This window comes from Lycium ferocissimum, chromosome 9, assembly GCF_029784015.1.
Source record: "Lycium ferocissimum isolate CSIRO_LF1 chromosome 9, AGI_CSIRO_Lferr_CH_V1, whole genome shotgun sequence".
In the NCBI taxonomy this organism is placed as follows: Eukaryota; Viridiplantae; Streptophyta; class Magnoliopsida; order Solanales; family Solanaceae; genus Lycium; species Lycium ferocissimum.
The window spans coordinates 27,972,265-28,038,828 of NC_081350.1; the positions used below are offsets into that span (position 1 = coordinate 27,972,265).

The following is a 66,564-nucleotide window of genomic DNA, read 5'->3' on the forward strand; positions in this document are numbered from 1 at the left end:
TGACAAATTTGAATGTACTAAGCATTCCAATTCTTGGCAACTCTTATGATAATTTTTTAATTTAAAAGTTCAATTGGGTATATGCAGGTCATTAGTGGGTTTTTTTTTTTTTTTTTTTTAAAATAAGGGACAAAATTTGGATGAAATAATATTGTAAATAATGTGCACGTGGACTCTATCCACCTCTTCATTATACCCAATGTTTCAAAATGCACACCCAAAAGCCAAAAACAACAAACTCTCGAAAGAATAAAAAGAAACTGAGTCATCTTCCTCAGCTGGTTGACTAAGTCATCTTCCCCAATTTCTTTAAACTCTTTTCTTCCCAGCAACCATGAAAATCGAAACTGAGTCATCTTCCCCAGCTGGTTGACCAAGGCAAGTCGACCACTCTGCTAAGCAAACAATGTTGAAGACATCTGAAACAGAGATAGAGAAACTAGTTAAATTTTCTACATAATATTGAAGGTATGCCATCTCATGTCTTCAAATCTCTACTTTTTGTTATCTTGAGAAATGCGTTATATCCCGCATTTTCGCATATTCGAAAAATCTGAAATAATTGTGACTTGTAAGAAATAAGGCCACATGTTGATTTGATTTAATATATATGTTGTTGTTCAAAAAAAAAATCTTGCCGCGGAAACATGGAGGAAGGTCAAGGGCAAAATGGGAATTTTAAAAATTAGTTTCGGGAATTTAAAATAAGACCCGCAACGATTTGGGCTTAATGAAATGGAAAAAAAAAAAAAAAGGAAGCAAAAGGCCCAACCCACCAAGGCCCAAGCCCATGGTCAAATAAGACCAATTAAATACATAGAAGGGCCCTTTTTCCTTAGTCTTCTACACTAGAATCTTCAAGAAAAAAAAATTGAATTGAGAGCATCAACAAAGGGCCATTCGGCCACTTCAAAAAAAAAAAAAAAGAAAAAATTGTGGCACTCAAATCCTTGGTGCAAAACTTATCTCCTTTGAATTTCTACTAAGCCCGGAACCCTCTTCAATGTGATACAAATTTGGAGGCAAGAAAGTATTTTTTTTTACAAAGTGGAGAATTTGGAAAAGGTAAGGATTCTACTCTTTTTAGCTTGGAAGGATTTTATATATATGTTGTAGTATGTGGGAATGAATGTAGAGTATGAAAATTTTGTGTCATGGGTATGTGTGCGTGTGTGGCCGAAAATGGGTGTTGATGGAGAGGGATGATCAAATTTTATTTATTATGAAATTGTGTTGTAATGGCCTTTTTATGTAAATGGAAGAATAATGGTTCAAGTTGGCATGAGAATTTATTGCAAGTGGTTATAGGAAATTATGTGATTTTTTACATAGTTTTTATGTAATTATGGAAGTGGAGTTCTAAATGTGAATTGTTGTGTTGTTGGTGAATTTGGAAGGATGCTAGTCCAAATTAGCATGAAAAATTGGTTGTTAAGTTGTTGTAGGAAGTTTTGGTAATTTTATTGTAGATTTATGTAATTATGGAAATGCAATTGTTAGGTGCAAATTGTGATTGTTGTTAATGAAATTGGAAGATAAAAAGGTGTTGTGAGTATTTATGTCGAAAATTAGAGGTTTCGGATGAATTATGGTTTGGGTGGGAATTTTGTATATTTTGTAAATATTTTGTAGAATGATAGGAAATGCTCCCGAATTGAATTGGAATGATCTTGATTAGTAATGAATATGAAAATATTGATATTGGTTGAAAATGTGAAGTTAGATTGGAAGTTGTCGCATTATGTAGGAAAGAAGACTATTATGTTAATATGCGTTTTTGATTGATTGTTGGTGTGGTGTTGTTGTTGGTATGGTTGTTAACATTTGGGCCGAGTTAAATTCTCGGGGTGCCGTATGTATAGGGGAGATGTCGCCTAAATTTTCTGTACGACCCAAAATTTCTTGTCACGACCCAAATCAACCCCCCCACCCACCCACCCCCCCCCGGTGGGCGAACCCTTCGGATAACTACCTTAATTTGATACAACATGCGGAATAAATACTTTTATTATAAGAAATTCCCAAAATCTGGTCTAGACTCATACAAGAGCTTCTAAGAAGTTTACAATTTGAATAGATAACAGACTCTAAACCGGATACGACTTCGTTTAAGGATAGAGAACAATGTAAATCTAAGGAGAGACTCGGGTTGGGGTTGCAATAGCTCACCCAAACGTCTTTGACGAATGCCTCGAAACGGTCGTGAGACTCCGAACATCACCTCGAAAATAACTCTACACCTAATGAGTGTAGCAAGAGTAGTATGAGCACAACACTAGGCTCGAGGTATCATAGGCCGACTAAGACTAGATAACGTATATAAAGGCAACAAGCAAGAAAAACATATAAACCAACAAGTACAAGTCAATATGAATCCATATCCACGAACAAGTCATCTTTTATGTGTTATAGCATCTAAACCCAATTGTGCCAAGTCTTAGTATAATCAATCCGAATCGGTACATCACGGTAGTATCACAACAATCAACAGAACCAAGATATAATGCAATGCAATAATGTATGTAGGATGAATGCAATGCATATGCAGTTTTTGTACAACATGTCCCGGACGGAGCTTAACTCCACGTCTCGGCGATCATGACCCATGGGGGACCCGCGAAGTCCATGTACCACTCGCTCCGGAATATAACCTCGGATCACGAGCACACTCTCACGATCCCGGCAAAGACCTCGGGCATCGGACACTCCATCGTTCCCGCAAGAAACCTCGGGCAACAAACACTCATCTCTTTTACCCTCTCCTAAGCAAAGACCTCGGAGGCTACACTCTCTCACATATCATCATTAGTGCCATAACCATGCATATATCAATGTATCATGGAAATGCATATGAGTATGATGAAATGTAATGTTAAAAACCAATTCAATCCGAAACGATACCGCACATGGAATACAAGTAATATCAGCAATAAGGCTACACAAAAAGCCACGATGGGATCACCATTCTCATCTCCATATCAATCAAGTAAAGTACCGCAATATCATAGTCATGATATATCATTAGTCACAGATACTCAATGTCTCAAGTGGCAACGAGCACACAAAAAAAATAGATCAAGATAAGTCAACAACACAACGGGATGTGTATCCCCCAAATCATACAACAAGGTCCAACCTAAGAAAATATCTAACCCAACTTGATACCCGCAGAGTTTATATGCATTCTCCGACAATATCATCTAAACATACGCTTCGCTAATCAAAGTCTCACCATAAGGTAAACCGTAACCTACCTCAATGCCGAACAGGTGTCACGAACTCCCATGCCAAAGCTTTTTCCTTGAAGTGCTTCCGATCGGACAAGGTCTTTAGTGCTTATTCGTCACACAATATGTGTACGCTACCCAATAATACTTCAACCTATATTAAGACGCCAACAACTATGGTTAAGCTACAGGAGATTCAAACGTATTCTAACGTTAGTAACTCCTTTCTAGATGTTTAGGCGATGTTTTCTCTTGTATCTAAACCAACCACATACTACCAATACAACATCAATAATTATGTGTTCAATACCAATCCGGACAGCCCACACAATATTCTAAACAGCCCACATTCATAACATGCAATAACGATTCACATACGGCTTCGACATTCTCAAGTTACTTTTATTAGTTTGTAGCCTTAACGTTTGCATGTAACAACTTATAACAGCCCATCCAACATACAATATGATGTATACTCTTAACTTATAATTATTCTTTCCAACTTAATGAAAACACAAGTCCAAAACAGTCCACTACCACAACATGTCCAAAACGGTCTCTAACCGACAACATAACGATGTTCGGAATTCTTGCAAACGTTTACGAACATACTAAGCCAACCACATGCGATTTTTATACATCATTTCATGTCTTCTTTTCATATAATTTCAGCAAGTTATGACCAGCTATCCACAAGACAAGTACAACATCAATTCATACGCAACTACGCTATATCGTCATTTCTATAATCCTTACAACAATTCTCAAACGACTTTAGTTTCAACTCCAACCATTAAACACCTTCATTTCCATCATAAAATTCATGATAATAACAATCAAAATATCAAGTAAAAACAGTTCACTAACTTCTTCACAAAACAGTCCACACACGGCTACACTATGCTTCAATATCACTCACATAAAATCATAGATTCAACCATTTTCATACTATCATAACTTCACCTTTAACCTTCCAATTCTTTTCATTCTTTTTACCATGAGATCTATGATAGTAACAACCATATTTATTAAAGAAAATCAGTCCATTAATTCCACCAAAACAGTCCCTACGGCCAACTAACATTCCAACACCGACTTTCATGATTTTATGCATGCGATTCATGTTCGTCAAGTTACAACCATACTTCAACATCAACACATATAACCCCATAACTACTATCATGTTCCAACATCAATACACCTTATTTCATGCATACAACTTATATTCACACATCTACATCACCCTTAATACTTGAAAAGAAAGTTAGATCTTACCTTGACAACTTGACTTCTCTACTTGGCTAGAGTTGGTGACTTGAGATGGAAAATGGTTCTTGTTGCTCCAAAGACTATCTTCACGTTTTAGGGACCTTCTAAAGGGTTGAAACACCTTGGAAAATAATTTTTGGATCAAGACTCAAAGGGCTCAAAAATCAGCCCCTTGGCCGAATGCTCTCTCTCTCTCTAGGCTTAAGTTTTCTTTCTTTGTGTTGTGTAGTTGAAATGAATTGTGATGGCTGATTTCTTGGTCATTATTTGGTTCAACTTTGATGCCTACAAGTTGGTCACATGCTCCACTTATGGCATGATTCATTCCATTAACTTTACACTTTAAATTTTCTAATTTGTTTTCTACAACTTTTGGCCAACCTCACCTTCTTGTTTCTCCTTTCTTCTTTCTTTTCAATTGTTTACAAGACAATTGTATGTGTGGTGAATGATTCATACACCACCCTTTGTCCATTGTAATTATGCCAAGATGAATGAGCAATATTTAATGTGAAATGATCCCTCCACCATGTTATGTCCTCCTAAAACAATGTATACTTTCATAAAGTAATAGATGCTTAAATATTCAAATGCATGCTTCACATGGATGCCTTATTTTCAGTCACTTGGCTGAATTCCACACTCCTTTCTTTCAATTTGGTTGTCCACAATATAATGTAAGTGTAGTGGATGAATCACATTTAAATGTATATTTGTATGTCTCCCATAGTAGTCTTATTTAAGATGACTTTGAGTCATCTTTTGGACATGGCATGTTAATGTTCATATTGGCTCATTGTTGCCACTAATTTTAACTTAACACCACAATTAAGTAGTTCCTAATTTCCATTAATGCTTCTATACCAAACAAAATTTGTAGATAAATTGTGACTTCAAACGAAATCGGAAGTTAAAGTCTCTACTTTGTATCTTGAGATAGTCTTAATACTCAGCCCGACTTGAATCATCCATATCTCCTTACCCCGATATCATTTTGACGAGCTGTTTATTGCATTGCAAACTAGACTCGATGAACTTAATTTTAGGCTTTTGAAACACCTTAAAACTCCTCATATACTAGGAGATATGCCTCCTACAATATAGGCTAAAATCGGGTCCGAGATTTTACTGAAATTGTTCCGATTCATTTCGTTTAACTTCTAATCCTCATCCAACCTCATGTAACCTCTTATACATACATATACACAGTCATTTACCTCCATAACAATTCATATACATGTCTCGAAGGGTCCGTAGAATCACAATAACCATAAGTAGAACTCACAAAGCTTCGATGAAACTCCAATCGAAAAAGTATATTCCTATCTTTTGTCCATCTTCTATATCATTACTAATAATCTCAAATACTTTAAAAGGTCACTCACATTACCTCATATACATACTCATAACGCGATTTCAAATCCTTTAGGTTACCAGGTCACCTCGAGATACTTAAGACAACCATATTTATAACGATATTCTTACTAACTCGATTAACTTTCCTTGAACCTTCTTAACTCATTCTTTCTTGTTTTAATACAAGTAGCAAGGATTATTATGGAGTGTGACATTCTCTCCTCCTTTAGAACATTCGTCCTCGCATGTCAAATGAGGACTAAAACTCATCAATTAAATAACCGAATCACCCGTTATCGCAGACTATAGACAGCAAGATTTGACCACGAAAAGGGTGTTTTAGGAATATTATGCCTAAAAGTGCTAAACGACCAAATGGGTCGTTACATTTCTGTGGACAAGTATGAGTTAAGATCGAATTCCTAAAGGCTTGTAATTGACATTTGGTACTTATGACCAATTGTAGATTTTGGAGGAAGCGGGATTTGAGTTTGGACAAGCGTAAAGAGCGAATAAGGTATGCGAAGCCTTACCTTTCCTTTTCCGGCATGATCTTTATGAAATAAGCAAATAACGTGCGTGTATGATTCTAAAGAAATTCCTGCTCTTAGAACCACTAGGATGGCTAACATTATTGATTTCCATAAGCCACTTCAAATGATTATGATGCGTATCCATGATGTCCGACGATGTGTATCTATGATGTCCGAAGTTTGGCCAATATGTTTCCGGATGGCATTTGAGAAACAAATGATCCGACTATAGTTTTGAAAAAAAAAAATTAATATATTCGGTTGTTCCATCGAGCCTTTGATATGTTTTGATACGTACGTAAGATTCCAAAGGTTCTATTTGATTTGGTCCATAACGATATCCAAAAGATTCTTGACATGGTTACGGCTTTGATTCCCCAAAAATAGTTCCTGAAATGCTCGTAGAAGGTTCTGTACTCCAAACGATCCTTATTTGTTTCCTGATATGTGTATTCTTAACGTCATCAAATTATGATCCTTATGTCTTTCGTACGACTAAATTTCAAAAGTTGGTTTTCAAAAGGGTTTTGTTCTTAAACGATTTTGAAACTACGAACGTCCGTAACCTTCGCAGAAAGGTTCGGATCGCTTTGATATCTTCGCAAATGATTTCATGACGTATAATGACTTAAGATTTCATAGGCGGACCCGAATTGGGTTGGCGCTCGCCCGTGGGTCCCGCGACCTTCTATGTTGGTTCTAACGACCTATTTTCGAAAGAATTTAATACGACTATCTTTCCGACCCCTGAGTATGACTATACATTTATTTCGAGCTCGAAATTAGGATTTTCACACATATGATTTTGATACGTGGCTATGGTTTTTCGAAATTCGGTTTGATATGTTCCCGAGTGATATTCGGAAGGAAACCCGATTTGACTATTGTTTCAGTTTTGAAGTAACAGTTGTTTTGATTATCTTCTTGCGTCTTTGTAAGTATTTTGCATTACATATGGTATTAACCGCTGGGTTCCTGGCCGCGGTATATTTATATAATTGTGATATTAATGAATGGGTTCCCTGGCCGCGGTATATTTATATAGAGAGATCTTAACCGCCGGGTTCCCTGGCCGCGGTATATTTATATATTTGTGATATTAATGCGCCGGGTTTCTTCGCGGTATATGTGATATGATAATGTGAGGACATGATGATGTGATATGATATGTTTGATTTTTTTTTCCCGTATATATGAAATCTAAAATCTAAAATAAAAATGGTTCTTTCGAAAAGAAATGTTTTCACTTATGACACTTAGTCCCATTATGGGACGGATATTATACAAAACAAAACGTTATACATGATTTGTACGTTCGGAGTAAGCGTTTGGGGCATTCGACTATTATGTTTGTTCTCGTTAACCTCATTTGTATTCGTATCTCGGATGTAAGCACACCGGTATTCGGCCATTATGCCGACTTTCCGTATATGAATTTGTTTACGGTATCTCATGCTTTACATGCTCGGTACATATTAACGACCCCCTTTCTTCGGGGAGATAAATAAATGCCCGCAGTACCGACGCACAACCTTGGTGATCCATCGGTTTAGGACAAAATCTTTATTTGAAGTGCTCCCCTTATTCGACATTTTTTTTTGGTATATATTCGTTCGTTGCATTGTACATATTTGTTTAGGGGTACGGCGGGGCCACGTCCCGTCATATGATTACTTATTTTAGAGGTACGTGGACATGTTTTGTGGGTTGTGCCTACTTCGTGGGAAATGTTGTGTTTGTATATGTTGTGTTTGGGCGATTCTATCTTAATTTTTCCGCGTACCACATGTCGGCCCGCATATGTATATATATGTTGTTTTGTTGGCCCCGTGTGGCCTTTGTTATATTTTCTATGCGCAGGTTAATTTGGATAGTCCGTAAAACAAAGGAAGCTAGCCACGGAAATTTTTCCCCGGAAATTATATAAATTTGCAACTCAGCCTCGTCGGCTTCTGTTATATTCCTGTATGTGTTCGATATCATCAGATTGGTGCGTTTGGGTGCCCAGATCGAGCACTAGTCACGGCCTACGGGGTTGGGTCGTGACAAAATCATAATCTCAAAAATTTTCTTTAATTTGGTCATGAATTTCGGTCAAAGTATCCGATCTCTATTGACCGGATCTGACACGAATTCCGTACCCAAACCCGTGTCCGGGTCGTGTCGACTTTCAACGGCGGCAAAAGTGCCGGGTCCGAGCAACATAGGTTCACATTGACAAATCACCATACAACATAGACTTAATATATTCTTGGAGGACAGGGAGGGACTGCTTATCATCATAATTGTACATAAGAGGGTCCATTCTTGCAAAATTAAGAGAAGCTTTTGCAAATGATCCTGAAGATCGACTCATCAGACAAAAATACTCCTTGTTAAGTTGCTTCCATTCGTCTTCTATTAGCTTAAATATTCTCTTGCCAATTCAATTGAAGCATCTTTTTGTCCCTTCATGTAACATTCTACGTATGAACCATCATTTCTTTCTTGATTCTCATCCTGTACGCATGTTAACTATATAATGCTAAGAAAATGACTAAAAAAGAAAATATTTAGCTACAATATTTTTGTTTCCTCTGTCCCATTTTATGTGATGATATTTGATTAAACATGCAAGAAATTTAAGTTAGAAATAAATATTTTTGAAACTTTGTAATCTAAAACATATCACATACATTTAAGTGACAATAAGCTCATGTTCTTAAGGGTAAGAATGAGAAGCTCAAAGTTAAAATATTTCTACATATAGAAAGATGTTACTTACTCCGTCCCTATTATTGTGGATTTGTGGTGCATTCAAAGTTTTTTTCTTATTATTAAATTTGTGCCCAGTTAAAATGTATCACATAAAGGGAAGGGATGGTATTCTTTTTGAGCAAGATTAAAATAGAAAACGTGTCACATAAAATGAGATAGTGAAAAACTGGAAATTTGTTACTAAAGTAAATAATTATGCGATGGATTAGCGACAAATGATAGAGTATCATGAATATATTTTGTTACCTTTGCGCTTCCAAGATCATCCCAAAGACGAATAATCATAGCACCGGAACAGGTGATGGCTGACACATCTTCCAAATGAATAGAGTTTACACCAAGACCTAAGAGATAGAACATGTGAACTGAGATAGCATGAACTCCAGAACTAACAAGCCCATTCTTCAGATACTCATCTGTTGTTGGTAACTCTCCAGAGGCAAACCATTTTGCTTCTTTTAGAAATGCATTGCAAAGACTTGCCCACCGAAATGATAACAAATTAATGATGTAATCCATCAGATATGTGCATTACAGATAGATATAACTGGGTTTGGCGGATTCAGAATTTAAAGTTTGTGGTTCCTAATGATCTCATTTTAAAAAGAAAAAGAAAGACAAAATAAGTGATTCTTTTTTTTTTTTTTTTTTTTTTTGTAAAAAAGCAAAATACAGGTCAATAATGGTGATTAAGGGATTCAAACCCTTGTCAAGGAGCGCGCAGCACGACTTAACTAGGATCCATCATTGCCGCTAAACCAACAACCCTCTTTTTATACTGAATTCCCAACTAGAAATCTGTTATGTTAAATGGATTCTAAATGTAAATACAGATCCTGAGCAAAAGTTACTGGATTCCCGGGAACTCACACCCCCTACCCTAAATCTGCTCCTGATTGGGATGTCTCACTTGAGATCGATCCAACATGCTACTCCCTCCAGTACTATTTTGGAATTCCTCTCTCTCAACTTATGTGATATTTTGCCTTTTTAATTAGTTAAAAAAATAGCATCAATATTTTTTTTTCCTCTTAAATTTTGTATTCGTCAAATATCTTCACATAAATTGGTACGAAAAAAGTATGTTTTTGAAAAAAAATGAGTTTATGCTCTATGCACCGATAAAAAATACTAGTCCCTCCAGTTCACGTCCGCGTAGCCTTTATTTTTTTGTTCAAAAAAAGTGCCCACTTCCCAAATTAAGAAAGAATTAACCTTATTTTTTCAAATTTGCCCTTATTAGTGTTAAGTGACCAAAACCCAATACTTATTTAATTAGGGAAGTTTAGTCAAAAAACCTATTTTTGCGTAGGAGTTAATATTTTCTTAAGGGATGTGTAAATGGCTAAGTGAATCCTCTTTTTGAACCGGAGGGAGTACTATTTAATTTCTGTTGGCAAAAATCCAAGAGCAAGTCCCATTCAATGCGAAAAGCGTGTGAATAATACCGTCTTCCGCAGGTTTTCAATGGGGTTCCATCTATATATTTTGTAGAGATTGTAACCAATGGAATTAAACTTACTCGTGAAGGGAGTTGTATTATCCATTTCTTCAATAAATGAAGTCCAAATAAAATAAGTGTCCTTCTAAACTTGTCCTTTACTTTCACTTTAACACCCGAACTGAGGCTAGTATGAGACTAGTTTTGGAGCACCCATACATCATTAATTTGAACTTAACTGTATGTAAAGAAATTTTACACTATCAACTAGAAAAGGAAGATCTTGATCGGAAGCTCCAGTATTATTGTTAGCGAAAAAGATTTTTGAAACTAGATCAATACCTTCCAGCCCCTTTTGATTGATGTTCTTAATGTGTTTATAGCACAAAACCTGTCTTAATTTTCAGGTAATTAATCAACATAAAAATCACCTATAATTAGCCTTTGAGTGTAACTTTTATGCATAGAGATAGTAAAAGGAATTTTTCACTATCAAGTCACCCTGAATGATAACTGCGTGTAATCGTCCGTAAAAATCTTGAGATTAATAACCTATAAAGCAAAATAAGTTACTTGCTATGACAAGATAAAATTTCTTCTACACTATCAATACATAAAAGTTATTCATATAATTTACCTGGAAACTTGAGCTAGTTCATCTTGATGTATCTCTTGGGCTATGGAGTAGTTAATATTTGCCAATTCTTGCAAGGTGTCTCTTCCCCATCCATTAATTCCTTGAAGCTTTTGGCCTTGCATCTTGCTAAAGTCTTATGGTATGGATACTTCAATGTTTCTTTAACGATTCCTTTAATGTTGCTTTAATGATTCTAGCTTGAACACATGAGTCATTATTTCCAAGAAATGCATTATTAAGGTGCTGGCCACTGAATTTTGCAACTTCAACGAGTATGTGTTCTTCTACACCAAGTTGTGCTGCTTCATATAGACCAACTAATCCACTTATATCTTGACTCAGGTTTAATCCAAATGTCCCATTATCATTGTTCTTGAATTTTTTAAAAACATCTGCTCACGAAATAGATGATGATTAGATAGATGTTTCAAATTTGGTCTAACTTCTATACAATGACAGTTTATAAGATGATTTCAGGAAAAAATATGTAATGTATCCAATAAGTGATATTAACAAGTGGTTAAAATACCTTTGGTAGTATGAAAACGGTTAACATTTGTGATCACCATCTCATCTAAAAGTTTATGTTATTATAAAAACTATAGTTTTATTTTCTTAAGTATGTCTTTAACGCGCCCGAAAGTTCAGAATTGATACCTTTTCATGAGAACTACATGGGTTTTAAAAGAGTTTGCTTACCATACTCTGATGTCATGTTGTTGTATGACGATCACGTCTAAAATCTTAATCGGTTAGGGAGAACATTTTTTTTTTTTTTTTTAAATCATATTCTTAAGAAGAAAAACTTTTACACTGTTAGGGCAGTATCATTTGAGATTATACTAGTACAACTTATCCATTTCATAATTAAGAATTTTTGGAGATTACTGAAAAACCAATTACCTGCTGGCACGTGGTAACCTTCTTGTCTCCAAAGCCTGAAACAAAGAGAAACCACAAAAGGGGTTTGATGTGTGAGAAAACAAGCACTTCGTCCTTATTGCATACTTTATATCCTTCACTAATCGTGCAAATTTCGTATTTAATCCATCCTGCAATAGTAAGCATTTTCTTAGTAAATAAAAAAAAAAAAAAAAGAATGCGAACATTAAGGTTGTGTTCGGTATGGAGGAAAATATTTTCCAATTTTCTCATGTTCGTTTGGTCAAAATTTTTTAAAAACATTTTCTTTAGGAAAACAAGTTCCTTAAAAATGGGAAAAATTACTTTCCTGATCAAAGTAGGGAAAACAAGTCCACAAGTGTCATTTCACCAACCACCCAACGCACTAGGGCTGCATATCGATCGGTCCAGTTCGAGTTTGAAACTTATCGGTACAACTTATCGGTTATCGGTTTGTAGACATGTTAAATCGTTAAAGAACTGTTAAGATATCGGTTAATGGGTTATCGGTTAATTGGTTGCTGTTTGTTATCGGTTCGGTTGTCGGTTTAACCGTTAAGATTTTACACAAAAAAATTTCAAGAACAAAGAACCCATTTCAAAACTGAAAGTAGCTTCAGCTGCTAAGACTATTCCGAACAAAATAATACAATTGAAATATGAAGGATGTAAACAAAATTGGACCTTTTTTAAGGTGTGATTTTATCAAACCTGTCACTGCAAACACCAATGCATAAGGGAAATAAGAAATATTCTTCAGGCATTTACATAACATTAGTTTGCAATAACTTGTCTAGCACCACTAGAGTAAGGGTGTCAAGTGGGTCGGGCCAGCCCGAACCCGGCCCGGTAAACCCGGCCCACCACCGGCCCGGCCCAAGCCCACTAAGAGGTGTAAGGGGCTGGGCTAGGTGGGTTTTATTAGGGGGCTGGGCCGGACAAGGTGGACAAGAATCACCTCGCCCAATCGAGGCCGGGTGATGGCCCACCGGGGCACCGGCCCGGCCCGGCCCACTTCAAATTTAAAAAAAAAAAAAAAAAGAAGATAAGTACTACATTTATTACTAATAATAAGTATTTTAAAAACATTATATCCCAATAAAATAGCTGTAGCTATAATTGTGGGATTCTTAAAATTTTGGAAGCAAATATATGAAATATTTATTAATTATTCCAACCATAGTTAGAATCTTACTTTAGTTAATTAAAACTTAACCATTAAAACATGTAATGTGTCTCTTATTCAAGTAAGAACTTGGGGAAAGTTTGTAAGCTTTAAAGTTTAAATTCAACTTTGCAATTATTGATTAATAAAACTAAAGGCTCACTGAGCCTTTGAATTTCTTTTCAAATTTGTGTTATAATTTTATTTATGATTTTATTTACAAGAATAATAATTTGTACGCGGTCAAAATAGAACTATAAATGTAATTGTGTAAAACTAATCGTACACTGAAAGCAACTCCAAGATAAATTTCTGCAAGGAGGGACAAACATTGATCGGTGCCCAAAAGCAACAAGACATTATAATATGACAAAATCGGTGAAATGACAAGCCTACGAAATTCTTTGATGCGTGAAATAAATCAAATACCCCTTTTAAGTTACTATCTTCTTGTTGGCTTACACAAGTTCAAAAATACTTCAATAGGTTTATACGATATAATAATATAAACTATTAGTTATATATATAATAATATATTAATAAAATCTTACTAGTTTCAAATATTTTATATATAATAATAATTAAATATTTTTTAGCTTATTGAAATGTCTCCGCCGATGATGGAGAGGTGACAATCTGCACATGACATTAGGACTTAGGATCAGATGAGATAATTAATTAAGAACTTTGGTTTAGTATCAAAACTCATGTGCATTGTAACCATTTAGTTCCCATTTAGATGAGTAGGAAATTTAGAGAAAGAGGAGAGTAGGGAATTGTGAGATAATATGGAGAAGAATGAATGGTATTTATAGATTGAAAATAGGGCGAAAGTATAATTTAAGGAACTTGATGGTTAAAATAAAGTTGACAACAACTAGATTTTAAAGTATCAAACTTAATAAATTTTAGTATTAGAATTTTTTTTAAAAATAATTAAAACCCAACCCGGCCCACTAACGAAAACCCGGCCCACTAACGGGCCGGTTAGCCTTGTGTGTAGCCCCTATCCATTAATCGGACATCCCTTTCCCTCTCCAAGCCCGGCCCCTTAACTTACGGCCCGGCCCGGCCCCGACCCGGCCCCTTGTGGCCCACGTTTAAATGGCCCGGCCCGACCCGACCCGGCCCACTGGACACCCTTACACCAGAGAAATACAAAAATACATAAACAACAGTGAGAATTGAAAGCAATGTAGATTGTAGAAGAAGTAAAGACAGTTTACACTGGGCTTGCATCAGTTTACACTGGGCTTGCGTCTTACGAGTTGGAGGAGAAGGGTTTCTGAAATTGAAATCGCCACTAGAGAGACTGAGTTTATGAAGTGGAAATCAAGTGAAACCTAAATCTAGTCAAGTGACATTATACATGGAAGGGTAGAATTGTAATTAAATAAATGGTTATCGAGTTATCGGTTCACCCGTTAACAAAATTGGCCAAACCGTGGCCCGACTCAATAAGCCAATAACCACAGGGCACCACCCGATACCCGAACCAGTAATCCATTAACCCGAATCATTAACCCAATAATTGGTTCGGGTCATTGGTTTAACCGTTAATATGCACAGCCCTACAACCCACCCCTCAACCACCAAAACCCCAACCACTCCCCCATGCACCACCACCAACCCCTCCAATTTTTTTTTTTTTTAATTTTTAAATTTTTTTATTTTGGATTTTCTACACCACCCCCTCCCCCCCCCCCCCACCCCTCCAAAAAAGTTTTTTTCTTAAAAAAAAGTTTTAAAAAGTTCTTTTTTGTTTAATTTTGACAACACCCACCCCCCCCCCCACCCCACTCCCCCACCCACCCATTAAACACCCCACCATCCCCTCAAATTTTTTTTTTTTTTTTTTTAAGTTTTCTATTTTTATTTTCTACACCCCCCCCCCCCCCCCCCAAAACGGCGCACCTCCTGTCCCCTCCTGAATTTTCTATTTCAAATTTAATTTTACCTTTTATAAAAATGAAACATTTGCATGGTTAAATTTGGTGTGGGGTGGGTAGAATTTTTTTTCCATTTTTTTAAAAAATTTATAAAAGTAAAATAGAATATATGAAATAGAAAATTTGGGAGGGATGGGTGGGTGGGAGGGTTGGATGGAGCGATGGTGTGGGGTGGGTGGTGGTGTGAGATAGTGGTGGGTGAAGATGAACTGCGTTTGAGGGTGGTGATTGGGTGGGGGTGGGTGGTGGGGGTAGAGATGGGGTTGGGGGTTGGGGGTTGGGGTGGGGTTGGTGGGACTTGGGTGAATATTTTTCGAAAAATGTTTTCTACAACCAATCGAATATGAGAAAATAAGTAAGAAAATCACTTATTTTCCACTACCGGACTGAACATGAGAAAATAAGTAGAAATTCACTTATTTTTCAAGAACGCAGTTTCTAGGAAACCATTTTCCTCCATACCCCTAACTCGTCGTGTTTTCTTCTAAATTACTTGATTGATTTAACTTACATAAAACATAGTCGAATGGCAGAGTGGAGCCAGGGCTGTCTCAACAAGATTGGGGGCCTCAGGCCAAACTTCATAGAGAGGCTCTAATTTTAAAAAATAAAAATAAAAGAAAGATCGTCATATATATTTTTATTTAAAGTCTATTTTTCTAGCTTTTTTAGATGCGGATTTATTAATTATTGTTTTATAATCTATTTGTTTTAACAATCCTTTTTCAATTGATAATATAGCCAATCCATTCAATCTCTCTTTTTGCATAACCGGATTCATATTTTCTATTTGACATATTTAAATTGAATAAATTCTAATAATAACTAAAACAAAAATATTTACTTATGAAATAAGAATATCAACAATGATAAATTTTCAATGAAATATAAGATAAAGTTAGAACAAAAACCCGTTTGAAGAATTTCATCAGTCGATATAATGATATCGAAATAGTGTTGCGCTACTTCAATATAATGATTGCTTGTTGCAATGCTTGATAATATGAAGAAGAAGCCGAAAAGTAAATCTTGATCTTTCGTAAGTACTAAGTTTTGCAACAGAACGTTTAGGTGTTTAGGAGAACTGAGAACTTTCAATAATAATAAGAATACAAGAATGATGAAAGGAAGAAGAAAATAAGTAAATATAGACAATAAAATACTTACCCAAATAAATAAGAATATTACAACTATACAATTACCAAGAATAGTCATCCCATTCCCCCAATTATGCTCAACTTATCCACTCCCCCATAAAAGGGAAGAAGTTACCATTCTCTCCCCAAAATATCCCCAATGTGGACCACACCCCCATAATAAAAGGAAGAAATAACTGTTTCTTCCCAATATCTCTTCAAACTTCCAATTCAATGTACAATGTTTTTCTTTCCAAAGTAGTAAATATGTACATATTGGGTGTTAAAAAAAATAATAAAAAAAAAGGTGGGGCCCTAGCTAGGCAATGCCTTACTTGCCTGCCCTTTCAGCCCGCCCTGAGTGGAGCTAACATTATCCAAGGCCAGTAATTAAATTGATACCTCTAAGTCGGAAAATTACATTGTTTAGATAATTTAATTTTTATTTTTATTTTTCTTGTATATATAATTATATATGTATTTCTTCGTGGATTTACTTCTTTATATATATTTTGAACCCCTTCATGAACATCTTAGCTCCGTATTCGGAGCACAACCCCCACCTACTCACCCCTGTGTTTGAAACACTTGAAATCGTGACTTTTTTAGGAAAAAATTTACAAGAATTCAAGAAAAGTTATGCCTCAACTTACCTTAATTATAGCTTACGTACACTGACAATGCAAATTTTACCTTATCAATATATTTTATGAATGATCACATATGTATAACTTTTTTTAAAAGTAATATATATGATATTGTAGTATTTTACGTTGTCGGTGCATAGAAATTAAAATCATACTTGAGTGTAGCTCGAGGTTGCTTTGAAAAAAATCTTCTCGAATGGTCCATTTGTCAGAGCTTCTGCATGAAACTTGAAAGTTTCTGCTTCTTACATTTTGGCCAGTGCTTGTTATGTGCATGCAGGGATATTGTGAAGGGGAGAGGGCTCTAGTCATTGCCATGAAAATAATTTGTACAATAGATATTTTGTGGTATATATTAATTTGACGAAATAACAATTCGACATATCATCCACTATTTATAGTAGTAGCTTTCTAGGTACTGTTGGAGAGAGATCAGAAGGGCAGCTGGACTGACGTATCAAGTATACGTCAAGGTGTTGTTTGTTGAGATAATTAACTTTAGCTAACAGTATTTGTTGAGCTAGGTTCGAGGTTGTTAAATTCTACGATATGGGCTTATCTAGGATGTCAAATAGAAAGGTTGTTAAATTTTATGTTGAGACTGTTGGAATATATAATATTAACTATGTGTTTGATGTAGTATTTATTATAGAACAATTACTGATTCAATTTTTAATAAAGAGTTAAATAGTTCATGTACTAGTATGTGTCTCATTTAGTTATATAGTAGATGATTTAGTATATAGAGTTTAGCTTATACATGGAATATTAAATCATCAGTTCTTATAAATATAAAGTTTATGTTCACAATCTAAGATGGAAATTGGACAAAGCTATCGGTATGATTGTAGCACAAGATTAAATATAATTATCTTCATTATGGGAACGGTATAGTTATGACTTCTTGTGCTTGTATATTTTGTATGTTTTGAACAGACCAAGTAGAGATAAGTGTTTTTGTACTGAATATATAAAACAACTTCTTTAGCTCATTAAATGTACTTATACTCTTCATCTTGATATAATTATTACGACCAATGTGATTTGTTCATTATCTTGATTTATAAAAGGTACGACTCTATTGTGTAACGACCTGTTTGGTCGTTATAGCACTTTCGATCCATTAGCCCCCGTTAACCCTTCCCCAAGCTCTGTTAGTACGATTTTGATCCTCGGGGATGGGTGGTACTGCTCTGAGGTAGTCGGGTGAGTTTTATGATGACTTATGTGGAATAGAGCCTTAAAGTGAAAAATGTTTGACCAATTGTTAACTTTTGGGTAAACGGACCTTTTTCGGAAATCTGTTGATTTCGAGAGGTCCAGATGGTCGATTATGACTTACTGATATGTTCAAGTTAGTTCTCGAGGAACTCGGGGAGCATTTCGGGTTATTGGTTGGAAAGTTGGTCTTTGGCCATTGACTGTTGACCCGGTCAAATAGATCTCCGTTGGGAATTTCGAGACCACAAGCAAATCCATAGTGTATTTTTGTGTATGATTGCATGATTGGTGTCACGACCCAAATCATGGATCATGCGGGCACCCACACTAACCCTCCCTGGTGGGCGAACCCTTCAGATAACTACCTTAATTTGATACAACATGCGGAATAAATCTATTATTATAAGAAATTCCCAAAATCTAGTCTAGACTCATACAAGAGCTTCTAAGAAGTTTACAATTTGAATAGTTAACGGACTCAAACCGGATACGACTTCGTTGAAGGATAGAGAACAACGAAATCTAAGGAGAGACTCGGGTTGCAATAGCTCACCCAAACGTCTTTGACGAATGCCTCGAAACGGTCGTGAGACTCGAACATCACACAGAAAATAACTCTACACTCCACAAGGAGTGTAGCAAGAGTAGTATGAGCACAACACAAGGCTCGTAGGTATCATAGGCCGACAATGGTTAGTTCACGCATATAAACAAGAAGCAACCAACAAGTAAGCAGATAAGTAATCAAACACAGTCACACATCTAGCACATGAGAAAGTCTTGCATTAACGATAGTCACAAGGGATCTCAATATCTCGCATTATAAGCCTAGGGAGAATTCTATAAACCTCGATTCCATCCAACCTTTAAAATAAATACTCACAAACAACAACTCGGTAATTCACAAATCAAGAATCAATCGAGAATGTGCCATGCAATGACATGAATGACCATTCAAATGGAGTGCTATGCAATGCAATGTCGTGCTATGTAAATGTTATGCAATGCGAGTAGTCACCTCTCACACTCCACTCCCGTACACACATGCTATGGCAATGCCTCATAGTCATGACCCATGGGGGACCCGCGAAGTCCATGTACCACTCGTGCTCTCCGGCAGAAACCTCGGAGGCTATCAATCACTCTCAATCTCCGGCAGAAACCTCGGAGTCTCTCTGTCACTCTCAATCTCCGGCAGAAACCTCGGAGTCTCTCTGTCACTCTCAATCTCCGGCAAAAACCTCGGAGTCTCTCTGTCACTCTCAATCTCCGGCAAAAACCTCGGAGTCTCTCAATCACTCTCCTCACCATTATAACAACATAAGAGTAATATGAAAGCATGTCATGCATGATATCGTCTCAACTATATCACCAATATGCAATAAACAAGTACAAGTCATATTATTGCCCACGGCTCAATCATCAATATTACCCTTCCCTTTCATAAGGTGAGGGAGCTAGTATGTGATAAAGATACAACTAGGTGATAATTACATCACATAGCACATAGAATATGGGATGCATGCCTCGCATGGAATCAACCTCAATAATCACCGCAATCATAGGTTCCATAGATTCATACTAGGAATTGCAATTCAATATTCAATTCTCGGTAATAACCCTCCTCTTCCATATGACCGGTGGGAGAACAAGAGAGAGAGAATTATATCAAATACATGAAATCACAATACAATGACAGCTCACATAACAATATCGTAATAATGGCGACGAGCCCACATAAAATATCACAATAATGGCGACAAGCCCACATAACGATATCACAATAATGGCGACAAGCCCACATAATAACGGTAATACCAACCTAGATGGAATTTACCTCCACACCATGCCGAAGGCCTATCATGCTTTCCCCGTCAATCACTACTATTTACATACGTTTATTAACCGGAGTCTAGACATAAAGTAAACCGTAACCTACCTCAATGCCGAACGGTGTCACGAACTTTCACGCCAAAGCTTTTTCCTTCCGAAGTGCTTCCGATCGGACCAGGTCTTTAGTGCTTATTCGTCACACAATATGTGTACGCTACCCAATAATACTTTAACCTATATTAAGACGCCAACAACTATGGTTAAGCTACGGGGAGATTCAAACGTATTCTAACGTTAGTAACTCCTTTCTAGATGTTTAGGCGATGTTTTCTCTTGTATCTAAACCAACCACATACTACCAATACAACATCAATAATTATGTGTTCAATACCAATCCGGACAGCCCACACAATATTCTAAACAACCCACATTCATAACATGCAATAACGATTCACATACGGTTTCGACATTCTCAAGTTACTTTTATTAGTTTGTAGCCTTAACGTTTGCATGTAACAACTTATAACAGCCCATCCAACATAAAATATGATGTATACTCTTAACTTATAATTATTCTTTCCAACTTAATGAAAACACAAGTCCAAAACAGTCCCTAACCAACAACATCCAAAACGGTCCCTAACTAGCAACATAACAATGTTCGGAATTCTTGCAAACGTTTACGAACATACTAAGCCAACCACATGTGATTTTTATACATCATTTCATGTCTTCTTTTCATATAATTTCAGTAAGTTATGACCAGCTATCCACACGACAAGTACAACATCAATTCATACGCAACTACGCTATATCGTCATTTTTATAATCCTTAAAACAACTCACAAATGACTTTAGTTTCAACTCCAACCATTAAACACCTTCATTTCCATCATAAAATTCATGATAATAACAATCAAAATATCAAGTAAAAACAGTTCACTAACTTCTTCACAAAACAGTCCACACACGGCTACACCATGCTTCAACATCACTCACATAAAATCATAGATTCAACCATTTTCATACTAACATAACTTCACCTTTAACCTTCCAATTCTTTTCATTCTTTTTACCATGAGATCTATGATAGTAACAACCATATTTATTAAAGAAAATCAGTCCATTAATTCCACCAAAACAGTCCCTACGGCCAACTAACATTCCAACACCAACTTTCATGATTTTATGCATGCGATTCATGTTCGTCAAGTTACAACCATACTTCAACATCAACACATATAACCCCATAACTACTATCATGTTCCAACATCAATACACCTTATTTCATGCATACAACTTATATTCACACATCTACATCACCCTTAATACTTGAAAAGAAAGTTAGATCTTACCTTGACAACTTGACTTCTCTACTTGGCTAGAGTTGGTGACTTGAGATGGAAAATCTCTTCTTGTTGCTCCAAAGACTATCTTCACGTTTTAGGGACCTTCTAAAGGGTTGAAACACCTTGGAAAATAATTTTTGATCAACACACAAAGAGCTCCAAAATCAGCCCTTTGATTAGTGAGCTCTCCCCTCTCCCTCTAGGTTTTCTTTCTTTGTTGTGAAGTTGAAAATGAATGTAATGGCTGATTCCTTAGTCATTATTTGGTTAAATTATGATGCCTACAAGTTGGACACAACACATGCTCCACTCATGACCTTGAGCACTCAATTAACTTTACACAAAATTTCAATTCTTTTCTCTAACTTTCGGCTGAACTTCCCCCTTTGTTCCCTTTCTTCTTCTTTCCATTTAATTGTTTATGAGACAATTGCATGTGTAGTGAATGAATCATACACTAACCTTTGTCCATTGCAATCATACAAGGATGAATGTCAATATTTAAGTGTGCAAGTATTCTTCCTAACATGTGTGTCTTCATAAAATAATGCATGCTTTCATAAAGTGATAGATGCCCTCAATATTCAAATGTATGCCTCACATGGATGTCTTCTTTTTTATCCACCTTGGCCGAAATTTACATGTATTTTTCTTCGAATTTAATTGTCCACAATATAATGAAAATGTAGTGGATGAATCAACATTTAAATGCATATTTGTATGTCTTCCATAATAACCTTGTTTTAGATGACTTTGAGTCATCCTTTTTACCTTGGATGTTGATGCTCTCATTTGGCATTATTATTGTCACCAATTTTTAACTTAACACCACAATTAAGGTAGTTCATGTAATTTCCAACATGGCACATTCTTGTACTAATAAAATTTTGATTTAATTTAAAATCCGAAGTTTCTAGCGTTGATTCTTTCGGAATAACTCTATGGATACGTGACATTCTCCCCTCCTTTAGAGGGAATATTATGCTCTAAAAGTGCTAAACGACCAAATGGGTCGTTACAAAACTACTATCAAATTAATTAAGTATTATATATCGATCACTAAATATCGTTGATTTCATTTCTTATCACTAAATACATAATCATAGTTCGCATCAATTCACTCTAATGATCATTGGATTTAATGCATATTCCTAACTCAAATTACCATCAAATTGATTAAGTATTATATATTGATCACTACTTATTATTGACTTCCTTTGTTATCATCTAAATAATCATTGATCTCTCTTTGTTGATCACTAAATACGTACTCGAATCAAATCAGCATTGGTGGCTCTCCGATCTTCGGGAATATTGAAGAAAAAGTGTAATATTCCGCAATAAGCCGTATTTTGAGCAACTCGAATGACATAGTTGTTGAACAAGTCCTTATTTTGTTGAATAAAACACAACAAGTTATCACTTTATGCAACGATAGTGACATTTCAAAAACCCCCAACCCGTAACTTTTTCCGTAGAAGGCAAATCACGCTTGTAAATGCAAATGATTGCTTATTTCTTCGAAATCTTTGCCCGGATAAAACACTTCAATTAGTTCCATGCAACAAGTCCGTTACTTGTTGGATAAAACCCAACAAGTTAAGTGTTGACGAATCAATAGAAGCATATTGTTGAAAACCGTTAAACAATTTATTAACAACAATACACACATTTGTAATTTAAACACGATCAACATATCATATAAACCAAGTTTACAAGCATCAAGAACAAATTACCATTCTAAAAAGAATAACATTAAAATGTCATAAAGTTCCAACAAATAACTATTATTACAACTCTTTGCAATTATAACGACTACAGCATTTCCGCTTCGACAACAACTACAAATTTGTTGGATATTTTCTACAAACAAACCAAATCCATCAAGCTATGTCCAACTGGATGCGTTAAATCTTTCAATATTGGTCACTTCATGTGGACATACTTCGAGAAGGCATAGAAAGGAATCGGTTTTTTGAAGGTAGTACAAAACATTAGGAACCAAACTAATCGGTTCTCTCTGGATCAGCTTTTCAAGTTTGCATTGCTTCGGTTTTTTCTTTGTTAAATTATTCAAATAGGACACATTTCTAGATTTATGAATTCACAAAGATCTCATTCGGATATGCACCAAATTTAAATAGCATAGCTAATTTAGAAACCGAATGTAGAAGCATCAAAAGTTGGTATTGATTTTTCAGTTTAAAATGCGAAAATGACACCAAAAAAATGACTAGAGTTGCAATATTTTTCTCTCTCCTCCACCATATATTAGAAATTTCAAAATTCCTCCATTAAATTTCTTCTCTTTGCCATCAATTTTCTTCCTTTCCATTAATCTTTGAACCAATGATTTATAATTTTTATTTTATGATGGTTGTATTGAAAAATAGTGATGTTAATTGTTAAAAATACCTCGCAGGCTTTAACGAACCCATTGTCATTAACGTGAGATACTAACTACTATTCGCTTAAAAACAATTTATTGTTAGGTTTTGAAGATAATACGAGGATCACTGGGTTTAATTATTGATTTGTTAATTTCTTTGGGATATAACATTAATTACCAAAATAAATTTGTCACGGATGCAAAGTTTTATGGTTACTTTAAATTTAATAGCTCGATTCGAAAAATCTAGTACTCTATATTCCGTTGAAAGTTGGACATATCGCTTGGGTTGCTTGTCTTAAGGTAATTCATACTTATGTTAATTCGTTGTTAATTTGTAAACCGAGATTAAGCATGTGAGTTGGAACAATATCTCGGATGTTAAGATTAAAATGCAAGCTCGATTTGGAGGCAAACCTATTTAAAATAAAAATAAAATCTTTGCATATAAAGAATTCAACGTTACCTTAGTTATAACAAATGGTATGTCCAATTAGTGTTTAACTAACTTTCTTCCCAGAAAATTTTTAGTTATGTTTAATGCCTTGTCCTTGAGACTTTTTAGTTGTTTTAACTAAAAGTTTAACACGGAGGCTTGCCTTTAGTTATGTTCGGTTTTTATCATTTATGTCCGGCAGATTTCTTTTAGTTTTTTAACTAAAAGTCTCTCGGGGAACCGACTTTGTTATGTTTAACTTCCGCCGGTCGGTTTTTTCGTACGTGTTTAACTAAAAGTCCGCTGGCGTGCACTTTAGTTATGTTTAGTTTACCGTTCGTTTTGTATAGCCTTATATTTTCGTATTCTTGTTATTAGTATTAGGAAAACTTAATAAAAATTGAGTTATTGTGGTGATTTTCGAGTTAACAGGTTGAGTATTTTCTATAATGCGAAGCATCACCGACAGAGGAAATAACAAAAGAAAATATGAAAATGGGGGAGTTGCTAGATATCCTTGAATGCTTATTGTTTGGGCTCCTTCTACCGAAAGTTAATTATTTATTAGATTAGCTCATGGGAATAATCCTTCTACTCACTCCCCCTATACTTAGTTTATTAGAAATGTAATGGAAGATGTTACAATGAAACGTGCTTTCGGAGAACATATAAGGAGACAAACCATGAGGTCATCAATTTGAGCTTTGTTTTTTGATTCCCCCTATACTTCCTCACTTCTCTCACAATTTGAGCTTTGTTTTGCACTTCTACTACACAAGCCAAACAATGTCCATAAAAGTCACCCCCTACATACACATAAAATCTAAAGCGAGATCCAAAATAGGTCCATGTCATTCATTCAAAGAAAACTCCATGAATTAAATTGCCGTCCAAAACGACTATCGAATGCTCAAAACCAAGAACCACAACAAACAACGTACAAGACAAAAACAAGCAACACAAACAACATAACGATAAAATGAGCGGTGGCCAAACGACCCAAATGGCCAAACAACATAAATGTCCTAAATTTTAGCTCCAAATACATATATATATATATATATATATATATATAAATCCATCGTCTCACATAACAATCATAATTAAGTCCGAAATTCACCAAATTTATTTAATGGCATGGGTCGGGAGACTATTTAATATTTTTTGGTTGATAATGAAATTTCGATTTAAACCGAAACCCGAAAAATCGAACCCCAAACCCCGAACACCGAACCGAATCCCGAAATTTCTGAAAATTGAAACCGAACCCGAACCGAAAATCCGAAAAACCGAATTAATTCGGTTCGGTCCGGTTTTTTTCGGTTTTCGGTATTTATGCCCACCCCTATGTCCACCGTTTGTTGTTTGGAGCATTGTCTACTTGTTGCCACAAGTGTAGAACTTGTTGTAACAACTATAAATCCGTTGGATATCTTCTATAAACGTAACCGTATAAATACCAGACAAGAACAAAAAATCATCTATTGGATATCTTTTCCTAAACCTCGAACCATACCGGGACAACAACAAAAAAACCATCTATTTCACTACAAACATACTAAACAACAACTCGAATTTTATCCAAACTTTTCCTAAACCCCCCCAAAAAAAAATCAAAACTTTTTTCAATATTCTTTTTGAGTGGGGGACGGGGGTGGGGCAAAAAAAAAAACTTTTCAAAACTTATTTTTTTTAAACAAACATTTTTTTTGGAAGGGTGGGGGGGTGGGGATGGTGGGTGCAAATAAATAAAAAGAAAAACTTTTCAAAACTTTTTTTAAAAAGCAATTTTGAGGGGGGGGGTAGTGAGGGGTGCGAGAAGGAGTGGGGGTGGTGAAAATTTTTTAAAAAAAAAAATTTTTTTTTTTGGGGGGGGGGGGAGGGATGGGAAGAGAGTGGAGAAATTTGGTAAGAAAAAAATCAAAACTTTTTAAATTTTTTTTTAGGGGCGGGGGAGGGGTGTTTGGTGAGGGGTGGGGGGGAGGGTTGCGAGGAGGAGGAGGACGAGGGGTGTGAAAAAATAAATTAAAAAATCAAAAAAAAATTTCGGGTGGGGGTAGTGAGAGGTGGGAGGAGGAGCGGGGGCTGGTGAAAAAATAAAAAAAAATCAAAACTTTTTAAATGTTTTTTGGTGGGGGAGGAGGGAGGAGGAGTGGAGGCCGGTAAGAAAAAATCAAAACTTCTTTTAAAAAGTTTTTGGGGGGTGGGGGAGGGTTGCGAGGACGAGGAGGAGGAGGGAGGAGGAGGAGGAGGGGGTGAAAAACAAATAAAAAGAAAATCAAAAAATTTTAATTTTTTTTGGAGGGTGGGGGTGGGGGGAGGGTTGCGAGAAGGAGGAGGAGGGCGGTGAAAAAAAAAAAAAAAATAATTATTTTTTTGGGAGGGTTATGGGGGTTACGGGGGTTGGGAGGAGGAGGGGGTAAAAAAAAAAATAAAGAAAATAAAAAAAAATTGGGCGGGGGTGGGGTGGGGACGGGGGTGTGTGGGAGGGGCTTGGGGGCATGGGCACGGGGCGGGGTCGGGGCGGGGGGTGGGTCAAAGTGTTAAAAATAAAACTTGCAAAGTGTTAAAAATAAAGTTGAGGTCAAAGTGTCAAAATAGAAATTTTTGGGCAACTTCAAAACCCCTTAATCACTAATAGAAAATTATCACCTAATCTAATAATTAAAACTTGAGTCACCTCTCCTAAAATAAAAAACTAAAGAGTCACCAATAATTAAATGCCCCTGGAGTGTTAGGTATCTTAATTTCCTCTACCTTTTAAATTTAATAAGATTTCCATTTATTATGATAGTAATCTAGTGGAGTGTGCATTTGGATTGCTTGTTTATAGGGAATCACTTTCTATTCACACCCACCCAACAAATCCTGAGAGAATGACTATTAACTGAAAATCTTTTTGTTTGTTTTTTTGAGTAGATGTTGTCAACAAAGAAAATTTGTTTGTTAGTGATTTAGCTTTCTATCTTAAAAGAGATAGCGAAATTTCAAAGATGCTCTTCTAAGAATACTTTCCGTGTTTTTTTAATCAATTTTCCTACTTTATTTTGACGATTTCTCTCTCCGTGTATTTTACGTTGGAAGGAAGGCAGAAAAGGCCTATGATAAAATTCCTAGGGAGGTCCTTTGGTGTGTTTTTAAAGTATAGAGGTGTGCATGTGGTGTACTTTAGGGCTATCAAGGACATGTATGATGAAGTCAAAATCTGGGTTAGGACAATAGGAGGTGACTCAGAACACTTTTCGATCGTGTTAGGTTGCACCAGAGATCAGTCCTTAGCCCTTTCCTTTTTACCTTTATGATGGACGAAATGATACCATATATCTAAGGAGAGGTATCTTGGAGTATGTTATTCGCATATGACATAGTATTGATTGATGAGACGCGCAGTGTAGTTTATGATATGTTGGAGGTTTAGACAGAGGCCCTAGAGTCTAAAGGTTTCAGGTTAAGCAGGACTAAGACGTGAAGTACCTAGAGTGAAGTTTAGTGACATGACGTATGAGACGGTGGTGAAAGTGAAGATCAATGCACTAGTCATACCCAAGAGAGAAGGCTTCAAATATCTTGAGTCCGTAACTAAAGGAAACAGAGGATTGGCGATACTGTCCCATATCGTATTAGACCAACACTATTGTATAGGACAAATTGTGATTGGCTAGTTAAGAATGTCCACATTCAGAAGATGAATATAGCGGAGATGAGGATGCTCCAATGGATGTGTGGGCATACAACGTGAGATATGATTAAGAACGAAGTTATATGGGATAAGGTGGGAGTGGTCTCCGTAGCAGACAAGATGAGAGAAACGAGACTGAGATAGTTCGAACATGTTAAGAGAAGGTGTGAGTATGCACCAATGATGAGGTGTGAGAGGTTGACTGTAGCAGGTTATGAGAGGTAAAGGTAGGCTAAAGAAAAACAGGGGGCGGTGATTAGACGGGACATGACACAACTTTAACTGACTGAGGACATGATCTTAGATAGAAAGGTTTGGAGGTCGAACATTAGGATAGAATGTTAATAGGTAGTTGTGTGTTTTCGTACTGGTAGTAGTATGATTTAGGTATCACGTAGTTTCTTTTTCTCCAATGTGTATAAATATCTGATGTCACACTTGTTTTATGCATTGCTATTTTGTTGTCTCATTTTTTTTCCTTTCCGGCATCAGTTACATTTCTTTTGAGTTGAATGTCTATCAGAAACAACATCTCTACCCCCAGAGGTAGAGGTAAAGGATTAAAGTTTACATACATCCTATCCTTTCCATACGCCACTTGTAAAATTACACTGAATATGTTGTTGTTGTCGTAGTATATAAACAAAAAATTTAGATAATTAATACTTCCCTACTCGAAGTAGACTATTTTTTTTTTCTATTCCACTTTAACAAATCAATTTTACTTTTTTTTCACTAAGGTTGGTTTTTCTTTTGGCACTTAACATATTAATAACCAGATCTTAATAATTAGGTCAATTTGACTTTTAGGTCTAAGTTTTAATCATTCAGATTTTGGCTATTAAGTGCATTTATTATTTTATGTTACAACCACCTAATTGATATGAACGAATTTGAATAATTAAAATTTTGTAACAATTTCTTAATATTATCAAGATGTCTATTCAAAGATCTCTATAAAAAATGTAGTTCATCAATTCCATACATTCAACGATATCCAATAACTCTCCATTATCAACTGTCACCATCATTAGCCACTATTTACAATCATTATGAACAACCATAATTACCACATAACCATCAATCACTACCGACAATCACCACTATACATCGTCAACCATCATCATTTATCACCACCATTAACTATTACTATCATCCACCGCAACTACCACGCGCTGCCATCAACCACTACTGCCAACTACAATCTCCATTAGCTACTACTAGGGGTGACAAACGGGCCGGTCGAGTCGGATACGGTAAGGGTCGAAATGGGTTAACGGATCGTTACTCCGACCCACCCATATTTAATACGGATAAAAAATGGGTTACCTAACGGATAATATGAATATTCATATTATTCATATTATCCAAAACTACTTCAAAGATGTTGGTTTCATGTAGCTAATATGGAGAAGATTAAATTACCTTCTTATCCACAAATCCAATCCCTAGCACATAGTTGCGTCTTAACATTTGCGAAAAGAATAGAACTTAAACTTTCCAATGACACGACCTCCAAGAATTTTTTTTTCTGAAAATACCACCTTAAGTCCCACCATTCCTACCCTTCCAAACGGAAAAAAAAAAAAAAAAGCTTCAAAAAACTTTTTTTAAAAAAAAGTTTTTTTGAGGGTGGTAGGGTAGTTTAAAACAAAAAAAAAAAAAATTGGAGGGGGTTGGTTGGGGGGGGGGGGGTGAGTTGGGTGGTAGGGGGTGGTTGGGGCAGGGGGTGTACAAAACCAAAATAATTTTTTTTTTTTAAAAAATTAATTTTTTTTTGGAGGGGTGGTGGGGTCGGGTTGTCACAGGGTGTGGGAGGTGTAAAATACAAAACAAAAAAAAAAAAAAAGTTCAAAAATTTTTGGAAAAAAAAAAATCTTTTTTTTAGGGGTGGTGGGGTGAGGGTCCGATAGCGGGGTGGGGTGGGGGTGGGTAGTGTAAAAACCAAAAAATATTAGAAACTTTGAAAAATTGGAGGGGGTTGGGGGGAGGGGGGGGGTGAGTTGGGGGAAGGCGTGTACAAAACCAAAATAAAAACTTTTAAAAAAAATTAATTTTTTTTGGAGGGGTAGTGGGGTCGGGTTGTCGCAGGGCGTGGGAGTTGTAAAATACAAAAAAAAAAAAAAAAAAAAAAGTTCAAAAACTTCTTGAAAAATAAAACTTTTTTAGGTGTAAAAAAAAGTTGAAAAACTTTTTGGAAAAAAAAAAACTCTTTTTTTTAGGGGTGGTGGGGTGAGGGTCGGGGAGGGGGGTGGGGGGTGGGGGTAGGGGTGGGTAGTGTAGAAAACCTAAAAAAATATTAGAAACTTTGAAAAATTGGAGGGGGTTAGGGTGGGAGTGAGTTGAGTGGTGATGTGGTTGGGGGGTGGGTTGCGTGGTGGTGGGGTGGTTGGTGAAATATCAAATGTGGGACTTGTTTTTCTTAATTTTATTAGGAAAATCTTTTTCCTCATTTTTAATGAACTTATTTTTTAAAGAAAATATTTTCCAAATTTTTTAAACAAATAAACATGTGAAAATTGGCATACCGAAGACCGAACTCACCTTATATGTTGTGAGTTTTACCCATTAGTTTACCCATATTTTAAGTGGATAATATGGGTTGACTCTTATTGGCTCCATTTTAAATGAGTTGGGTATTCAACCCATTTTAAATGGGTTGGGTCGGGCAGATAACCATATTTTTTACCCATTTTGCCACCCTTATTGAAGACCGAACTCACCTTATATGTTGTGAGTTTTATCCATTTTACCCATTAATTTCCCCATATTTTAAGTGGATAATATGGGTTGACTCATATTGGATCATTTTAAATAAGTTGGGTATTCAACCCATTTTAAATGGGTTGGGTTGGACGGATAACCACATTTTTTACCCATTTTGCCACCCCTAGGCCTACTACCCATAACCCATCGATCATTAGTCAACATCATCCCCAATTGACATTAAAAACCATCATGGATAGTCATCACCACCACCAACTGCCATATATTTTTAAAAATACTTAATTGAGTATAATAGTATTAAATTAGTATAGTATTTTATTAAATTTTATATATTCAGATCGTAGAAAGCAAACAGTCTCAATTCTTTAGTAATCAAACACTAATACAAAATTTTAATATTCATATGTGTATTGATATTTAAAATTTTAAACATTAATAAATATCTTAATCTTTAAATGTGTATTTACATCCAGGATTAAATATTTTTTTTCCCGCCGATCCCTTAAGTCCCTCGTATTTACTCATCACTCAGTCCCCTTCAAACCCCAATCATTGCCACTGCCACCCAATTACGGCTCCTTGAGTATTTAAGATCTTATCTTAAACCCAAATCTTTGATGTAATCATTTTGACTCAACAACTTTGTCCAAAAAAAATTGTGATAAATATGAAGGGCCCGCGTGTGAAGAATGATTGAAGTCAATCTTGGTTTTATAATAGGAATATATATTTTCAACAACTTAATGTAATTAATATTGAAAATTAAATTATAAAAAAGATATTGGTTGAGAAAAAGCACAATTATTGAAGTCCTTAAAGGTCACAAGTTACTCCGACTTTACACCTTTAGGGAGAAAAAAACAAAATCATAGAATCCTAGGACAGCGTCATGGAATTTCCTACAATTCCGCTTGCATCATTTGGAACTTGTTCGCATCCATTTTGATTTTTTTTTTTTTTTTTAGAGTTCCTCTAGCGCCATTTGAACACAAGAAAACTTTCATGGGTGATACAATCAAATCACATGTAAACTTAAATGATCCCAAAAGTGGATTTTGATCCAAAATAACCCAAAAAAAAAGTTACAAAGTGCCTTTTAATAAAATTAGTCTTGTGATAGAAGTTAATCAGAACTTTCCCAGGTTATTAAACCCCTATTGTGCAATAGGACTTTATTAAACCCTGTTGCGCACAAAATTAGTGCGCAATAGGACTTAACAGTGATCGTCACCGTTAACTCCTATTGCGCACTAATTTTGTGCTCAAAATGCACTTTTGTAACCTATTTTTTTGTGGGTTATTTTGGATCAAAATCCCACTTTTGAGATCATTTAAGTTGCGGACTCTCTACAACGTCATCATTCCAAATGGACAATGAAAAGTATAACTAGGTAATTTTATGGTAGCTACTTGAAAAAAGTACTCTGTAGTAGATAATGAGGTATTTTCACAGGTGCTACTTATATAAAAGTGAAAAGACAAAGGTTCAAACTCCATTGCAGTGGCGTACGTAGGATTTTTCATAAGCAATATCACTATGTAAAAGAGTAAACAACTGAATGAATCGCTACAATGATATCATATTATAAAAAGACAACTCAAATTATATTAATAAATTTAGTGTAGAATTAGAGTAGGAAAAGACAGGCTACAGTTATTTTAAGACTATTTACCCACTGCCATTTCATGCCAGTTATATTCTAGTTCTTTTACTGATTTCGGATTTAAACTAAAATTTGCTTTTAGGATTTAAATTATAATGGACAAAAAAGTGAGTCTGAGTGAGTTTGAACTCGTGACCTCAACCCCAAAATTGGAGCGCCTAGCCAACAGACCAGCGCACAACTTTGTGTAGAAGCAGTGTCACTTTATTAATTTGACCTTTTAAGTTCGTTTTATTTATTTTTATATATGTATATCTAATAAAAAAATTCGGCGATGCAATGTCACATGACACCCCTCGAACCTATGTAATTCTGCCCATGCTCCATTGAGTTTGAAAACACACTTGAAACTCTACGAATTTTTTGAAATCTAGCACGATGGTGTTGGAGGATTGTGTAAAACTTAGATGTTGAAGCACATATCCTTTGTCATATGCTATGGGTAAGGACTCAAAGGCAACGAGCCAAATTCAATTTTTTTCCCCATATTTTAGCGAGGTATATTTTTGTGCGAATTTTATTTGTCATATAAAGTAGCTTGATTGACATTTCAAAATAATGACTAAATATCAACAACAATTGACCATCCAGGTGTCGTTTTCACCTATTTGTGTTCTCGTTAGGGGTGTCAAATGAGAGGGTTGGGTTGCATTTGGATGGATCAAAATGTGCTGATTTAATTATGGATGGACGATGACCCACACCTGTTAAAAAATTACTTGAGCTGAAATGAGTTAACAAACAGGTTATAATCCCACCTGCGTAATTCTTACTAAATTTTAGTTTCTATATTTGTTTTTTTATTATTTATTTAAGCACGTAATATAACTTTGTTTTTATTTTTTCTGACTCTGTATAACATTAGAAACAAAAAAAAGAAAAAATTTTAAAAAATATTTTGACTAGATTTCTCATGAGTGAATTTGAGCTACATACATAAAACTCAACTTTTAGATGAGCTAAATTCGGCAGGTAAAAAAAGGGTTTAGTTAAAAAATTGGATGGGCCTCAAACTTAATGAGTGAGTCATATTCTCATGGGTCAATTTTGACATCTCTAATCCTCGTATTATCCCTTGTCCTTGATCCAAAGGGCTTTCTTGGTGCTCCATACGGGCAGTTTGCACGATTACCCTTATCCTGGGGTGGTCTTTAATCTTTGCCCCTCAAATTGTTGGTCTTTAATTTTGCCCTTCACCTAAAATATCTCGAGGTTTTAGGTTCGAACCCCTGTTCAGTTAAAAAAATAATAATTTCGCAAGGCAGAATTTTATAGCAAAACTAGGCCTATTCGGATTTAAGGCCTAACTTTTGTAGAATTCCAGCAGAGTAAAAAAAAAATCTGCCTTCCAAAATTTCGCTAGACAAACTTTTGCCTTAAGGCAGAATTTTCGTGAAGTCTTGCCTAGCAAAATTGTTTTTGACTAAGCAGATATTTGAACTCAAAAGATTTTCGACTATTTTTTAAGCGAAGGAAAAAATTAAAGACCAGCAATTTGGGGGACAAAAATTAAAGACTAGCACCTTTGAACGACAAGCCCCGCAAAAAATGGCTCTTTACATCTTTTTGATGATTGGGCCACTGGCCCATTAAGAGAGGACATGTATATAGTGTTTTATGTGATACATAATCAATTGCATTTTATAATAACAACTACTATATACTAGTATCTTGTATTTTTTTTTTTTTTGTATTATTTGTTTCATCGATGTTGCAACTAAAATTGCTATTGGATAATAATGTAGTAATAAGTTGAAGGACAAATAGAAAAGTACCAAACTTAATAATAACAATAACTCATAGGGCTTTGTTACATGAATTCTGTAAAACTAATCGAATGAAATGTCACACACTCTTTTACTTATTGTGGCCATTATATCAGGCTTTTACCTCAGGAACTTTAGTTTGTGTTGCAATGTAAATGTCTTACTACAAATAGAAATATTTTAAAGGCAATTCCTTGTATGATTTTTTTTATGATCCTATTTGTTGTCAAGTAATGGTGATTTACTTGAGTGGTTTATGGGAAAATGTTGATGACAATTTTCAAAAACCAGCTTCTCTTTTTTTATTTTAAAAAACCAATAACATTAATGACCATGCTGTTCACATTTTTTTTTTTTTGGTCGGAAAAAAAAAATATGTGAACAGAATGGTCATTAATGTTTTGTGAATATTAAACTTCAAATCGTCTATTGAAATAAAATGAGAAGAAATAAAATAAAGGAGAGAAAGGGAAACGAGTATAAATATTTTCAATCTGATTGACTAGGAACAAAAAATAAGGAGGGTATAGTTGACTGCCATATTTCTCAGTTTTTATTTATTATTTTCTTTATGTTTGTATTTAGTCTATTAATATTTAGTACTTATTCAGTTCTAATATTTTCTTTGAGAATTAAAATAACATGTTTTTTCAATTATAATAGTTTCCATTTCCTGCTTAGAAGTTAGGACATGTAAACTAAAGTTGATTTCTATAACGACCGAAAAAACAAACCAACTCCAATAGGAGTCTTTAATTTTTATTAAAAAAATATGAATGTGATCACAAATGGAACCTGAGAATTTATTTCATTATAAAAACATGACATATACTTGAAATATCTTTTGAAAATATATAGTGCTACTAGATTCATGTAAACTTCTCATCATTATTATTTCCTCGTTTTATCCATCTATATTTGTTCAGTAAAGATTTAAACCAATATGATACAGTCACATCTTCATCATGGAACTGTTTGAATCCAATTTTGTCCCGTTTATGTGTCCCTACAAGCCAGCCATCTAATATTGCTATTGCATTCAATTGCAAAGAACAATTCGGCGGATTGTGTGTGATGAAAAAGATCCTTTAACAAGTCTCAAGTTTGAGCTTTGTGAATGAAAAAAATTAGCTAATTTATCCAAAATATTTTTTTAGGCTATCAATTATATTTTGTCCCTATTTTTAAAAATTGTACAAATATTGTGTTTGAAAAGTTATCTTTCTAGACAACGTTAAACTCAGATTTAATATTTGTTGATATATTCCTCAACTTTAGAAACAGAACATTAGACTATGGTTGGTGAATGAAGCATTCTCGAAGTATACCAGAGTTTGTTTAACTAGGAAAAAAAAAAAATCCAGTTGCTAAGAAGGGATCCTTAGATTGTCGTCTAAAAGGTCCATAAGTTGCAAGAAAAATAAATAAATGGTCATTTATCAAACAGCAACCCAAAAAGGGGTAACGATGGAAATTCTACGGAAAAACTATGATACGGAGTGTTTTGTCCTTTTATGGGCCTTATACACACGACACACATTCATATTAATATGGGCTCAATGCAAATACCGAACATCGAATAAAAAATAAAAATGGAGAAACAGTTTTCATTTAATACCGTCTTCGTGTGCCTGCATGAATTATTGAGTTGCATTGTTGTTCAAATTAAAGTATAGGCAGAATTATGAGGGCCCCTACCTATTCTCTGCTGTTCAAGCAAATATGCTATAATCGCATATTCTTTGTATATATATCAAATTTACTTTTATCATATAGTTTATCAAATTGCTGTCGTCTGATGATACATTAACAGTATTCAGTAATGCTATTAATTTTGTTTAACTTCGGAAAATTATATTAACTCAAGTTAAGTTCAAATTACTAGATTTAAGCAGTCGAGGTCGTTTTTTCTGAAACTTTATTTTAATACAAAAAGACCAAAATCGCATATTTAAAGCAATTATTGTATATATGCTATTGACATATCTGAGCAATTATTGTCTGCAATGTTAAATAAAAAGAGACCAGTGCGATGTCTCCTTTGACTATGTCATAGTGGTCTTCTCTGTCTCATTATTCAACACTTTAATGTCAAGCTTTTGTTCATTCATATGTACAGATCCTTCAAATTAGTAAAGCTTCCTCATTTGCATTGGATTAGATGTTCATGCACAATTCACTACTAATTACTACCACTATTGATGGAAATATGAAGAGAACATAACCCGCTCTAACTTGTCAAAGTTTGGGTTATGAGTCTTAATGACCCATTTGTTAGTTCATTTTAATTCAACCTATTTCAGCTAAGTAATAATTGATCCACTCAATTATTAACTCAGTTCATTTAACTCGCTCATATTCTGCCCAACATGTCTATTTGACACCCCTAACTATCATTGATATGCAAGGATATATTAACAACGAGTACATCTATATTTAATAATGTCTTCATAGATTGAAAATAAGTAAATTACAAACACACACATACACAATGCTAAAATTGCATCCATTAATGTCATAAATAGATCAAAGTGACTATAGTAATTCGTACTCTACACTTATTGATTTAAAAATTTTGAATCTGCCTCTGATAATGTATTATCTATGACAGATGATGTTATCTATAATTTATTTATATTTTAAAGAAAGTGAAGTTGGGACTTACTCAAGACTCACCCTAAGGCAAGGTAGCAGATACAATTATGCGACGCTAATTAAAGTTTCATGGGACTAATTCACCTCGATAAAAGGGACAAAAACCCCACACACAGCTTTACACCTTTTGGTTATCTAGCCCATAGTTCTCACAAACGCTCTGTATATGTTTTATGCCAATAATTTTTCACCCAGTATTTGTTAACTTTAGTTTGTCTAACCATAACTAGTACAACATGATGTTGATATATAGTTAAGCTTTAAATGAAATGTTAACTTTAGTTTGTCTAACCATAACTAATACAACATGATGATATATAGTTAAGCTTTAAATGAAATGCCAATATCTGAAATGATATCTCTCATTAAATCCAAAATAATTTAGTAAAGTTGGAGATAACATAATTAAGAGAGCAAATAGAACAATGAACATAGAGATAATTTAGTTGGGAAAGTAAATGGAAGAATAACTAGCTATATCGATAATTTAATTTAATTGAGAAAACAGATCGAACAATAAATATGTTAGCTTTTCTAGAAGGTCCAGGTACCGGTACTGTAATGTTCAACTTGGGCTTTGAATGCTGAAAGCAAACGACGGGGCCCATTTGATATTGACAAATAGGGACCGATATTGGACTTTTGGTAATTTAAGAGGGGGGCCTATTGAAATTGTGAAAGGGCCATAAGAAGTTGAGCTTTCAGCTTATGCAATTGAGGGAAAAATAGTCATTTTTAACCCCTACAATCACTATTTCAAAAACCATCAACATTTAATCACTTTTTTGACACATAATTTTTCTCAACTAAAATATGGAAAAACTCCAGCAAACGGTATTGGAATTCGAAAGATTGACAAGTGGAACCCAATGAATGATTTATGGGGTTCAAAAATTTGTTGGAGCTTGAAACCCCATGGACGATTCGTGAATTCAAATCTTTATCAGTTCAAACCCAATGAATGATTCATTGGGTTCCAAAAATTTCCTGCAGTTTGAAACCCTATGAACGATTCATGAGATTCAAACTTTTATAAGTTCAAAACCGAGGAACAATTCACATGGTTCAAAAATTTTGCTGGAGTTTGAAACCCTATAGACAATTCATGGGGTTCAAACCTTGTTCAAACTTCAACCCAAGGAACGATTTATGGGCTTCAAATATTTTCTGAGTTTCAAAGCCCATAAATGATTAATAGGGTTAAAACTTTTATGAGCTCAAACCCAAGAAACGATTCACGGGGTTAAAAAAATTTGCTAGAGTTTGAAACCCCGTGGACGATTTATAGGGTTCAAACCTTGCAAGGAACAATTCATAGGCTTCAAAAATTTGTTGGAGTTTCAAACCCCATGAACAATTAATAGGGTTAAAACTATTATAAATTCAAATCCAAGAAACGATTCATGGGGCTCAAAATTTTCCGCAGTTTCAAGCCACATGAACGATTAATAGGGTTCAAACTTTTATAAGTTCTAACCTGAGGAACGATTCATGGGGTTCTTTATGTAAATAAATTTTATCCAAATTTTATTTTTCGCATTAAAGTGCAGCTATTAATTTTCTTATTACTTTTCAAATATCGACTAAAAACTCATACCAGGGCTAAAAATTGTTCATCCCAGCTCAAGTTGGAACCATCTTCTGAAACGGACAAACAAAATGTAAAACGCACGTAGAGAAATGTATAGCTTTTCACTGATTAATTTGGTTTAGGCTCATGAGCATATTTTCAGTTTTACTAAAGCTCTTTTGGCTAATTAACAATATGTTTTGCTCTAACTAATTGTAATATGTGTTGACGAGTAAGCTTCAAGCTAGCATTGATAGACATTGCTTGTTCATACATTAGACTCCGTTGATCATAAATAGTATCTAAGTATATGCAAATAAATAATAGTTTAGCCATCAATATTTACAAATACTGAATTTCACTATTCAATACATTGTATATTTCAATTGGCTGCTTTGGTAGATTCTATTTTAAATTAGGCACAACTACATATATAATTAATTGAATTTTAGAGTTAGAATATTCTTCAACTAATCCAAGTGTTGACTCAACTAAAAAAATGTATCAAATGTACGTATGAATAGTATCATAGATCATTAGACAAAATTGTACTGTCCACCACCCCTATTACTCCATCAACTTCTAAATTTTGAGGTAATTAACTTGAAGTTTTCACCAAAGTCCCACATTTTTGGAGTTACACTAGAATTAATTAGTTGATCCTTCTATAGGATGTTCTTTTTCTTCTTACAGATCTTCTATATTTAAGTTTTTTGACTAAATTAATGATACCAAAAGGATTAATACGCATGCGTTTCACGTCGAGCAACGTTGAGAATATAGTGTTAGCCGTGTCAGAAAATAGTGTTAGCCGTACCAGAACAACGTTGAAAATGTACGTTTACATGGTCAATAATTACTGTTTGACTAAATATATACGTTTTTATTTCATATTTTAAAAATTAGATAAATATTTAATTTAAATTTTCTTATCTAGAGTTGAAGTTCAACAGTTATCTAAAAGATTTTACAGGAAAAATATGTGTTGAAAGAAAAATATGAAAAATATATATTTAAGAGAGTAAATTTACCCTTGTACTTCGAGAAGAGGGCCAAATATATATATATATATATACATATAGTCCCCCCTCAACTTTGAATAATAGTCATTCTCCCCCCTTTATCCTAATTGATTTTTTTTAAATTTCTATTTTACCCTTACATTATTAACTTGTCTTTATTACTTTTACTTCTTTAAAATCATGATTTTTTTTAATCTCTTTAATCTATGTAACAAATTTCCTATAAAAATAAAATTACTTTCGAGACGGAAAAAGAAAAGTGAGAAATTAATTGAGTATATAACTTAATGCCGTTCTATAATGAAATAAATTAGAAGAAAAATAATATTAATTATTAATAATAATCAAAACTCTGATATCTATTTACAAGTAAAAGTAACAGGTAGTAATAACTTTATAAATATCTTTCAGTGAAAGTAATACAAAATAATTAGTAAAGTAGAGGTAAATTCTATAACAAATTCCTAAAAGATTATCTATTTATATTATGAATGAACTTTAAATTATAATTTAAAATATTCCATTAATGACAATCAAAACTTGTTTATATATTGACAATAGAGAATAAGAGAGAAGTGAAACTTAAATATACATATACATATATATGTAAAAATAACATGTAATATGTGTGTGTGTGTGTGTGTATTAACATTAGATATTGTGATAAGTTCATAAAAGAATTATTCTACTTATAATATGAAATTTTAAATAGAAATCTATAAATGCCTAGGTTAAGAAAATAAATTTTATATAATATAAAAAGGTATTAAATAGATGGAGGATTGAAATGTCAAGGGTAAAATAGACATTGCATAGGATAAAGGGGGCAGAATGTATATTGTTCATAGTTGAGGGGGGCAAGTTTGATTTTTAAAGCAAAATTGGGAGGTGAAAATGATTATCACCCAATATATATACACTTTGTTCGTACCATTAGCTCCTCTAGTAAGGGGTATATTTGAACAAAAGGCCAATGACGAGGGCATATTTGTCGAAAAAGTATAACACAAGTTAAATGTAAACTATTTTGAAGTAGATAGTAGATTTGACCTTTTATAGTGTGATTTTACAACAAAAGAAATTCAGACGATCCCCTTCCGCCCCTCTAGCTCCGCCTATATGATCACTACTGATTACCATTTATAATCTTACCAGCCACTAGTCACCATTACCACAAATAGGCACCAATAATTATCGACAATCACCACCATCAGCCACATTCCAACCACCGTTATTAGCCAATACCGCTACCAACTACCACCTCATTCGGCCCCCAAAACCACCATCGTTGTCCATCACTACTGCCAACCATCATATAATCTTTTTAAAATAATTGTTCATATAGTATTAATTAGATTAGTTAACGTTTTATATGAGTTTTAAATTTATTTTATTTTTAATAAAGATAAGTTCTATACATTTAGATATTGAGAAAATAAATCGTCCTAGTATTTAATATTTATAATTGGATCATAATACAAATACCTTAATGTTTAGATATGTATCAAATTCACGTGTCTTAATTTTAATATATACATATATATTTTAAATTTATATGTGTATTCAAAGTTAAGTATCTTAATCTTAATTTAAAAAATGGGGCTTAAATACATTATCCACCTTCTCTAATTGACAGAACTTTTGCTTATATGTATCAACTAAACAAGTAGTGTTCGTATTATTATTTAAGATAAGAATTAAGATCGTAGATCCCATTTGACACAAAAAGAAAAGAAGAAAAAAAGGAAAAAACGAAAAGCTACATCTAAATTGCAATAACGACAAGGGGAAAACATAACTTTTGATGGAATTCAAAGCCTTTAACTTCCATCATACAGATTTTAATGTTGTCCATATATGATGTGCCTTATCGTAGGAAATTGCCAGTATTAGTTAAAAAGTCATATAAAATAATGTCACAAAGATTATAAAGAAAAGAATAATAATACTAATTTTATTTGTGCCAAAAAAAAATATCAGGTTTCAACAACGAATACCAATTCACCCTTTCAGCCTAAATTTAGAAATTGATTTCTTGAATTTTGAAATACAATTAATAATATTATAGACCATGTTTTGACCAAAGGAGTTTGTATCCCCTCGGTCCTTTTTAGCACAAATGAATTATATAAACCATAATGTTTATACTCCCTCCATTCACTTTCACTTGTCCAGAATTCTAAAAATAAATTTTTACTTTTACTTGTCACTTTTAGCATATCAAGATAAAGACAATTTTTTGTTTGTTTTATCTATAGTATAAATTACTCATTTCAAATCATTTTTTTCAAATTCAATAAAAATATGCATCAATTAATATGGATACATTGATAAATTATGTATCTATTTATTATTTCTTAAATAGCGTGAAAAGTTCAAAATGAATAAGTAAAAATGAACAAAGGGAGTTGTTAAAAATATTTAACTACAGGACACAAACTTTTTAAGGTACTCTTGTACTTCCTTTTAGAAGGGTATGCATCAATCACTGAATTCTTCCTAAGACCTATCGACTAATTTAATCAAACAATTATTCTGACCAACATATTAATCTTTTTTTATAAAGAAAAAACAGGAAGGTAGCACCACGCGCGCGTAGAAAGAGCGAAGCGTTTCAACTCTGAGAAAAAGGTTTGACTTTTGTAGCTGAAACGGTACTTCATCCAATAAAAATATGCCACGTGTCACCGGTTCTTAGCTGATTCACATATTAATAGGCGTTGGATCGGTTTCTTTCTTTTTTCAACCCCCCTAGTTAAAGCTCGCATTTCCTCTCTCTCTATAAACAAAAACAAAAATAGAAAGAAAAAAAAAATCCCAAGTTTTCACTCTACATATAGACTGAAAGAGAAGTGAACTAGATAGAGTTTGGTGGAGTAGTGAAGAGAGAAGAAGGGGAAGAAGAAGAAGTCTTTGAAAAACACACACCGACACAGGGTACTAACAATTTATTATTTGTAATAATACGTTTTCTTTGTTCCTTTTTTCTTCTCTCACATTTCATTAATTACATAGGAAATTAATTTTGTGTGTTCAATTCTCTTCGTTTACCTACACAACATTTTGCTTTTTAATTTAATTTTTTTGGTATTGAGAATTTAATACTTTGTTTGTGCTTTAATGGCGAGTTTTGAAGACTCATACGGAGCTGACCCTTTCTTTATCTTTTTGAAGTGTGGAGTCAAATACTTTTGTAATGTAGTCTTCTTGTCTCACTTTTCTTATATATTTGTGAAAAAACAACTACTTCATATATATCCTTTCTATCTTTGTTTATTTTGTGATCTAAGGTTTTAGAGAAATTATTTTAATTTCCCTCTAATGGAGTTTTCTCCTCTTTAGCTTCAATGGTGTGTTTCTAAAACTTTCTGTTCTTTATATTTCATGTGTAAGGGCTTGGTTCTAACCTTTTTTTTTTTTTTTTTTTCTTTTGCAGGTTTGACTCGGGAAAGGAAGAAATATAACCTAACCGTAGTCTGAAAACAAAAAGTTCTGTTTTTTCCGTCAATTCTTGGAACTGTGGAAAAATGTTTGGTGATTGTCAACTATTTTCATCAATGGGGATGGGAGGAAATAATAGTGTTTCTTCAGACTCACTCTATTCCTCTTCCATTCAAAACCCTAATTTTAACTTCATGGCCATGGGAGGAAATAACTTGCCTTTCAACATTTTTCCTCCCAATATTATTCCGGTAAGTTAATTCCTCAACATCTTTTATCCTTACTTTTTAATCTCCCTTCATCACTTGCATGCATGATTTTTTCAATTTTATTTTCAGAAAGAAGAAAATGGACTATTGAAAAGCAAAGAAGAAATGGATAGTGGCTCAGGAAGTGAACATATTGAAGGAATGTCCGGAAATGAACTCGAACCCGACCTACAACAACAACAGCAACAACCGGGAAAAAAGAAACGTTATCATCGGCACACTGTTCGCCAGATCCAAGAAATGGAGGCGTAAGATAGCCATTTTTCAAAAATTTGTTATAGTTGCCATTCTCAAGATCTTGATAAGGAGTGTTTTTGTCACTTATTTAGACTTATTTCTAATTAAATAAGCTTAATTTACGTGATGTTTAGGTTATTTAAGGAATGCCCACATCCAGATGACAAGCAAAGGCTCAAACTAAGCCAAGACCTTGGCCTTAAACCACGTCAAGTTAAATTCTGGTTTCAAAACCGACGAACTCAAATGAAGGTGGGCATGTTAGCATAGTATTACATAGTGTAAAAATACACGATCAGTGTGATTATTTTTTTCTTTTCACGCGGTAAACAGAAAACTCTATAAATGCTTTTATTTTTTTCCTTCCAGCTGTTAAAATTAAAAGCTTCATGCATGAGGGGGCAGATGCACGATTTCCCATATGTTGTGTATGTTTATTTACATACGTTAAAATTTGTCAAAGACCAAAAATGGTTGAAGAAAGAGTGTAGAATAGTGCACCACTTACACCATGAGAGCTGTAGAGAGAGTGACTACATTAACTACGGGGGTTGCTTTCACTTTCAATTTTTTGTATGGCCAATGCATTCCATTAATATGAGCCTGGCCCTAGTTGTTGAGTGCGCAGTCAAACCCCCCTTTTCTCTGCAACATTGAGCTTCCATTAGGAGACACTATCTTTAATGCACCCCATTTAGGGTTATGGTTATGGTCTTATGGACATGAAAAAGAGAGAGACTTTTTACTACTTATCTAGTCTTAAATTAACTATGAACGATGTGAAACTTAGATCTAGAGAGATTCTATGGGTTTAATTGGACACATTATTTTCGTCAAATTACGCGTACATAAGCAAATAAACGCTAAAAAAAAAAAAATGGACAAGAATTAGTAATGGATAGCTTTTGTTGTTAAACAATAAAAGTCTGTTGCTAATCTTACTCTTTAACAACAGATCAGCTATATGGATTAATAAACAATCTTGATATACGTACGGACTATTCAGCGACAGAGTTCGTAGAGTAGTAAAAGCGTTAATAATATATACATATAATAAGATCATGCTCATTCTGAATTCACTCACTCTTAGACTTAAAGTGCGCCATTATGTGAGGGATAAGACTTCATTAAGTTTAGAGGGATCAATTGGGGTTTTGCTCTCTTTTGTTGCTTGTTAATTGATTTTAATAGTACTAAGTACTAACAATTATTTAATGATGTAGGCTCAACAAGACCGATCAGATAATGTAATACTTAGAGCTGAGAATGACAATTTAAAGAATGAGAATTATCGGCTGCAAGCAGCTCTACGCAGTATTATGTGCCCCACTTGTGGAGGTCCTGCCATGCTTGGAGAAATGGGATATGATGAGCAACAACTTCGCCTCGAAAATGCCCGTCTCAAAGAAGAGGTAATTGTTTCTTCAATTTTGTAAATATTTTGGTTATCGTTGGTATGAATATTATCATAAATTTAAGTTATATACACTATCAGCAGGGGCGGAGGGAGGAAGGGCCAAAGGGGTTAACCAAATCCCTTTGACGGAAAATTACACTATTTATATATGGTTGAAATTATTTTTTATGTATACATAGTAGACGTTGAACCCCCTTTGACTTCTTCGTGTGTTTACTTTTTCATATTTTGAACCCCTTAGTGAAAATTCTAACTTCGCCATTAACTATAAGTATTCTTCTCTTTTTGCGTTTTAAGTGCTTAACTGGACAAATTATATGCTTGCCAAGAATTCATATAGTGGTATGCCCAAAATGAGGACAGCTTAATTAGACTAGTTTTTGTAAAAAAGATTGAGGAAATTTTCCACAGATCTTACAGTTTTCCTAATTTTAAGTTAATTGCACAAAAAGTTAATTTCAATGAAGTAACCACCGAGTTAATTAAGATAAAAGAAGCATAAACGATTCAACAAATCTAGGATATATTGTTTTCTTTAATGCTCCTACAAACCATGTACAATGGCATGTCTTGAAAATAGTACTCCATCCGTCTCAATTTATGTGACACATTTTCTCATTTAGTCTGTTTAAAAGAGAACGCACACGTCTATATTTAATAACAAAACTTAACTTTAAAATTCTCATTTTACTGCTCTTAATGAGATGATCTAAAGTCGCACAAATTTGTAAGGTTTGTTTTGATTCACAAGTTCCAAAAGTTTCCTTCTTTTTTTAAATTTTGTGTCAGTTGAATAATATAGTCACATAAATTGAGACAGAACAGCTGATTTAAAAAGGAAAAATATCGCCAACACTTCCTTTATGAAATTGAATTAGAAGTGATTCTTATGTACACTATTCTTGTGTTCAAATATATGCACAATATTTGCTCTTCAAGCACAAACTTATGTATTTCTCTTTTTCACCTTTTTCCTTCCTTTTGGCAATTCTTGTTCACAGTTTGAGCGAGTATGCTGTCTTGTATCTCAATATAATGGCCGGGGGCCAATGCAAGGACTAGGACCAACAACTCCACTTCTTCCTCCTTCACTTGAACTCGACATGTCCATTAACAATTTCCCAAGAAAATTCGAGGATCAGCCAATGTCGAATTGCGCCGATATGGTTCCTGTTCCATTACTCATGCCTGAACAAAACAACTCGCACTTTCCTGGAGGTCCAATGATCTTGGAAGAAGAAAAATCTCTTGCAATGGAACTCGCTATTTCGTCGATGGATGAACTAGTGAAGATGTGCACAGCTGCTGACCCGCTCTGGATTCGGGCTAATGATTCTGGAAAAGAAGTGCTCAATGTGGAAGAATATTCTAGAATGTTTCCATGGCCTGTTGGGATTAAGCAGAATAGCAATGAGCTTCGGATTGAAGCAACTCGCAGCAGTGCTGTTGTCATTATGAATAGCATCACTCTGGTTGATGCGTTTTTGGATCCAGTAAGTAATATGTACTGACAGTATAAAAGATATATTACACTTAAATGCTGTTTAGTTATCGTAGTTGATGCATTCTTAGATTCAGGTAAGTTGCATTTCTCGCCATTTAAGTTATATACATTGACATGATATTTTACACTCATAGCTGATTGGCTATCATATTTACTAGGTTACTAATTATTCTATATTATAGAGATTTACCTGTCATTACCTTATAAATTATGTTGCTTCGGATTCTTCAAAAATGTTGATCCGTGCGTGCCGGATTCTCCAAAAGTAGTGCATTTTTGGAGTATCACACATATACAGTACGATTTTGAAGTTCTGAGTAACGTATATAGTTTATAAGTTGCTTGATTGTGTAAATATATTTTTCATTATTCAAGCATAGAATTTTGCTTATAGGTTCTTTCTGATATAGTACTATAGTAGCAGGGAATGTTACAAAATTGAAGCAATTTATTCCTACCATTTATCTTCTCAGTTTAATAATACTTGTAATTTTACCTTCTTTTTGCTCTTTTCCAGAATAAATGTATAGAACTTTTCCCATCTATCATTTCTAGAGCCAAAACTATTCAAGTTGTAACCTCAGGAGTTTCTGGACATGCCAGTGGTTCTCTTCAATTGGTAAGCACCTTTAAGAAAAAAAACTTCTTATCTATTTATTACGTGTAGGTAGTTATAAATGCTAAATTTCTGTTTTTTTTTTGTCTCAGATGTTTATGGAAATGCAAGTTCTGACACCCTTAGTGTCAACACGGGAATGCTATTTCCTCCGTTATTGCCAGCAGAATGTGGAGGAAGGGAGTTGGTCAATAGTTGATTTTCCACTTGATAGTCTTCACAACAATTTCCCAGCTCCTTTCCCTTATTTCAAGAGAAGACCCTCTGGCTGCATCATACAAGACATGCCCAATGGATACTCACGGGTAAATTTTCTTCTGTTCTTTTAATTTTTTTTCCCCTTATCTTTGTCAGGCAGATCCTGAACTTGAACTTTTATGGGTTCGAGATGTCACTGAATCCACTGACTTGTTTTGAGTTACTGGATTCAGAATTTAATTTTTTTACAAATATAGGCAAAACTACTAAATTCGTGGAACTTGTAAATCAAGCCTAAGTGGTCACGACATCTTGTTGATATCGATTGAGTAGTTTAGCTGACTGAATCCATGAACCTAGAAAGTAGCCAATATTATAGAGTTTTCACATATCTTTTTCTTATTTTATTAATATTTTATTTTAGGACGGAAATATTTGCTAAAATGAATAATTGAACCTTTTGTTTTTTCTCAATGAAATTAGGTTACATGGGTTGAACATGCTGAGGTTGAGGAAAATCCAGTGAATCAGATATTCAATCACTTTGTAACTAGTGGTATGGCATTTGGAGCACAACGATGGTTAGCAATCTTGCAGCGACAATGTGAAAGGCTTGCTAGCCTTATGGCTAGAAATATATCTGACCTTGGAGGTACAAATTTTTTTTTTTCTCCGCATCTAATTAATCATACAAATAATTGTCTTTTGATCAAAATGATTTTGTTTGTACAGTGATACCATCTCCAGAAGCGCGAAAGAGCTTGATGAATTTGGCACAAAGGATGATCAAAACGTTTTGTATGAACATTAGCACTTGTTGTGGGCAATCATGGACAGCTCTTTCTGATTCTCCTGAAGATACCGTTAGAATTACTACTAGAAAAGTGACAGAACCAGGCCAACCCAATGGACTAATCCTTAGCGCAGTTTCAACTTCTTGGCTTCCGTATAATCATTATCAGGTGTTCGATCTCTTGAGGGATGAACGACGAAGAGCTCAGGTTAATTTGCATTTTTGAAAAACCCAATTTTCACCCAAATTATTTGAGTAATTGGAGAACTTAATTTGATTTGGTCTATCTAATTATATTGCAGTTGGATGTGCTTTCAAATGGGAACTCATTGCATGAGGTGGCTCATATAGCAAATGGATCTCATCCAGGGAATTGTATCTCTCTTCTTCGCATTAATGTAAGTATACATACTTATCTCACTTTGGCGACATTTTTTAATTTAAATGACCTCTTTTGGCCGCAAATTTAACACACGAATTAACGGTCAATGCACAAAATTTATCTCAAAGCTAGGCAATTAATAGCGGCAGTCCTGGTAATTGGGAATTTACTAGATATTGATTGAATATATATCTTGGTACTTACGGATTGCATACATGTTCTTTCATTAATGAATAACAATATGGCATCTCTAAACCATTAATACACGTACAAAATGGATTCAATCTGTATAGAGGCTTGGTTTAATTATATACAACAAGCCCTTGTCCAAAATTATATCCTCCCTAGAGCTTGGACTTTTAAATAATTCCCAGCCTGTCCTTTGCGATAAAAAATTAGTAACTGTCATAAAGTTTCAAATTCTCACGGGTAAAATTTCAAGACATTGCTATAGAATTTCACTTTTGAAATTTAGAACACCTGAACAATGATTATTTTTCAAAAACAAGGTCAAAAAGTACTCAGTGAACAACTATTTCTAATCCCTCTCATACTAATTCATCTCTTCTTGTAATCACGTTACAAGGTTTTTTGTTGAATTTCGAAATTGCCTAGTAGGAGTAATAACTTATAATCATATGCTAATTTTCCAAATAGTCCCCAACTTCACCATATCTTTGGATTTTGAATTCATGCAGGTGGCTAGCAACTCATCCCAGAGTGTAGAGCTAATGCTACAAGAGAGCTGCACGGATGATTCCGGCAGCTTGGTGGTCTACACAACCGTCGACGTCGATGCCATCCAGCTAGCCATGAACGGGGAGGATCCATCATGCATCCCTCTTCTTCCCTTAGGCTTTGTCATAACACCAGTTAATGCGCAAACCAATGTTAACAACTGTGACACCAACATGTCTAGTAATGAAGCTAATTCAGCCCAATCTTCGGAAAAGCGGAACTTGTCATCAATCCAAGAATATTCAGGAGGCTGCCTACTCACTGTTGGATTACAAGTCCTTGCCAGCACAATCCCTACTGCAAAGCTCAACCTGTCTAGCGTCACTGCCATTAACCATCATTTATGCAGCACCGTACAACAAATCAATGCTGCACTTGCTGCTCTTTACCCCGAGCCAGGGGTAACAGTACCATCACCACCACCACCACCACCACAACAACAATCAGAGTCCAAGCAAGCGGACGAAAACTCAAATTCCTAATTACCCAAAACCTCCCTTTAACAATTTTTTTGTAAGGGGAGGTTATGAGTAATTAGTGAAAAATGAGAAGTGCGTGGGGGAGGGGGTAAGATTTGTGAAGTAACATTAAGACCAGTACTATTTGCATAGTAGGGACGTGGGGCCCCATGCAAATGAAGGTTAATAGCCTGTGCATGTGCATGGCTGGACCCAAGTAAATAAATGAGACGAGTCAGAAAGTTGTTGTTTGGTAGGTGGGAAAATCCGGTGAAATGATTGTGTGTGTCTGTGTTTTTTAATATTTTGTTGTGATGAGAGTTTTGGGAAGTCAAGAACGAACCAGGTGAAATCCTTGGTGAATGGTGAGAAAATTACCCCACAAAAGACTATGGTTCGGGTATTGACTTCTTCTTTTATGTTCCCCCGCCCCCCCGCCCCCCGCCCCGCAAGCTCCTCCCCCCTACTAGTGATTAATTTTTGGTGTTGTTGACAATTTGAATTTGCAGTTGTTTTCTGCAATGACACTAATTGTAGTAGCAAACATTAGTAAGATTTAATTACTAAGTACTAGTACTCTGTTTATTACTCTGATCTTGTTCCTCCTCTTATAATATCTATCCTTTATTTTGTTGGAAAATGTTTCATATATAGTTTATATGTTTTAGCTGGCATTGAGTATATTTTTCTGATATCTTTACATGAAAAATACTACCGTAATTTGCGTACTATATAAAGTACGACTTATATTTGCAATTAATCTTCAAATTTAATTATTTTTTTATAACCGTAACGTTTGAATCGGTTCAGCACTAACTCATTTCCACTAATTTGGACATGCATTATCTTCACTGTAGGAGTATCGTGAATCGCTTCTGTTTCTCAAGGCTTGAATAGATAAGAAGAAATCACGCAGTAGTATTTTTGAACGTGAGATATCATGGTTCTCAACCTATTCTATTGACCACTAGGTCATAACTTTTGGATATTCTTCAACTTTTCTTGACAAATTTCAAATTAAACTTTTTTTTCTTCAATTTTGTTCATTCAAGGAGTTAATTCGAGATGCTAAAAGTGAGATAAGACATTTAATTGAGATGGATGGAGAAGTACATACATATTACTCAAATATATATATGTAGTTAGGTCAATTGCACATTTAACATCAAAAAGTTGGACCCTTGTTTCTGATTACTATATAGTACAAACACGAGATATGTATGTGATTACATTTGGATTCATAGCTTTAATAATTTCAAATTAATGAAGCAAACCAAGATCTCAATTTAGTGTATTTGTGATAAATAACATTGAATTCCTGTCACTTTCACTTTGGAATCCGTTAGAAATTATCATATCCCGTTTGCATATATGTCTGGTCCAAAAATTTGATGGACCGATTGAGACATTTGTTAAATAGCACTCATTAAATTGAAAAAGAAAGGGCAAATTAATTGGGCATAAATAGGTCTCTATGCTTTTTTTCCCAACAGAATAAATAGATCTATATATCTACATTAATTAATCATGACAATGAGGAACTGAAGTCCGCGACTTTTTTAGTATGAAAAAAAAAAACCCAAACTAACACAAAAATAAAATAAAATACAAGGTTTCACGCACGAAATTTGTGCGTGAAAGAGGGCAACAAAATCTTTGGCTAATTTTTTTAAAAATTGACTTTTTTAAATCTTTGTTGAAGATTAGTCATGTTTCAAAACGCCGAAATATCAATATTTTATATAGAACTTAATATCTTTTTTTGCGTACAATAATGTCGGCTCATTACATTAAGTATACCTAAACATTTGGATCGTCGTTTTAGGGGTTCTAAAGTGCCCCGAAGTAAGTTTTCTTTGTTTGAAAACTTGTTAGTGTTATTTTGGTTCAACTTATATAGCAACAAAGATTCTAATTAATCATCATTGGGCGAAGGAGGGGACGAAGGAACCGGAGGACCTAGAGCCAGTTTGCCAATAGTTATTGGCTTTGTCAAGCTAGATGCACCGTTCCTCGGAGGAGAGAAAACAACCGGAAGATATTCATCCGTGTCACATAGAAAATTCGAGCACGAGTTAACAAAGCCATTAATATTAATTAAACCTTTGATACCATACAACACCCTTTCTCTTTCTTTTTCTCTTCTTGTTCTTATTTTAGCAATGACAACAAAAGAATTTCGACTAAAAACACTTAACCTAGAGGTGAAGAGTTCAAACCAACTTCCATAGAGAAAAATGGAGTGCCTCTCTCTTCCCCACTTAGCCATTCTTGACAAACTCTTCTCCTTCATTTCCTCTATTTTCACCCCTTCAACACACTTTGCTAAAGAATCCGATGTTTGTGAATGCGGTTATTATTGTTGAATTTTTTATGGATTATTAACTCTAGAAATTAATAATAGACTTAAACAATCAAAGCAAATTAAAACTTGCTAATTTTTTTCTTATTGATGACTTCATCATAAACTAACAATACAAATTAACCGCATGAGTCAGAAATTTAAAAGAACTTAAATAACCCCTAATCTTCATCAGAATAGAAGTCCTCAATATCGTCCTCAGAAAAATATTGACGGTTTCTTAAGACACATCTTTTTTCAGTAGATGCCAGTTCTCTCAAGTTGGTTGATGATGCTTGTTCTTCGCCAACTTTAGCATGTAAAATCTAAAACGTCTTGCCAACATTCTGTTGTTTTCTTTTCTAATCCTTTGTACTGCAAGCTCACAAGTTTCTGGACCTACTCGAGGCATGGTTATTGAGTACCTTGATGGGATTGGAGCGTTGAGATTTTTCAAGTCACGAACAAGGCGTTCTGATTCGGCAAGCCGATGTGACCATTCTCGGCGTAAACCGCAATAATATTCTCGCGAATCTGAATATTTCACACTGCAGAAATCATCATTACGCTCTATAAGAAGATGGAGATTTAGCTCGTCTAGTTTGACACTGTTATCACTCGAAAAACTGCTATGATTTCAACTCTCATCATCACTGTTATTTGGTTCTTTTGGAAGGAGTAAAGACCAATTTTGCGTTTCTGCTACTCGACATTGAATACGTTGTAGTCTAATAACAAAAAAAGGGCCACTTATATAGTTGCAAACCCCCATGTACCCCTAGTTGGGAGGGGGGTGGTCTTTATGACCCTACCTACTTACTTTATATAAAAAAATATTAATCTTCATCGGACATCTCACAGTCCGAATCCCACTTGGATCTAAATCTTGTGCTACCATGTACACCATATTCTACCCTAAGGTAACGTATTTGCATCCGATTGTTCTCTTCGGGAAAACGGTTAAGAGCAAAATTAAACTCTTATGGAGTTCCACTGTCATACCCCTACCAGGAGTATGACGGGCTCCGACCTGTCTGTCGGGGACCACCTGACTTATCCGTTACTTTGAACATCATAAACCATAACCCAAAGAACACTTGCACGCAGAAAAGGCCCAACATAGGAATATCTGATCATTCAGCACATATGTACATATGCAGACCGACAAGGTCGCCACAACATAACGTATACCATAAAGCTGGCAAGGCTTACAGTAAAGTATCAAGAGATCAAAATAAGGCCGACAAGGCCACCAATATATCATACAATAATATGAACCGGTGGAGCTATAAAACATCTAACTGTACACACACGTTTATGAGCCTCTACATAGAATACAATGATCATAAGGACAATACCAACTAGACTGCAGCTCCGAAGTAAGTGGAGTGCTTCTGAGAATCCTGCTGATAGAACACTTACGGTCGATCCGTCTCTGCCTACCCCGGCGGCATGAGTGCGCGTCCACCGTAAGGGACGCGGCACGAATAATGTGCGAGTATGTAAGGCATGAATAACAACATAATATAGATATGAAAGGTAACATGGAATGAGAGAGATAACCTGTACATCTGAATGCCTCATAAGGCGGATGTCATGCATGCTTAGCCTTTAATTTTTTTTTCTTACATACATATATATAATATCATCATCATAACGTACCCGGCCTTTTCAGGACTCGGTGTGTAACGTACCCGGCTCTTTCGGGACTCGGTGTGTAACGTACCCGGCCCTTTTGGGACTCGGTGTGTAATACCAACTGATCAGTGATTGCACAATAGGTGCCGTACCCGACCGACTATAGCGTGGCTCGGTGTGATAAAATACATACATATATATAAAGCATGCATAAGAGCCCAATCAAAAGCCACAACTATATCGGAGTCGGTAACCTCCGATTATATTATGGATCAATCATCATCGTTTATCCCACCTTGAAGGAACAAGGGTCATAAGGTGAGTTTACCAACAATGAAGGAAATTAAGAAATTGCAAAGTAAGCTCAATCACCTCATAATAATATAAAGCTCATGTACTTGGAAACCTCTATGAATAAAATCATCTCATAATAACATGAAATCCGTATGCCTTGGAGCTTGGATAAATAAATCCCTCATAATCATCGTCATGGTTATCATAAAAAAATTTATTCATCTTTAGCACCATAAAAACTTTAGGAGTCATGAATCTCTAACATTCTTGGAAATGAGGATTTTTATAGAATTCATGTATGGGTTAGTAGGAAAAGAATCATGCCTTTAAAAGAAAGAGGATTACCCTTAACATACCTTTTGGTCTCCTTAACTACTCAACGTTTATCCTTTCAAGCTCGTAAATCTACATATAAACCATTCATATTATTGTTCGGCACATCGTTATACGCTCGTCTTAAACCCTTAATTTAAATCCATTTAGAATCTGCCGAAATTCGGGCAACATCTCCCCTGTTTATATGCCTAGCCCGAAACCATAATATCAACAACCAATCAACAACAACAATACCAACATCATCAAGACCATTATCCATAGCAATATATTTCCTAAAACATCCCACACGATGTTTTCCAAATTTCTCAACTAACCAACTTGTGATACTACTATTTACTAACTTTATTTCCGTAAAGAAGCCGAAATTAATACCAATAAGGAGTGATTCATACCTTGTCCTTGTTAGAACAATAATATCTCCAATATTCACCTTGAATCCAAGCCGAAATCCACCGTAAAACGATGCTATAACCGTAACTATGCATTATCCAAGCCTTGATTAGCCAAAATCACTTCAAACCCTCACTTTTTATGACATATTTGCCCCTATATGTGTGCTGGGCTTTAGGATCTGTTTTTGGAGCTGAAAAATGGGGTCTTGACCCTTTTATAGGTGGGCAAAGTCGGTGGCACTGTAGCAGCACTGTAGCAGTTACTGTAGCAGTGCTGTAGCACGCGTTTCTGCTTTGTCAGCCGAACTTGTAACGTCCATAATTCTCTATTCCGATGTCCTATTGATGAGCGGTTTGTTGCGTTGGAAACTAGACTCGACGAACTTCATTTTAGGTTTTTAAAACACCTTAAAACTCCTCATATACCTAGAGATATACCCCTCCAAAGTTGACCCAAAATTTTATCCTTAATTCTGCCAACTTGTTCCAAATTTTCGACAGACTTATTTTCGTTGATTTGCTTGGTCCCAAAATCTTTCGAAACTCTGATTACATGATATTTATGACTAATTATACTTGATTATGGTCATGTCCTTTGGTACCAAGGCTGTCTTTCTCGGTTACGACTTGCAAGATCATAATTCATCCTTTACTTAAACCATATACTTAATAATGTTTCGTTCCTCACACTCCAAAGTTGTTTTACCTAGCCATAGCTCGACATACTTACATTCAAATTTAACCAGTGCTTCTCCGAGGTACTGGGTGTAACACTGAAAGTGCGGGGTGTAACATTTTCTCCCCCCCCCCCCCTTTAAAAACATTCGTCCTCGAATATTGAGGTAGAGTTCGCTCTGAGGTAGATGTCAATGTTCTTTTTCCGTATTTTGTCAGTATTTACTTTACTTACTTGCAGTCTTACTTGCTCATTTAAAACTGAACTTATCCGAATTACGCAGTTTATCCTTCTTCTTTTGTGGCCAAATTGACGCCCGTACTCAAGGTCGTCTCTTTTCTTATTATGTATCTATCTACTAACTCTTTATGCTTTATCGTTCTCATTGTCTCTTCAACCTTCTTTTTTTACATTCTTATATGCCCTTTCATCCAGTACTTACCACATACTTTTATCCAATTTTGATCCTATCTTCATTTTATTCAGAAATTCTTGTTCTCTTCGATCACCACGTATCTTTCTTACGTTTCACAGATGTCCCAGGACTTTGTCTTCTTGTTTACTTATTCTTATTCTTCCTCCCTTAAAGATAACCTCGAGACTGGTTACATTTTAGCATCCTTTGCTTTCTATAGCAGTCGAATTAATCTTTGCGGTACTTTATCTTTCAACTAGTGTAACACAGAAATGTCTCGCTTAATTTCTCTTTCCTTCAATTGGACTTCTGGCACTTGGCTAACTAACGGTAATTCTTGTACTTATATCAAAAACATCTCAAACCTCTTCTTTAATGATTCCTTTCCTTCAATTTACTCTTAAAGTTTCTGATCCTTAGTTCGGCTAATAACTTAGGGGTGAATTCAGAAATTTGTCGAAGAATAACCAAGATTTCTAGTCATGCAGCGAATTCGAATCTTTTCATTCTTTCATTTGTCTGTAACCTTCATTCATCCCTTTTTCCAATAAGAGCCATCATGTTGCTTGTTCCATGAGGTCTCATTGTCAGCCGCTTGTTCCAATCAAACGTGATATCCTTTGATCATTTCCTTTGGGGTTCTCCTTCTACTTTTAACCTTTGCCCGATTCTTACTTAATAAGTCTTTCCCATAGTTTGACGCAATTATCTGTCATTTCGATTTATCAATCAAGCGGATCTCTTAATTCCTTAAATGTCCATCTCCTTTATTTATATCCTTGAATCCTTTTCCTGCGATCTTATCTTCATCTACTTTTATGACTTCACCTTCCGTTGACTTAGTCCCTCCTATTTCGCAACCCTCTATTTCTCTACTGGTGGGCAACTTTCTTATTTAGTTGTGACACTTTTCCTTGCTTGCTTCTCTAGTGCTACTTTAGATTATGCTCTTAGTACTAATCAATTTTATATACATATCATTCCACCTCCTTTTTAATGTTTTTGTCGAACTCTTTAATTCCTTACAATGTCATCATAGTTCCACCTATGGTAGCGCCCAGATGGCTTGCAATAGCATTTCCTTGCCAATGGCTTATTATTCTCATTAATTACCTTACCTTAGATTAATCATCCAATGCGTCAAAAATACCATAGCCAAGGGATCTATATTCAAATGGAACTCCATTCGACCCATACAACAATCCTCAGCACCATTCCTTATACACTTGTATACAACATTTTCTTATCATCATTGTTATCTCTCATCACAAGATTATACTTACAACATACTAATGATCATATCTCAAGCTAATCCACTATTCAAAATATTTTCAAATCCATATTTGAATCTTTCCTCCAATTTTCTCTCCTCCAATCTTAACATTATTACAAAATAACTCATAAGCATGAGACTAACATAAAATCTTACTTAATTACAACTTCCTTTCAATATGAGTGTGCTTCCCTCTTTAAGTCCTTGGCTCTCCTATACCAGCGGCTAATTTAAACTCAACTAGCTTCCATCCTTCTTCAAATATTTATTGTCGTCCCCATACCATTGTACTAGCCATTTCCTCAGGACGATTATTTATATGGTCCTATGACATATACTCTCACGATTTGATATAAACGGTGAATTATGACTTCATGACGCAGGAGATGTTTTCTAGTCTCAGGTAGTACTGCTGTCATGCTATCCATAGGCATATTGTCTTTCTTTCGTTTGACGATCATTGAAATTCCTAAAAATATTCCTCTTTTAAAACTCTCACCTCTTCCAGTGCTACGATTTCTCTTTACTAATCCCGACTGTCCTTGATACTTAACCTTGGTCACTTGTATGCCTTCTCACTTCTTCAGTTACCTTTTTAAGGTACGTTGCTGCATATTTAATTGTAACAAAAAATTTCTCTGGTACGAGTGATTCGAATCATGGCCCGGAACACAATGTATTGCAGTGACAAAACTTAATTCCTTGATTTTCTAAACCTTTATTATCTTGTCATGCCTCCGTTCCCATGTCTGTCTCATAACATACATGCATTTAGTCCATTTCCACTTTTTTTTTTTTAGCACATCCTTGATATATTAGTTCATCTCGAATTTCGACTCCTTCAAGCCAGTACGTTTCCTTCTTCTGTACTTGGGAATATTCTAATTCGTCTAAGAATGTTCTCATATACCAGTAACATTCGAGTATTGACCGTCTTTGGTAGTCATTTGGCCGACCCTAGCAATTCTTTAACTTCTCTAGTCCAGATAATGCCAGAGTTACTTCCATCGCATGGGTTGACTTATTTCTCTTTTGCTAACTGGATTCTTGTATCAAGTCATCCATACATATTGGACACAACTCAAACCACTTCCTTCCTTCATGCCTAATAGTCCCCAGGTTAATGAATCAATGGTGACATCGGAATTCGTTAGGCTCCTTATAGTATGCCCGACTATACCATGCTCCTTCAGCCGCAATTTTCCTTCATAGCTATCCTTTCACGGTACACTTGAGATTCCTCTTTTACTCTTGGTTCCCGATTCTGAGTTGGGTTTATACCATACCAGTAAAAGTCGTTACTCTCTCTCATTCATTCTCACGATTCGTCCTTTCCTCAATTTAGCTCATAGTGTCCCATAGTTTCTCTTAACTAATTGTTTGTATCATGATCATGCGTCATAATCCTTCTAATGTCTCACTGATTCTTGTTCTCATCATGAAATTTTTGTAAAATACACCCTTTTCTTTCTTCCTTCGTTCATTTCTTATTTCCTTTTACGATACCATAGCTTGCTCGTATGGATGTCTATTCCTCGTATATTCGTCCTATTTCCTTTGTAATCGTATCTCTATTCCAAGTCCACTGTCGTATGTCATCGCTGTCTACCTTTGGCTAACCTTACTAATTTATTTAGCTTCCTCTTATCGTCGCCAATCACATAACTTCCTTTAATCAATTTATAACCGCACTTTCTCGTACTTCTGTCCTCAAGGTCCTCCTTGATTTCCTTAGCTCTTAAAGTGCTCTTTCTCATTTGCTACTTAATAATATCTACCTGGAAGTTTGCATAACATTCTACTATGAGTAAAAACCCATCTTGATCTCGTATATATATATATATATATATATATATACACTTCTAGGGTGGAACTTTCCCGTACTCATTAACTTCTTTTCCCATATCAATATCTCTTTGTTATCACTTACTAACCAATCTAATCTATAAATCCTAATACTGTATTTGAATTCCTAATGTCAACTTTCTTTATGTTTCCAATAGGTCTCAATCCTCCGAAATCTCGGATGCAACTCATTCCACTTTCTTTAATTACTAATCTTTTTTTTTCCTCCAGGGTTTCTCCTTTAAATTAAATCAAAATCACTCTAAAACTTCTCTTTGAAAGCATCACATAGTTATCCCTTCAATCATGACTTACCAACGGCTGATGGTCATATTTTTCCTTTACTCTTTCTCTATAAACATGCAAACAATTCAATTTGTAAAAATTTCGGCAGAGTTGCCTCTATAATTCTTACTACCTCATTCCTGCACACAGCCCAGAAAACACATCCAATGCTTCACAGAGTAATCACAAATACCTATAATATCTTGCCCAAGTTCTTGTATCAACGTCTATCCATATTAATAAAACAGGAAACATACCTTTCGAATGAACAACTTCAATTCTCAGTAAGTTCCTTGTAGCGGCATAATCGACTGCTTATCCATAATCAAAACATTTGGATTAGGATTAGGGACATCATATCTTAGGATTTAGCTCTATGGCACGATCTAAGATAAGAAAGAAAGGTCAATGGTTCCTAAATACCCTGCAGCCTCTTGTTTATAAGTGTGGTGCGCTTCACACCCATTAACAAGACTCTACTGGACACAGCTCGTAGACATTCCCTAGGATGAACTACTCTGATACCAATTTGTCACACCCCTACCAGGAGTATGACGGGCTCCGACCTGTATGTCGGGGACCACCTGACTTATCCGTTACTTTGAACATCATAAACCATAACCCAAAGAACACCTGCACGTAGAAAAGGCCCAATATAGGAATATCCGATCATTCAGCACATATGTACATATGCAGACCGACAAGGTCACCATAACATAACGTATACCATAAAGCCAGCAAGGCTAACAGTAAAGTATCAAGAGCTCAAAATAAGGCCGACAAGGCCACCAATATATCATACAATAATATGAACCGGTGGAGCTATAAAACATCTAACTGTACACACACGTCTACGAGCCTCTACATAGAATACAATGATCATAAGGAAAATACCAAATAGGCTATACTCTCCGAAGTAAGTGGAGTGCTCCGAGAATCTGGCGATAGAACATACCGAATGTCCATCCGTCTCCCCGCCTGCGGGCATGAGCGTAACGTCCACCGTGGCGGACGTCGGTATGAATAATATCCGAGTATGTAAGGCATGAATAACAACATAATATAGATATGAAAGGTAACATGGAATGAGAGAGATAACCCGTACACATCCGAATGCCTCTAAGGCGGATATCATGCATGCTCAGCTTTTAATTTTTTTTTTCTTACATACATATATCATCATCATAACGTACCCGGCCTTTTCAGGACTCGGTGTGTAACGTACCCGGCCCTTTCGGGACTTGGTGTGTAACGTGCCGACACTTTCGGACTCTACGTGTGTAACGTACCCGACCATTTGGGACTCCTACAAGTGTAATACCGGCCCGATCGGTGGTTGCACGATAGGTGCGTACTCCGACCGACTATAGCGTGGCTCGGTGAGAAATACATACATATATATAAAGCATGCATAAAAGCCCAATCAAAAGCCACGACTATATCGGAGTCGGTAACCTCCGATTATATTATGGATCAATCATCATCGTTTATCCCACCTTGAAGGAACAAGGGTCATAAGGTGAGTTTACCAACAATGAAGGAAATTAAGAAATTGCAAAGTAAGCTCAATCACCTCATAATAATATAAAGCTCATGTACTTGGAAACCTCTATGAATAAAATCATCTCATTAACATAGGAACTCAGGATACCTTGGAGCTTGGATAAATAAATCCCTCATAATCATCGTCATGGTTATCATAAAAAAATTTATTCATCTTTAGCACCATAAAAACTTTAAGAGTCATGAATCTCTAACATTCTTGGAAATGAGGATTTTTATAGAATTCATGTATGGGTTAGTAGGAAAAGAATCATGTCTTTAAAAGAAAGAGGATTACCCTTAACATACCTTTTGGTCTCCTTAACTACTCAACGTTTATCCTTCTAAGCTCGTAAATCTACATATAAACCATTCATATTATTGTTAGGCACATCGTTATACGCTCGTCTTAAACCCTTAATTTAAATCCATTTAGAATCTGCCAAGAATTAGCAAAGATCTCCCCTGTTTATATGCCTAGCCCGAAACCATAATATCAACAACCAATCAACAACAACAATACCAACATCATCAAGACCATTATCCATACCAATATATTTCCTAAAACATCCCACACGATGTTTTTCAAATTTCTCAACTAACCAACTTGTGATACTACTATTTACTAACTTTATTTCCATAAAGAAGCCGAAATTAATACCAATAAGGAGAGATTCATACCTTGTCCTTGTTAGAACAATAATATCTCCAATATCCACCTTGAATCCAAGCCGAAATCCACCGCAAATCGATGCTATAACCGTAACTATGCATTACCCGAGCCTTGATTAGCCAAAATCACTTCAAACCCTCACTTTTTATGACATATTTGCCCCTATATGTGTGCTGGGCTTTAGGATCTGTTTTTGGAGCTGAAAAATGGGGTCTTGACCCTTTTATGGGTGGGTAGAGTCGGCGGCACTGTGGCAGCACTGTAGCACGCGTTTCTGCTTTATCAGCCGAACTTGTAACGTCCATAATTCTCTACTCCGATGTCCTATCGATGAGCGGTTTGTTGCGTTGGAAACTAGACTCGACGAACTTTATTTTAGGTTTTTAAAAAACCTTAAAACTCCTCATATACATAGAGATATACCCCTCCAAAGTTGACCCATAATTTTATCCTTAATTCTGCCAACTTGTTCCAAATTTTCGACAGACTTATTTTCGTTGATTTTCTTGGTCCCAAAATCTTCCGAAACTCTGATTACATGATATTTATCACTAATCATACTTGATTATGGTCATGTCCTTTGGTTCCAAGGCTGTCCTTTTCGGTTACGACTTGGAAGATCATAATTCATCCTTTACTTAAACCATATACTTAATAATGTTTCGTTCCTCACACTCCAAAGTTGTTTTACCTAGCCATAGCTCGACATACTTACATTCAAATTTAACCATATTTTTCGAGGTACGGGGTGTAACATTGAAATCATGGAGGTGTAACATTCCCCCCCCTAAAAACATTCGTCTCTCGATTGTCGAGAGCAGATGTCAATGTTCTTACCGTATTTGTCGGTATTTACTTTACTTACTTGGCCTTACTTGCTCATTTAAAACCGAACTTATCCGAATTACGTGACTTTATCCTTCTTCTTTGTGGCCAAATTGACGCCCGTACTCAAGGTCGTCTCTTTTCTTATTATCTATCTGTCTACTTACTCTTTATGCTTTATTGTTCTCATTGTCTCTTCAGCCTTCTTTGTTTACATTCTTGTATGCCCTTTCATCCAGTACTTACCACATGATGAATCTTTGAGTGATTATTAGTAAATAGGCATTTTTATATTATTATTTTCTGTAGTGGCACGTGTTTGTTGTATGAATTGGTAAATAATCATTTTTCAAATCTTTATAGGAACTATTCTCAAAACTCGCCAGTGGTACCAATTATGGATGTTGGTGAATCCTCTCAATTTGGTGGAGTTGATCATTATCCACACCATGACAGTGCTTATGAACAACAGTAAGTTCATCACCTTGATATTAAATAATCCGTCTATATATATATATATATATACATATATGATGTATATATTTAAAATATGTTACTTTTCGTGTGGGAGGAGGAATGTACTTGATAACGAAGATTTTCCAAATTATTATGAGTCATCATCGTGTGATGACGATGAAATAGACAATAATGCGGTAGCCGATGATGAAGATGATGATGATGTTCAAGTTGGTATGACCAACAATATTCCTCAAATCCAAAACAACAAGAACCAATGCACCACCACGTACCACCACTGATGGCAGAAAACCCAAGTTCTGAAAGCCCAATTCAGTGGCATTCTAACAATATTCCTTATCTTGACAGCCTGCAAGGTCGTGATGATGCATTTGTCTTCACAAGAGAAGATGATCACAGTCGCCCAAAAACCTGGATTGAACCAAAGGATCTCAACAGAGATCCATGCTACCACTACAAGAAAGTATAGAAATGGCAACAAAAAATTTAATATTTGGCAATAACTTAGTTTTATTGTTGGCAAAGAACTTTTTTGTTGCCAAAGAATTTAATTTTGTTGCCATAGTATTGATTATTGTTGCCAAAAGTACAAAAAAAATAAAAAATTATTGCACGTTGTTGCAATAACAGCCGTTGGGAAAAGTCTATGCAACAAAAAAAAAATGTTGCCAAAAGTACTTTTTGCAACAATAATCAATCTATGGCGACAAAAATAACTTTGTTGCCACATATATTTTCTCTTGTAGTGTACCTTGCAAAAGGAATGTTGTTCGCATCCAAAATGGCGTTGCAACGGGCTGTCAAAATTTATTGTTTTAAGGACATGACGAAGTTTAAGATTGATCAATCAAATACAAAGATATGGAGGCTAGTTTGTGATCGACAGTATCAAGGTGTGATGGTTGCTTTGGGGAATTGTTAAGCCTGATGGTATGTGGGCTATCACAAAATTCCGCCAAAAACACACTTGTGATATGGAAGACAATCGAGCAGATCATTATAATTTAGATACAAACATGATTGCTCAAGTGTTACTTAAAGACGTTGCCGCAACGCCAAGGTAACATATCCTACCTAGTACATTATATGTCTTATATCAATTAAAAGATCATTTAGTTGTTGTTTGTTTAAACTTATGCAGGATCCCCATCAAAGATTGCATTAGAAACGTTCAAACCGCATATGCTAAAACTATAAGCAACAGAAAGGGATTTCTCGAGCGTAGACGCGCTTTTGAGATGATCTTTGGAAATTAGCATATCTCTTTTCAATCGCTACCAAGGTATATATGCGCTCTACAACATTTTAATGTCAAAATAAGCAGTAGTAGCAGGCTTATAGAGGGTAAAATTTTGAACTTCGTATTTTGGACATTCAAACCATGTATTAATGGGTTTGCTCAATGCCGGCTAGTGATATCCATAGACGACACACATGTATATGGTGCATACGACATCAAGCTCCTAATTGCAGTAGGAATGGATGCCAATAGGTCAATATTCCCTCTTGCTTTCGCAATTGTCGCTAACGAGAGCAACAACACATGGGGGGTCTTTTTAACCCATTTGCAGACTCATGTTATTAAGGATCGTACGGGCATATGCGTGCTGTCTAATCGTCATAAAGGCATATTGCACTGTAGCCGGGGTGGCAACCTCTCCTTGTTTACCATCGCTATTGCTTAAGGCACTTAAAGTCAAATTTGCAATCAACGTTTCACAATGGCACTCTAAACAAATTGATGTGGGGGGATGCGATGGAGCATCAACAAAGAAAATGGGCTGCAAAAATGGATCTGATCAGGGTAGTTAGTGAACCCGCATACGTTTGGTTGATGAAGGTCGAAATTGAAAAATGGACGCTTCATGCTGATGGTGGGAAAAGATGGGGGCATGCTCACAACAAACAGCTCAGAGTCTTTCAATGGCTTGCTAAAATCTGCTCGGGGACTACCTGTCACCGCAATTGTGAGAATGACTTTCAAGCAGGTTGTGGAGTGATTTGTGGTTAGGACAAGACAGGCCGGAGCGATATTAGCCGAAGGCGGGACATGGATGCCAAAGCCCTACACTAAGATGAAGCATTATAGAAAAAAATGTGAGCTTCACCAAATGACCGAGTATGACCCCATTCAATGTGTGTATGAAGTTAGGACGGGTTATTACAACGGTAAGGGTGGAAACTTGCATACCGTTTATGAGGCAACAAGAACATGCACTTGCGGTAAGTGGCAAACGTACCACATGCCGTGTTCTCATGCTGTAAAGCGCTTTGAGAGAATGAAAAAAAGGGTAACAAATTATGTGGCGTGGGAATACAAGGTCCACAGTTACCTTAGAGCATATTCCGGCTAATTCAACCCACTTGGTAATGAAGCTTATTGGCCAAACGAGCCGTTTTCGATGGTTGCTAACAAGGATTACATCGAGGGGAATCGGGCATTAACTCACGGAGTCATAGACCCAATCAAATGGATGTTAGTGAAAGAACTTACTCTCGCAAGTGCTCTACATGTAAGCAATATGGCCAAGACAAGCGTTCGTGTGGGCAACAAGGCCGTGGTGGTACAAGCACGTCTCGAAGTAATAGAGCATCTAGAACTTGAAGATTGCATTGTTACTGTAATTTAGTACTGTATTGCTTTGAATTAGTATTGTAATTTAATGGAATGAATTATTTTTGAATAAGTATAAAACTTTCGTATTGGATGAATTATTATTAAATAAAATATTTTTATTTGTACATTCGATTTGACTAAATAATAAAACACTTGGATCAAAACCTATAAAATATGACACTTAAACTTAAAGAAGACAAGTTTCCAAACAAACAAAACTTACTTGCAAGGCACTCGTAACCCCTAAAACGACGATCCAAACATTTAGTTATACTTGATGTAATGAGCTGACATTATTGTACACAAAAAAAGATATTAAGTCCTATATAAAATATTGATATTTCGGGGTTTTGAAACATGACTAATCTTTGCCCAAAATATGAAAAAAACGTGATTTTGATAGCTTTAAAAAAAAAAAGTAGCCTTTCACGGACATAATCTGTTTGTGAAATCTAGTTATGTATTTTTTTTTTTTTTTGTGTGTTTTTTTTTTTTCTTTTTTTTAATTTTTTTTAATTTTTTTTTACCATACTAAAAAAGTCGCGGTCTCGAGTAACTGAGATAACCTCAAGAACCTCTCTAGAATGTTTATCTTTAAGGGGTGATTGGAAAATGAGTATTTGATTCTTTTAATTATTATCTCACATTTTTCTATTTTAAAAACAAAATTCATTGGATGGAATATATACTAGTAGAATACTACTCGCAATTTATCTTTTGTTAATGAGAAGAGATAATGGAGATACAAGCTTAATATCTAATCTAAAACTAGAAAAGAGGCAAGTGTTATAAAGAAAAATCGGAAAGATCCCTTGAAATTATTTCTAAATAAAATAGCGGAAAGAATCAAGATACTCCCTCTCTTCACTTTTACTTATTCACTGTTGATTTTTTACGTCCCTTAAGAATTACTTAATAAATGAATATTTTAGCGTAATACTCATATTAGTTGGTGTAAGGTCTCAATAGACTTGGGAGGTGATTTGGAAATGGATAATTAATGTTAAGGACAAAAAACAAAAACAAATTGTCCTTCTCTTGATATACTAAAGTGAACAAGTAAAAAAGAAAATTTAATTTTAATAAAGTGGACAAGTAAAAATGAATAGAGAAATAATTATCAAGTCCGTAAAAAATTATTCTCGTTCGTTCTTTCTGTATACAAAAATCAATGAATATATGATATACTTATCTATATTATATTAAAAGCACGAAGGGCCTTAGAAATATTGATTGAACTTTTTGCCCTTCATTAAAAGACTCTACAATAGATAAAATAGTTATTTCATTATTCTCCTAATATTTTAAAAATAAATGCTTAATATTTTCCCTATAATTTAGGACTTCATTAGGATTTTAAAGCCAATTAAAATAATGTATATTAGGACTTTCAAACCAACTATAATTTGTCCTACGACTTATGGCAAATCAGTTACTTAAGAAGTCCTAATTTACATTGGATTCAAAATGATCGATTACTTCTTTTATAGATATCAAGTCATTTATTTTTTTTCCTATATTGAATGTTTATATTTATTTAAAACTATTTGT

General features: G+C 35.0%; 1 protein-coding gene and 1 pseudogene across 3 annotated transcripts; one reads left to right on the plus strand and one right to left on the minus strand.

Annotated features, from left to right (window-relative positions):
- Positions 1-8,594: 8,594 nt before the first annotated feature.
- LOC132031744 (probable terpene synthase 13) lies at positions 8,595-17,338 on the minus strand (annotated as a pseudogene).
- Positions 17,339-42,094: 24,756 nt separating this feature from the next.
- Positions 42,095-49,972, plus strand: LOC132030130 (homeobox-leucine zipper protein ROC3). Of its 3 annotated transcripts, none has more exons than XM_059419627.1 (12): positions 42,095-42,268; positions 42,768-43,023; positions 43,111-43,289; positions 43,413-43,530; positions 44,502-44,690; positions 45,697-46,188; positions 46,717-46,818; positions 46,908-47,120; positions 47,497-47,665; positions 47,746-48,014; positions 48,109-48,204; positions 48,887-49,972. In XM_059419627.1, exons 2-12 carry the CDS (start codon positions 42,859-42,861, stop codon positions 49,406-49,408), a joined length of 2,514 nt encoding a protein of 837 aa, XP_059275610.1. In that variant the 5' UTR covers positions 42,095-42,268; positions 42,768-42,858; the 3' UTR covers positions 49,409-49,972. The 3 variants fall into 3 exon arrangements, with proteins under 3 accessions (XP_059275610.1, XP_059275612.1, XP_059275611.1); XM_059419629.1 differs by lacking the exon at positions 42,095-42,268 and adding an exon at positions 42,376-42,529; XM_059419628.1 differs by lacking the exon at positions 42,095-42,268 and adding an exon at positions 42,537-42,681.
- The last annotated feature ends 16,592 nt before the right edge of the window (positions 49,973-66,564 follow it).

Coding starts and splice junctions, on each gene's coding strand:
- LOC132030130 (XM_059419627.1), top strand. CDS start 42,859: ATGTTTGGTGATTGTCAACTATTTTCATCAATGGGGATGGGAGGAAAT. Junction 46,819..46,907: donor CCAGTGGTTCTCTTCAATTG/GTAAGCACCTTT, acceptor TTTTTGTCTCAG/ATGTTTATGGAAATGCAAGT. Junction 48,205..48,886: donor TCTCTCTTCTTCGCATTAAT/GTAAGTATACAT, acceptor GAATTCATGCAG/GTGGCTAGCAACTCATCCCA.